The 72089-nt window shown below is 35.6% G+C and overlaps 1 protein-coding gene across 4 annotated transcripts; it reads right to left on the reverse strand.

Moving 5' to 3' along the window:
• Positions 1-16050: 16050 nt before the first annotated feature.
• On the reverse strand, positions 16051-34789 carry ZWINT (ZW10 interacting kinetochore protein). 4 transcript variants are annotated; one of them, XM_057735635.1, is made up of 8 exons: positions 34684-34789; positions 33708-33798; positions 33429-33552; positions 33179-33270; positions 32508-32564; positions 31824-31966; positions 31562-31745; positions 16051-16609 (listed from the first exon to the last, which is right to left on the reverse strand). In XM_057735635.1, the coding sequence occupies exons 1-8, from the start codon at positions 34722-34724 to the stop codon at positions 16511-16513; spliced, it is 831 nt and encodes a 276-aa protein (XP_057591618.1). In that variant the 5' UTR covers positions 34725-34789; the 3' UTR covers positions 16051-16510. The 4 variants fall into 4 exon arrangements, with proteins under 4 accessions (XP_057591618.1, XP_057591619.1, XP_057591617.1 ...); XM_057735636.1 differs by having other exon boundaries at positions 33104-33270; XM_057735634.1 differs by lacking the exon at positions 16051-16609 and adding an exon at positions 27872-28175 and having other exon boundaries at positions 33104-33270.
• Between the last annotated feature and the right edge of the window lie 37300 nt (positions 34790-72089).

The following is a 72089-nucleotide window of genomic DNA, read 5'->3' on the forward strand; positions in this document are numbered from 1 at the left end:
CATTCCAGGAACAAATCCCACTTGATTTTTGTGTGTAATTCTTTTAATATGATGCTGAGGATTTCTGCATCAATATTCATAAAGGATATTGGTCTACAGATTTCTTTCCTTGTATTGTCTTTGCCTGGCTTTGGTATCAGGGCAATCTCAAATGAGTTAGAAAGTGTTCTTTCCTCTTCAATTTTAGAGAAGTTCAAAAAAGATTGTTGTCAGTTCTTTAAATGTTTGATAGAATTCAGCAGCAAAGCCATCGGGTCTAGGACTTTTCTTTGTTGGGAGAGTCTTGACTACTGCTTCAATAACCTTACTAATTTTACATCTATTCAGGTTTTCTAGTTCTTCATGATTCATTCTAGGTGGGCTTTGCATTTCTAGTAATTTGTTCATTTCATCTAGGTTTTATCGAATGTGTTGGCATACAGTTGTTCATAGAATTCTTTTATAATTATGTGTTTCTGTAGCATTGGTAGTAATGTCTCCACTCAATTCTGATTTTAATAATTTGAGTCTTTTCTCTTTCTTCATCAATCTATGAAAATGTTTGTCAATTCTGATCTTTTTGAAAAACCAACTTGACTTTCCATTTTTTTCTATTTTTTTTGTCTCTATTGCATTTATCTGCTCTAATTCTTATCATGTTCTCCCTTCTGCAACATTTAGCTTTATTTTGTGCTTTTTTCCCCCAGTTTCTTAAGTTATAAAATTAGGCTGTTGATTTCTTTTTTTTTAAATATAAGCTTTTAGAGCTATAAATTTCACCCTTAGCACTGCTTTTGCTGTGTCCCATAAATTTTGTATGTTGTATTTTCATTTTCATTTACCTCTAGGTATTTTCTCAATTCTTTTGTGATTTCCTCTTTGATCCATTGGTTGCTTAAGAGTGGGTTGTGAAATTTCCACAAATTCATAACATCCACTTTCCCTCTGTTATTGATTTCTAACATCATTCCACTGTGGTCACAGAAGATATGTTGTGTGATACCTATCTTTTAAAATCTATTGAGTCTTAATATGCTGCCTAACAATGGTCTTTCCTGGAATATGTCCGACATGCGCTTAGGGAGAACACACATTCTGTTATTGTTGAGTAGAGTGCTCTGTATATATTTATTAGATATAAATAGATTACTGTGCTGTTCAAATTCTCTGTTCTTATTTATCTTCTGTCTGGTTGTTCTATCCATTATTGAGAGTGAGGAATTGAAGTCTCCAATATTATTGTAGAATTGTCAACTTTTGCATCAGACATTTTGATGGTCTGTTATTAAGTGTGTAATATTTATAATCAATAATCATATCTTCTTGCTATATTGAAACATAATGTTCTTCTTTGTTTCTTATAACCTATTTTTATTTAAAATCTCTCTGTCTGACATTAATATAGTCTATTCTGCTCTCTTATGATTATTATTTGCATGGAATATTTTTTCCAATCCTTTCATTTTCTACCTGTTGTATTTCTGGATCCAAGTTTATTGTAGAGAGCATATAATTGGATCATGTTTTTAAATACATTTTGCCAATTTCTCTGCTTCGATTGGAGAGTTTAATCTATTTACATTTAAAGTAATTACTGATAGGGAGGGACTTCTGTCCTTGTGCTTTTTGTTTTCAATATGTCTTATAATGTTTTCCCCTTCATTTCCTGAATTACAGTCTTTTGTGTTTAATTAATTTTTTTGTAGTAAAAGTTTTAATATCTTATAATTTCATTTTTCATTATATAACTATTTTCTATGTGGTTACCATGGAGATTATATTGAAATCTTAAAGTTATAACACTCTAATTTGAATTTATACCATCTTAACTTCAATAACATACCAAAATTCTGCTCCTTTACAGTTTTGTACCCATCCCTTTCAGTTCTTTATGTCTTTATTCACTTTTGTTCAAAAACATAAACTAATAATTATTTTAATGAATTATTATCTTAAATTGTATATAAAAGGAAATGTGGTTACAAAACAAAGTTACAATAATACTAGCTTTTAGACTAATAAATGTCTTTTAGTATATTAGTCTCAAATCATGTAGAAAACAAAGAGTGGAATTACAAACCATTGTTATAATAATACTAACTTTATAATTGTCCATGTATTTAAAGATCCCATGTATTGGAATCTTTATTTCTTCATACAGCTTTGGGTTACTGTCTAGTGTCCTTTCATTTTAACACACAGGACTCCTTTAAGCATTTCTTGTAGTAATGGTATAGTGGTAATTACTCCCTCAGTTTTTATCTGGAAATATCTTAATTTTTCCCTCAGTTTTTTTTAAACTTTATTTTTTAATTAATTTTTATTGGAGTATAGTTGAGTTACAATGTTGTGTTAGTTTCTGCTGTACAGCAAAGTGAATCAGTTATGCATATACATATACCCACTCTTTTTTAGACTCTTTTCCCTTATAGGTTATTACAGAGTATTGAGTAGAATTCCCTGTGCTATACAGTAGGTCCTTATTAGTTCTGTATTTTATATACAGTAGTGTGTATATATCCATCCCAATCTCTCATTGTAAAGAACATTTTTTGTTTGTGGATATAAGACCTTGATTGACAGGTTTTTTTTTTCCTTTAGCATTTTATATATGTAATTTAAATAGCATTTAAATTTATCATTAAATATATAAGCCCACTGCTTTCTGGCCTCCAATGTTTCTGATGAGATATTTGTTGATAATATATGTTAGTAGTTACTTCTCCCTTGCTTTTGTTCAAGATTCTTTCTGCCTTGGTTTTTTCAATAGTTTGATTATGGTATGTCTCAGTGTGGGTCTCCTTGAATTCATCATACTTGAACTAATTGAGCTCAGATATTAATATTTGTGTCTTTGATCAACTTCAGAAGCTTTTAGCCCTTATTTCTTCAAATAATGTTTGCGCACATTTCTTGGTCTCTCCTTCTTCTGAGACTTCCACAACGTCCTACAAGTCTCAGGCTCTGTTCACTTTTCTTCGATCATCTTTTTCTTTTTTTTTCCTCTGATACAGTAATTTCAATGGTCTTATCTTCAATTTCATTGATTCTTTTATCTGCCTGATCAAATCTATCTTTGAATCCCTCTAATAAATTTTTTCATTTCAGTTATTATACTTTTCAGTTCTAGTTTTTTTTGGGGGAAGGGGGTTCTCTATATCATTATTGAAATTTCCATCTCGTTAATACATCATTTAAAAAAGTATTCTCCACAACTTTCTCTAGTTCTTTAATTATCTTTAAAACAGTTGTTTAAAGCCTGTGTTTAGTAGGCTCACCAATTGATCATTTTGAGGTACAGTTTCTGTTAGTTTATTTTTTTTCCCCTTTGAATGGGCTACACTTTCCCATTTCTTTGTATGCCTTGTTACTTTGTTGTTGTCATTGTTACTTTGTTGTTGTCATTGAAAACTAGACATTAGAGTAAAATAATGTTGTGACTCTGGTAATCAGACTCTCCCACTCCCTCAGGATTTGTTCAATTTTGTTTTTGTTTCATTTTGTCTTTATTGCTTGAGGCCATCTTCATGCCAACGGTCAGCCTGAGGTGTAAATTTAACGTTTTCTGAGGTCTCCTCCGAGCCTGCACCATTCCTTGGGCATGGATGGAGCCTTCTGGATTTTCTTTATAAATGCAGTTGCTTTTGAATGTACTAGTTTTTAATGTCTGGCTCCCTGAAGGGAAATTAAGAGAAAAATAAAGAGGTTTTAAAAAACGGTGCTGGCCCTCTACATCTCCTGAAGTTGCTTTAGCTATAGAGGGAAGAGCTTGCAACAATGAGGAAGTGGTACAACAATGGCTTTCCATCTCTGTGTGTGCACCTCTATACTCAGAAGCAGCGATCAGTGATCAGAATACAGATTACCTATATTTGGAGGACAGGATCCTTATTGGACACCCTGGCTTCTACAAGCTGTGTGCAAGGTGCTCCAGGAACATGTGCATGGCTGTTAGTCTTGGGCAATAGATAGCCACTGATAAGCATAGAGATGAAATTGGTTGAAATTCATCAAAATTTACAATCTAAGACTTCCCCTGGAAGTTTGTATGGGCTTCAAAGTTCCAAAATAGTTCCATTAGACAGACTCTACTGGTATAATTGTTGTCTATGTGGGGAGACAGATTCTTGGTGCCTCTTACTCTGCCATCTTCTCAGAATTCTCTCCTTGAAGTGTTTTCATCAGTTACAGGGGTTTGACTCATTTTTCACTAGTTAAAGGATAGAACCAGGATGATACTGCCACATTGTTTCATATTTGATCTTTTACATTTTTCCTGTATTTATCTATTATACAAATGTTAGGACTGAGTATCTTGGTCAACAAATGCTAGTTTTTAATTCACACAGCTTCACTTTTATGAAACACTTCTGCAAAATTCATAAACTTTCACCTGTTTTCGTTTGAATTATTTTATTCACATTTAGATGGACTCTTAAGGATTTTGATTATTCTGCAGTTCTCTTTTTGTTACAATTGTTGACATTCATGAGCAGAAAAAGGAGACATAAATGAATGGTACCATATGTGTGAAAATGTTAAATAAAGTAATATCTGAAAGTAATGGAAGATAATGGCATTGTACATTTTACCATCATAAGGAACTACCATGTAAATAACACCAAATATTAGACATTTTTAAAGTGTAACAATCTTCACTTCAGTTATGTGTAAATTGTAAACAAAAAAAGGGCATATTAACCAAAAGAAATATTTGCAGCTACTACTCAAGATTGTTGTCTTTTAACATGTAAACTAAGTGTTTATATAATTTTGTTTTCTTTTAAAAACTCCTTCATTATATTTTGTGTTTTATTCCCCATGCTATGATTTCTAAAAATAAAGAAGAATCTCCTTTTATGTACCCAATTTTTTTTTCATGGCAGTGTTAAATAAATAGGCCTCAAGACCTAAAATAACAAATAATCTTTTTTTGGTAACATGAAATATGAAAGCCATCTCTTATTTTCTCTCATATTTGAATGGTCAGTTTGTGAGAATTTTCTGGATGCATAGTGCATGTAAATATTATGTAATTTCTTCCCCCTTTGTGAACCGAGTCTCTTTTTCTATTGACACTGAAGTTGCTCTTCACTGCTTTTTTTTTTCCTTCTATATTTTCTTACATTCTAGCGAGGGTGGGCCTTCTGTTAGATTTGTATATGCCCTTTTATTAAAGAACTTGAACAATATTCTCCTAGAACTAAATCAAATAATATTTAAAGTATATCATATCATGTTATTCTTCAAAGATTCTTCCTTCCAGCAATGAACAGCCCCTCTAGGAAACTGTCCAAAGATGTGATCTACTTTACATTCAGGGTAAAGTTCACAGACAATCTAAAACTACCCTGTTTTATCTAAGAGTGTGATTCTGTTGTCTTAGGTTCCAATAATTTATCTCAGTGTCCTCTTTCCCTTCTGCAGGAGATTCCTGGTGACCTAGTCCAAAAAGCTCAGGTAGATATGTTCCTGAGATAGGTATACATGAAAACATTCTTGTTCTCATTTATAATAAGGTATTTCAATTCAAATTTTAAATTATAACACACTATAGAATCACAGAAGGTTAGACATATAAAGGCCTTTAAAAATCATTTACTCCAACATTCTCATTTTACAGAGTCCCCAGATACTAGTGTTGATTATTACCAGGCTTGGAACATGAAGCCACGTTTCTCAAAAGCGAGATCACTACTCCCTGCACTAAAACATGCTGCCTTCAGTGTAAAATATAGACTTTATTCATTACAAGATAAGGAATTTGTATATTAATCATTAATTTTAGTGGTGTAATCATAAATGCACAATGGTGCGAAAGTAAGAGAGATCACTTGGCTGGAAAACAAGAAAAGTAAGTTCTTATTGCATGAACTATTTTGTACTAGTGTCAGTGATTTATAGTATAGTTTTCAAGGCATATGTATTTGAAATTTCCTTTGCACCATTAGAAGTCCTTAACTGTAGGAAAAATATGTAAACTTTAGATTTTGACAAAAGGAAAACTGTAGTGGTGAACAAAAGTCACATATTGAGAGTACACAACCCAAGAGTACCCTCAATGATATCATTTAAATGTTAACATTTAAATATTATTTTTTAACTTGTACACATAAAAGTATAAATGGCTTTGAACAGGTCATGGCTTGTATACTTCATAAAAGAAAATGTATAAAATACCTTTGACGTTCATTTGATTGCATAGGAAAGCACCTTGTGCCTAGCAGATTTAACACTCATTCCTTTAAGTTTAACTAGGTCACACTTGTTTATTTTTGCTTTTATTTCTGTTGCTTTAGGAGACATATCCAAAAAAATACTGCTTCAACTTATGTCAAAGCGTGTTCTGCCTATGTTTCCCTCTAGGAATTTTATGGTATCTGGTCTGATATTTAAATCTTTAATCCATTTTGAGTTCGTTTTTGTACATGGTACTAGAGAATGTTCTAATTTTATTCTTTTACATGTAGCTGCCCAGTTTTCCCAGCACCACTTATTAAAGAGACTGTCTTTTCTCCATTGTATAATCTTGCCTCCTTTGTTGTAAATTGACCATAATTGCACAGGTTTTGCATAGCAAAGGAAACCATCTGCAAAACAAAAAGACAACTTACTGAATGGGAGAAAGTATTTGGAAATGATATGACTGGTGAGTTTATAGCCAACTTATATAAACAGCTCATACTACTCAACATCAAGAAAACAAACACCCTGGTTAAAAAATGGGCAGAAGAACTGAATAGACATTTTACCAAAAAGGAAATGCAGATTGCCAAGAGGCACATGAAAAGATGTTCAGGGAAACACAGGTCAAGTCACTAATCATCAGGGAAACACGAATCATCAGGGAAACAAAAATGAAAACCACAATGAGATATCATCTCACACCTATCAGAATAGCTATCATCAAAAAGAACACAAACAACAAATGTTGGTGAGGATGTGGAGAAAAGGGAACCCTTGTACACTATTGGAGGGAATATAAGTTGGTTCAGCTACTGTGGAAAACAGTATGGAGGTTTCTCAAAAAACTAAAAATAGAATTACCATATGAGCCAGCAATTCAATCCTGGGTATATACACCCCAAAAAACAATAACACTAATTCAAACAAGATACATGCACCCCAATGTTTATAGCAGCATTATTTACAATTGCCAAGATACAGAAGTGACCTAAGCATCCATCAACAGATGAATGGATGAAGATGTGGTACATGTATACAATAAAATGCTACTAAGCCATAAAAAATAATGAAATTTTGCCATTTGCAGCAACCTGGATGGACTTGGAGGGCAATACGCTAAGTGAAATAAGTCAGACAGATAAAGACAAATATTGTATGATATCATTTATGTGTGAAATCTAAAAAATACAACAAAGTAGTGAATATAAGAAAAAAGAAGTAGACTCACAGATATAGAGAACAAAGTAGTGGTTATCAATAGGGAGAGGGAAGGGGGTAGGGACAATATAGGGGTAGGGGATTAAGAGGTACAAACTATTAGGTATAAAATAAGCTATAAGGATATATTGTACAACAGAGAGAATATAGCCAAAATTTTATAATAACTATAAATGGAGCATAACCTATGTAAATTGTGAATCAGCATATTGTATACCTATAACTTATATGACATTATACATCAAGTATACTTCAATACAAATATATATATTAAATAAATAAATAAAACATTGCTTATTTTATGTACTAAACATGAAAGTTTGAATCTGCTTATAAGCACTGATTTTCTTTGAAAGATAAAATGAAATTTTAAAAATAGCTTATTTAAAGACGTAGACTAGAATTTAACTATATAACTCCTCACTAAATCCTTACTTGTTATTGAATGTTTTCTTGGATAGACAGAATTCTTCTTGTGACGCAACTAAAAAGAGTACTGGGTCTTGAGAAACACTTCTAAAACTGAGCGATCCTGGCTACTCAGACACTGTGGTAGATGTGATCAGAGGATGCTGAGGATAAGGAACTCGAATGGAGAAATTTACACAAAGATTAATTGGAGAATAGAGAGAGGTATCAGTTATGTTATTAACACAAATATAAAAATAATGCAACAAAGAGTGATGTCAACAAGATGGTGGACTAAGACGCTCCAGGCTCTAGTTCCCTCACTTAAGCATTAAAACAAACACATGCACACACACACACACACGCCCCAAGAATCATGAATAAATAGCAAATCTGAATAAAGCTATGATTAGTAGGTTGACTGCATCAGTAATCAAAACCTCTCAACAAAGAAAACCCAGAACCAAATGGTGTCACTATAGAATTCTACCAAACATTTAAAGAAGAATTAAGCTAATCCTTCTAAAATTCTTCCCAAAAAATTGAAGAGGAAGGAACAGTTCTGCTATAGATTAAATGGTTGTGTCTCCTCCAAATTCATATACTGAAATCCTAACTGCAAGGTGATAGTATTAGGAGGTGGGGCCTTTGGGAGGTTATTAGGTTATGATGGTGGGGTCCTCTTGAATGGGACTAATGCCCTTATAAAATAGGTCCTAGAGGTCCCTTGCCCCTTCAAGCAGATGAGGACACAGGGAGAAGGTGCTAGCTATGAACCAGGCAGAGGGCCATAATCAAGCACTGAATCTTCTGGTGTCTTTATTTTGGCTTTTCCAGTTTTCAGAACTTTGAGAAACAAATTTCTGTTGTTTGCAAGCCACCAGGTTCATGGCATTTAGTCTGAATGGACTAAGACAACTTCTCAACTCATTCTTTGAGGCTAGCATTACTCTGATACCAAAGCCAGAGAAAGACACTACAAGGAAAAAAAAAAAACACTACAAACCAATATTTCTCATGAATATTAATGCAAGAATCCTCAACAAAACACTATCAAACAAGATTCAGGAGCATGTTACGAGGATTATTCACAAGGACCAAGTTGGATTTATTCCTGGAACGTAAGGATGGTTCAACATATGAAAACCAAACAATGAAATACACACAGCAGAACGAAAGCAAAAAACCCACATGATCACCTCAGCTGATGCAAAAAATTTTTTGAAAGAATCCAACACTCTTTCCTGATAAAACACTCAACAAACTAGGAATAGAAGAAAATTTTCTCGACATAACAAAGACCATATATTAAAAATATATGGCAACCATCATGTTCAAAGATGAAAACCTGAAAATTTTTTGTCTAAGGCAAGCAATAAAGCAAGGTTGCCCACTCTTGCCACCTTTATTCAACATAGTAGTAGAAGCCCTAGCCAGAGCAATTAGAAAAAAAAAAAAAAAGAAGAAGAAAAGAAATAAAAGGTATTCAAACAGGAGAAGTAGTAAAATTATCTATGTTCACAGATGACATAAACTTACATGTAGAATTCCCCAAAGAGTCCACAAAAAATCTATCAGAACTAACTGAAAAATTCAGCAAAGTTTCAAAAATAAACCCTCACATGTATGGTCAAATGATCTCTGACATTGGTGCTAAGACCATTCAATGGGGAAAGGACTCTTTTCAAGAAATGGTGTTGGAGCCCACGTGCCTAGAGCCCATGCTCCACAACAAGAGAAGCCACCACAATGAGGAGCCCACGCACCACAATGAAGAGTAGCCCCGGCTTGCCACATCTAGAGAAAGCCCGTGTGCAGCAATGAAGACCCAGTGCGGCCAAGAAATAAAGAAGGAAAGAAAAAAGAAAGAAAGAAAGAAAAAAGAAAGAAAGAAAGAAAGAAAGAAAGAAAGAAAGAAAGAAAGAAAGAAAAATTTATTTTAAAAAAGAGAAATGGTGTTGGAAAACTGGGTATACACATGCAAAAGAATGAAATTAGATTTTTACCTGACACTATATGCAAAATAACTCAAAATGGAGCAGAAACTTGAACCTAAGAACTAAAACTATAAAACTTTTACAAGAATACATGGGGGAAAACCTTTACTACATTTGATTTCTTGGATATGACACCAAAAGCAAGGCAACAAAAGAAAAAAATAAACTGAATCATAAAAAATAAAAATATTTGTGCATCAGTAGACATAATCAATAGGGTGAAAAGGTAACCCATGGAATGGGAGAAAATATTTGCATATCATATATCTGATAAAGAATTAATATCAAGAATATAGAGAGAGAACTCCTATAATTCAATAACAACAAAAAAATAATCTGATTAAAAAATAGGGAAAAGAATAGATATTTCTCCAAAGAAATGGCTAATTAATGCATGAAAAGATGCTCAACATCACTAATTGATAGGGAAATACAATTCAAAACTACAATGTGATACCACTTCACACTCATTAGGGTGACTGTAAAAAAAAAAAGAAAATAAGTGAGGACATGGAGCAATTTTAGAACCCTTGTGCACTACTCGTATAAATATAAAATGGTATAGCCACTGTGGCAAACAGTATGGTGGTTTCTCCAAAAATTAAACATAGAATTACTATATGACTCAGCAATTCCACTTCTGTGCATATACTTAAAAGAACTATAAGTAGGTATTCATGTGGATAATTGTATACCCATTTTCGTGGCAACATAATTCACAATAGTCAATAAATGAAGCAACCTAAGTGTCCATCTATGATTGATGAATGAATGAATAAAATGTGGTATATACATACAATGGAATATTATTCACTCAAAGAAAATTCTGACACATGCTACAACATGGATGAACACTGAAAACATTATGTTAATAGAAGTCAGTCACAAAAGAACAAATTGCACAATTCCACTTTTATGAGGTCCCTAGAGTAGTTATATTCGTAGACAGAAATTAGGATGGTGGCTGTCAGGGGCTGGGGGAGAGCGTAATGGTGGGTTATTGTTTAATGGGTATGGAGTTTCACTTTGGGAAGATGAAAAAAGTTCTGAAGATGTACGGTGGCGACAATTGTACAATATGAATGTACTTGATGCCACTGAAATTCACACTTAAAAACAGTTAAAAGGTGGGGGGAGGGATAAATTGGGAGTTTGGGATTGATATATTCACACTATTATATTTAAAATAAACAACAAGGACATATTGTATAATACAGGGAACTCTGCTCAATATTCTGTAATAATTTAATGGGAAAAGAACTTGAAAAATAATAGATATATGTATATGTATAACTGAATCACTTTGCTGTATACCTGAAACTAACACAACATTATAAATCAAATATAAAAATCCAATATAAAATAAAAATTTAAAAAATAGTTAAAATGGTAAAGTTTCCACAATAAAAATTTGCAACATCCAAATGTTTAATATGTTACATTGTAGTGTGGAACAAGCTTCCCTCACTCATTTAGAGATTTCCATGAAGGCAGTATCTGCCCCATTTCATTTGCAGTTTTGAATGTATCTTGACATAGTGTCTAATGAATTCAGTTCAAGCCATTGGGACATAAGCTTCAATAGTTAAAAAAGAAAACAAGCTAAGAAATAACTTTTAGATATTTATCATGCAATAGGCACTGTAATTTGTAGTAACAAGATACAGATAAAGAAGACAAAGTGGTGTACAAAATTAGACATGTTAACACTTCCATAAAATATGGTGAGTACCAAGTGGAATGCATATTCAGGGTGTAGAAGAAGCACAGAGGAGCAAATATTGGCTTTTTGCTCTGAGGTATGCCAAAGATAGCTGTGATAAATGCATGCTTTTTAGGTCTGTTGAAGTATTGCAAATGTATTTCATATTTAAAGATAAAAATTATAAAGGTTGTAATAGTTTTACTGTCTATAGAACAACTTCTAACTGCTGATAAATATCTATCCTGTTAAACTGCTGTAAAAACTAATGGAAAAAAGAAAGTACCAATTAGGAACAGATGCAATCAAAACATTTCCTTAATAAAGTTTTTCTTGCATTTGCACATCTAACAGGTATTGCTATGGCAACTCAGTTATCCTGAGATATTCAGAGATTCGACCAAAACAGCATAATGCTGAAAATCAACATTTTCACTATTATACATATACTAAATATGACAATTGTTTGAGACTAATTACTTTATCAAATTTAAAAAAGATGATATTAGAAGATATTGTTTATAGGCAAATAACCTTTAAGACCAATGAGTTCAGGGCAAAAAAATGAGAAAAATCAGCCATCCCTAAACCTCACCATTTTAAGGAGTTCTCATCCCCATGTGTGCATGTTTGATGGTGGGGAGGGGAAGGTATGAGGGCAGAGAGGGATTGGAGAAAGTAATTACAAAGAAAATCTTAAAATGTAAAAAGTGACATGTAACTTCTGAAAATTAGAAAGCAGATCAAAGGAAATCATCATAGCCTTCTAAAAATACTTGCCATTGAAGCATGAGATCTTTAAGTATATCTGGATCCAAAATAATAACACTGAATTATTATGCTGCAAGCACTTCTTAAAAACAAATTTTAAGAACCATTTATGATGGTGATTCATTCACCTTCTCATAGATTCTTCAGGCTAAAGAGACTGACAAATAGGTAGGAGATAAATATTGCAAGTGATGTGAGAAATAAAAAGAGGGAGCACAAGTACTGGTATGAATGTGCATAATTAAGTGACAGCAGAGAATATGCAGCAACTGAGTAAACAAAAGAAACTTCCCAAAGAAGCTAGGAAAATATAGTATTTTAAGCTCAAAAGTAATATTTAACATTTTCTCTGACTTACAGCTTGTAGCTGAGCATATAAATTTTTGTCTGGTGTTTAGAGCAGGGGTCATTACAGGGAGACTTTATTAATCATTTTAAAACTCATGTTAAGAGGGTTTATAAACTTTGTACATCCTTCCAAGTGTGAGGCAAAATGATTCAGATTGTTTAGTTTTCCTAAGAACACAGGGATACTTTATGACATCATATATTTTTTTAGGTATAAATAGTTCAGCAATTATTTCTTCAAATCAGACACGTCTTGGGATTTAAACACAGAATGAGAGAAAGAGATTGAAGGAATAGTGAGAGAAGGTCTATGTGGTAACATATTTTTTCAACTTTGGTGTGGGAAATAGAGACTTTAATGAAACTAGTATCCCTCCCTTTGACCAAAATTCCATTTGCAGCCCACAATTTTTTTTTTAGTTGAGATGAAGATCCTTTGAGAAGTGGCTTTTTCCAAGCAAGCAAATAGTTGACTATTATTACCAAAGGTTAAAGGATATATTCCTGAAATATTAGCCTGAAGAAACCAGAATTGTATCCAGAAGGTTTAAGTTCTCTGATATAACAACCTCAGTATTTCAGAGGCTTCATATAGTACAAAACAATTTCTTTTTTTTGCCTTACCCACAGAGTGGTCCAATGGTTGTCCTTATTCAGGTTGCTTTCTTCCAAGTAACAAGGACCCAGGCTCCCTCCATTTTCCATCACTAATTTCCTCACAATCCTCACTCTCCTTTCCATTTAGACAGCAAAGCTAGAAAAAGGACAGGAGGTGGTATGTGGGAGGGTTTCCTGAGCCAGGCTAAGAAGTAGTATATATCACTTCTGTCCATATCTTCTTGGCTATAGTCCAATGACATGGCCTCACCTAACTCCAAGGGAAGCTAGAAAATACAGCTTAGCTGTGGGAGTTGGGTGAACAACCAGTAATTTGGGCAGTTTAACTCTTCATAGATAAAGATTTTTATTTCCTGAATTTATTTTCTATAAAAGAAAACAAAAGAAAACTATACACTTATCTTACCAATTCTGTCTGCATTTCAGGCCTGTGTGTGTGTGTATGTGTGTACATGTAAGAGTTTAAATAATTACTTTGTTAAAGCCCTCCAAAGCAGAAGTTTGCCTTCACTCTCTTATTACTCTCCTTTTAGCATGGCTTTCTGTCTCAGGCTACACCTTGTCTTTGAGTCCAGACTTCTGACAGAACCTAGTGTTCCCATCATTATATCAAAACATTCAACTCTTCCTAGTATACTAGAATTCTAAATTCTTTTATGGACCTCTAATCCTTTTCAAAATAGATATGGCTGTTGCTTCACAGTCTTAAGGACTACATAGCAAGTTGATAATATAGTGTATGCTAAAGTCAATGAAAAATTGCATAGTGTTTCTCACAAAATGGTTCCTAAATTCACTGCATCATAATCTGAGGTATTTGTTAAATATGCAAAATTTAAACCAGGAATTGGGAATTAGAATCTTCCAGAGAGATGACTGAAATCGACATTTAAAAAAATACATCCATGTGATTCTATTGCACATAAATTTTAAGAACTAAAGGCTTAGCAGTACTGTTTTCCCAGATAACATACTTGGATTCTTACAGTGACTTTAAAAAAGTAATTTTGTTTGTGTGTGTGTGTTTGTGTGTGAACTATGACATGTACAAAAAACTGCGCATAATGGCCCAGAATTTGAATAGCATAGCTATTGCAGGCATTTTTTTTTTTCTTTAGGCAAAGCACCTGATCCTCAGTTATTTAGTCTATAAATGGTAACAATAATAATTAATTAGTTAATGCCTGATAGCATAGAGATGTTCAATACCTATGAATTGAATTGTAAACTAAAATAAATTTGCCATTTTCACTGAAAAGACAATCAAGTAGGTGACAAAATCAATACTGAGAAGGCGAATGGATAAAAATTTAAAGTTTCAACGCCTATTTGCTTTTGTTTTTAAACTAAAAATTTCTTAGGACATCATTTACTATAACTTGTCCAACTGCCTCTGTCCCAGTCACAAATCCACATATGTCTTTCCTTCAGCCACAGTACCACTTTGCTGTTTTTGGACATATTCTTATCCTGTATTTTGATTTTTTTCCCTCAGTTTATTTGCCTAGAATATAGTTTACTCTAAAATTCCTTGACAAAATATACCTTTTACAAAAGTCTGTTTTGCACCCCACTATTTCCAAGACATTCCCTAGATCTATATCACCTCATTGAGTTAGCTCCCCACTTCATGTATTTCTGTAGTGTATTTATGGTATGTTGATTTTAACATATTTTAATAGGTAGAGCAAAAATATTTATCTTATATGCCAAAGTCTAACAATTAGTAGTAACTGAAATGGGGGTAATATGGGATGGGAAGGGAGAAGAAATGGTCCATCACATTTATGGCCATTACGTAAGATCTAGGATTGACTACTGGTGTCTGTTATATAAGTGGGAGCTGAGAATGGGCATTAAGCACTAAATTTTATACAGAACAATTTACACCTTATAGGGATCAAAGCCAATTAGAATTTGGCACACCATAAAATGGCAGCAAATTTTTGTTTAAACTCAAATTATAAACCTATTTCCAGATATTCAAAGATGTTTGTGATGAAAGTATATTTGAATTGTTTGTGTTATGATTACACCATAAGTGGTTAACTCACATCTGTGAGGCCTTCATTCTTTTAGTTCAGGAAATTCACGTGGAGTTTTGAAAGATCATTTCATGAAGGGAAATGCAATGTTCCAAGAGACTCTGGTTGCCTTCATGAGGCTATTCTCATGTTAGATAGACTCAGGATAGCATAGGTTAAATAAGTAAAGAGAATTAGAAAGTTCAGTTTTCTCTTTGTTTTCCTAGGTATGGGCTGTTCAGCAAAAACTATCTACAAAGAAGCAAGCAACCACTCGACAAAAGCAAGCAACCACTGCTCAACAAAGTGTGAGCAACACTAGGAGTCTGGTGTTTCTTATTCAATAGCACAAGAAGAGTAACAGCAATGAGCTTCTTAGTCATGCAAGAGGGACATCATGTGTTAATACAGAATGTCTCAAGGGGCTGGAGAAATTTCAAATCAAGGGACTAAGGACTAAAGTATGAAACTTTATGAAAATCCTTGGAGGATTTGTTACACGGATGGAAATTCTTTATCCAGACTTCTGCCAAACACACATACTTCTACGAAGACAGTGATACCTGAATTTTAGATTTTCAATATTTTGATATTATGCATAATTTCACATACTTAACAATATAGGAAATATTAGACAAACTTCAATCAAGATTGAACAAAACAAGTATACTGTTCATCACAAAACTTTAATATTGTCAAACTAAGACAAACATCCAAGAAGCAAGCGTTTTTGAATTCTAAGACAGCACTAAGTGAAAACTCTTTTCCTATTACAAAATTTAAAAATGAACCAGGCTGTCACTTAGCTTCCTTACAAATAAACAGGATACTCAGGTAAAAAATAGCAAACTGTTGATAGCAATCAGTACTAAAACAAAATGAGATGAGTCTCTTGCAGCTTCCAGGTGTCATCATGATTGAAATAAATGACTCTTTAAAAAAATAACACAAAATAAATTAAATTTATAAAGAGAAAATGATGCCTAACTTCACATTTTAAAATATATGTAAATGTACATATATTCAAAAAAACACTTAAAGCTGAAGATACCTAGCTATGAAAAACAAAACACATCAAACAGATCTATAACCTAAGTTTCCAAATTGAAATTAAATATTATAACATGTCTAACAGAAAATATTATTTTATTGAAAAGCCTTTTAACAAAAATAGTTCCTTTAAATTACACCCTAGTTGTTGGGAACTAAGTTTCTAGAGATATAGAGACTGTAACACAAAGGCCAAATCATTTCATTCATTACGGGGAGAGTGATGTCAACATCAGTTGTGCAGGCTGTGGCTGGAGGGACCCATTTCTTTCCAGCAGCACCTGGATTCTGAGGAAGGACCTCTGTGACTGGGGAGGGGGAGAAAAAAGGAAAGGAAGCTGAGGGCAAGAATATGAGTGTCATGTTTCCTACTATCTGCTTCAGAACTTCAAAGGAGAACTGCCCAAAAACCTCTGGGTGTGCCCTACTTGAGGATTGCCCCCCTCTCACTGGCCCTATGGACACCCCCAAAACCCCAGGTGCTAAGTCCACACCTCCCCCAACTCTGCTGTGAATTCCTTGTGCCCCCTCCCTAGCGCATCCTCAAGAGCCAGCCTCTACAGAAGAAACCACAAACTTGAGCTATAGTGCCCCCTTCCAGAATAAAAAAGGTTTCTAATAGACACCCTGTAACAGAAAGCCTTAATTTAAGATGTCTGCTACTCCAAATGTGAAAAGAGAAATGCATATCCTCAAATACTATGAAAAATCAAGGAAAGATAGTTTTACCAAAAGAAAATAAGGGACTTCCCTGGTGGTGCAGTGGTTAAGAATCTGCCTGCCAATGCAGGGGACACGGGTTCCATCTCTGGTTTGGGAAGATCCCACATGCTGTGGAGCAGCTAAGCCTGTGCACCATAACTACTGAGCCTGCGAGCCACAGCTATTGAGCCTGGGTGCCACAACTACTGAAGCCCGGATGCCTAGAGCCTGAGCTCTGCAACCAGAGAACCCACCACAATGAGAAGCCCGTGCACTGCAACAACGAGTAGCCCCTGCTCACCACAACTAGAGAAAGCCTGCAAGCAGCAACAAAGACACAATGCAGCCAATACATACATACATAAGTAAATTTATTTAAAAAAAGAAAATGATAATTCTCCAGCAACCAAATTCAAAGGAACAGAATATTGCAACCTAACTAATAAAGAATTCTAAATAGCTGTCATGAAGAAATTCAGTGAGCTGTAAGAAACTCCAAGAAGCAATTCTATGAACTTAGGAATAAAAATAATGAATGTAAGGAGTTCTATACCAAGGAGATTGAAATTAAAGGAAAAAACACAGAAATTCTGGAACTGAAAAATTCAGTGAATGAGATAAAGAATGCAATAGAAAGCACTAGCAATGGGACAGACAAGACAAAAAAAAGAATAAGTGACTTGGAGGATAGAAATATAGAAAAAATTCATTTAGAAGAGGAGAGAGAACAGATTTTAAAAAAGTGAAGAAACTCAAATACTACTCAGTCATAAAAAAAGAACAAAATAATGCCATTTGCAGCAACATGAATGCAACCAGAGATTATCATACTAAGTGAAGTAAATTAGAAAGACAAACAACATATGATATCATTTATATGTGGAATCTAAAATATGACACAAATGAACTTATCTATGAAACATAAACAAAATCAAGGACATAGAGAATAGACTGGTGGTTACCAAGGGGGAGATGGGTGAGAGAGGGTTGGATTGGGAGTTTGGGATTAGCAGATGCAAATTCGTATATATAGAATGGATATACAACAAGGTCCTACTGTATAGTACAGGGAACTATATTCAATATCCTGTGATAAACCATAATGGATAAGAATATGAAGAATGTATATATATGTATAACTGAATCACTTTGCTGTACAGCAGTAATTAACACAATACTGTAATTCAACTATAGTTCGATAAAAAATGAATTAAAAAATAGTGAAGAAATTCTGAGACCTATAATTTTCAATAAGAAAAGCAAATATAGGAATAATTGGTGTACCAGAAGGAGAAGAGAGGGAGAAGGGAGCAGAATGTTTATTTAAAGAAAGAAAAGCTGAGAATTTTCCAACCTGGGGAAAAAAATTGGACATACGAGCCCAGGAGGGTAAGAGAGCCACCTGATTATCTCAATGCAAAAAGACCTTCTTCTCTAAGGCACATTATTAACGAAACTGTCAAAAATCAATAACAAAGAAAGAGTCTTAAAGGCAGGCAGGGAAAAAAGAAAGTAACCAAAGTAACCTCCTAAAAAACCCCCATTAGGCTATCAGCAGATTTCTCAGTAGAAACTCTACAGGCCAGAAGAGAGTAAAATGACATATTCAGTTGTTGAGAGATAAAAATTACCAGCCAAGAACGCTTTATCTGGCAGTTATCCTTCAGAGATGAAGAAGAAATAAAGGCTTTCCCTGACAAACAGAAGCTGAGAGTATTTAGTACCACTAGACCTAACTTGCAAGAAATATTGGAAGAAGTTCTTCAAGGTGAAATGAAAAGATGTTAATCAGTGACATGAAAACATATGAAAGTACGTAAAACACTGGTACCAGTGGAAAAAAGCAGTCAGAATTAGAAAACTGTAACTCTATATTAGAATAGTGTTTTAAGCAGTTAACTATACTATAAGGTTGAAGGAAAAGAATGTTAAAAATAACTATAACTGCTATAATTTGTTAACCAATTCACATCATAAAATGAGGTAAACTGGGGGAATTCCCTGGTGGTCAAGTGGTTAGAACTCAGCGCTTTCACTGTGGTGGCCTGGGGTTCAATCCTTGGTCAGGGAACTAAGATCCCACGAGCCGCATGGCATAGCCAAAAACAAAACAAAACAAAAAAAGGTGGGGTGGTAGAAATTGGGACATCAGAAACAAAGGAAAGTAAGATATAGTTAAGAATACTGTATTACATATTTTAAAGTTGCTAAGAGAATAGATCTTAAAAGTCCTCATCGTAAGAGAGAAGAAAAAGTTTTTGTAACTATGTATGGTGACAGATGTTAACTAGAATTATTATAGTGATCAATTTGCAATCTTTATGTTGTACAGCTGAAATTAATATAATGTTATATATGTTAATTCCTCAAATCCAAAACCTAATGGGGAGGAGTAAAAGGATGCAGCCTTTATAGGGGAGTGAAGATAAGTTATTTTTAGTTGAAAATGGACTGTTTTATTTATGAGATATTTTATGTAACCCTCATGGTAACTACAAATTAAACTCACAAAACATTAAAAAAGGGGATACTGAGCCTACTATGGAAAACCACCAGTTTACAAAGGTAGACAGAAACAGGAAAAAAAAATGTAGATATAAAACAACATGAAGGTAAATGATAAGATGGATTAAAAAAATAAGACCCAGCCTATATGCTGCCTACAGAGGACTCATTCAGATTTAAAGACACACATAGGACCCCATGTTCATAGTAGCACTATTTACAACAGCCAAGACATGGAAGCAACCTAAATGTCTATTGATAGATAAATGAATAAAGAAGATATGATATATTTATATATATATATATAGACATACACACACACAGAGGAATATTGCTCAGCCATTAAAAAAATGAAATAATGCCATTTGCAGCAGCATGGATGGACCTAGAGGTTAACATGAAGTGAAGTAAGTCAGACAGAGAAAGACAAATATCATATGATATCACTTACATATGAAATGTAGAAAAAATGATACAAATGAACTAATTTACAAAACAGAAACAGACTCACAGACATAGAAAACAAACTATTGATTACCAAAGGGTAAAGGGGGAAGGGATAAATTAGGAATTTGGGATTAACAGATACAGACTACTATATATAAAATAGATAAACAACAAGGACCTACTATATAGCACAGGAAACTATATTCAATAACTTGTAATAACCTATATTGGGAAAGAACCTGAAAAAGAATATATATAGTATATATATAGCACACATATATAGTATATATATATAACTGAATCACTTTGCTAAACACCTGAAATTAATACAACATTGTAAATCAACTAAATTTCAATTAAAAAAAAAAGATACGCATAAGTTCAAAGTGAAGGAACGGAAGAAGATATTCCATGCAAATTAAAAGAAAGCAGGGGTAGCCATACTTATATCAGACAAAACAGACTTCAAGCCAAAAACAGTAAGAGACAAAGATGGTCATTATATAATAATAAAGAGGGCAATTAATTAAGAAGATATAACAATTGCAAATATATACGAACCCAATATTGGATCACCTATATGTATTAAGTAAATATTAACAAATCTAAAGGGAGAAACAGACAATACAAAAATAGTAGGGGAATTTAATACCCCAGTCAGCAACGGATAGATCACACAAACAGAAAATCAAAGAAATGTTGGAATTGTACCATACTTTATAACAAATGGACTTAGCAGACATGTATAGAACATTCCATCCAGCACACATTCTCAAGTGCACACAGAACATTCTCCAGGATAGATAATATGATAGAACATAAAACACATTTTAGCAATTTTAGGAATACTGAAATCATACTAACTACCTTTTCTAATCACAATGGTATGAAGCTAGAAAACAAGAGGAAAGCTGGAAAAATCTACAAATATGTAGGAAAAAAACAGCCATTGGGTCAAAGAAGAAATCACAAATTATCTCAAAACAAATGAAAATGGAAATGTATCATACAAAATCCTATAGGATGTTGCAAAAGCAGTTCTGAGAGGAAAGTGTATAGCAATAAATGCATATATTAAGATATTGGAAACATCTCAAATAAACAACCTAACAATACACATGAAGGAAACAGAAAAAGAACAAATTAAGCCCAAAGTTAGAAGGAAGGAAATAATGATTAGAGTAGAAATAAATGAAATATAGGTCAGAAAAACAATGAAAAGAATGAATGAAACTAAAAGCTGATTTTAAAAAAGATAAACAAAATTCACAATCCATTAGCCAGACTCATAAGAAAAAAAGAGAGAAGACTCAAATAAAATCAGAAATGCAAAAGGAAACATTTCAACTGATATTATGGAAATACATAGGGTCACAAGAAATTACTATAAACAATTACATAACAACAAATTAAATTACTGAGAAGAAATGGATACATTTCTAGAAACACAAACCCACCTACTAAGACTGAATAAGGAAATAAATAGAAAATCTAAACAATAACTAGTAAACAGATTTCATCAGTAATCAAAAACCTCCTAACATAAAAAGTCCAGGACCAGATAGCTTCACTGGCAAATGCTATTAAACATTTAAAGAAGAACTAACACCAATCCTTCTCAAATTTTTCTAAAAAAAAAATGAAGAGGGAACACTTCCAAACTCCTTCTATGAGGCCAGCATTAGTCTAATACCAAAGTCAGATAAGAACACTATTAGAAAACTATAGACCAATATCCCTAATGAATACAGATGCAAAAATTCTCAACAAAATATTACCAAACTGAATTTAAGAAAACATTACGGGATTATACATCATGACCAAGTGGGATTTATCCCTGGGTTGTGAAGATGGTTCAACCTATGCAGAGCAATAAATATAATGCATCACATTAATAGAATGAAAGATAAAACCACATGATCATCACAATAGATACAGAAAAAGCTTTTGACAAAATGCAACATCATTTCATGATAAAAACCCTCAACAGATTGGGGATAGAAGGAACGTACCTCAACATAATAAAGGTCATATACAACAAACCCATAGCTAAACTATACTCAATGGAAAAAAACTGAAAACCTTTCCACAAAGATTAGAAACAGGACAAGGATATCCACTGTCTCCACTCTTACCCAATATAATACTAGAAGTCTTAGCTAGAGCAATTAGGCAAGAAAAAATAAAAATGAAAGGCATCCAAATCAAAAAGGAGGAAGTAAATTTTTGCTATTTACAGGACACAATTTTCTATACACATAATCCCAAAAAGTCAACCAAAAAACTATCAAAACTAAAGTTGCAAGCTATAAAATCAACATACAATAATCAGTTGCATTTCTACATACTAATTTGAAATATCTGAAAAAGAGATAAAACTATCCCATTCACAACAGTATCAGGAACAATAAATATCTAGCAATAGATTTAATCAAAGGAGTGAAAAAACTGGACAATGAAAACTACATGACTTTGCTGAAAGAAACTGAAGAAACAAACAAATGGGAAGACATTATGTGTTTATGAATCAGGGGAATTAATATTGTTAAAATGTCCATGTTTCCAAAGCCATCTATAAATTCAATGTAATACCCCCATCAAAATTACAAAGTGAGATCATATGATCCAATTAAAAGATAAATATTTTCTCAAATTTAATTAGCTATGCATATTGTTATAAAAGCAAAAATCAAAAAGAAAAAAAATTCCAATGGTATACTTCACTGAAATAGAAAAAACAATTTTAAAATTTATACAGAACCATAAAGGACTCTAAATTGCCAAAGTAATCCTGAGGAAGAAGAAAAAACGGGAAGCATTACAGTTCCTGCTTTCATACTATAAAGCTACAGTAACTAAAAACAGCAGGCACTGGTATAAAAATATACACACAGATCAATGAAACAGAATAGAAAGCCCAGAATTAAGCACCAACATATAAGGTCAACTAATATTTGACAAGGGAACCCAGAATATCTAATGGGAAAAAGATAATCTCTTAAACAAATGGTGCTGGGAAAACTAGATAAACACATGCAGAACAATGAAACTGGACCTCTACCTTACAGTACTCAAAAATTAATTCAAAACCTAGAAGAAAATGTATGGAAGAAGCTCCTCAATATTGGACTTGGCAATGATTTTTTGGATATGTCACCAAAGCACAAACAACAAAAGTAAAAGTCAACAAATGGGACATGAAACTTAAAAGCTTCTATACTAGAAAGGAAACAACAAAATGAAAAGGCAAACTTTACAGGATGGGGGAAAATTTTGGCAACCATATATCTGATAATGAGTTAATATCCAAAAGATATTAAAAAAAAACAAAACATACAACTCAATTGAAAAAACAAAACAAAATAAAACCCAACGTGTTTAAAAAATGGGCAGAGGAATTAAATAGGTATTTCTCCAAAGATGGCCAACAGGTACACAAAAAGATGCTCAACATCACCAATGACCAGGGAAATGCAAATTAAAACAATGAGATAACATCTCACAATTGTTAGAATGGTTATAATCAAAAAGACAAGAGATAACAGGTGTTGGTGAGGATGTGGAGAAAAGGGAATCCTTGTACATTCTTGGTGGGAACATAAATTGGTATAGCCAATATGTAAAACAATATGAAGATTCCTCAAAAAATTAAAAATAGATCTACCATATGATCCAGCAATTTCACTTCTGGGTATATACCTATAGGAAATGAAAACAGGATATTGGAAGAGATATATGCATTCCCATATTTACTGAAGCATTATTCACAACAGTCAAGCTATGGAAACAATCTAAGCGCCCATCAATGGATGAATAAAGAAGATGTGGTGTATATCTATATCTATCTACCTATCTATCTATCTATCTATCTATCTATCTATCATCTATCTACACACACAATGCAGTATTATTCAGCTATGAGAAAGAAGGACACCCTGCCATTTGCAACAATATGGATGGACCTTGAGGGCATTATGTGAAGCAGTGTAACTCAGAGAAAGCCAAATACTGTACAATATCACTCATATGTAGATTCTAAAAAGCTGAACTGGTTAAAAAAAAAAAAAAAAGTAAAATGGTGGTTTTTCAGGGAATGCGGGGTAGGGAATTAGTTTATACCTTGTTTAAGGGTATAAACTTGCAACAAGTAGTAAACAAGCCCTAGAGAGTTAATGCACAATATAGTAAATGTAGACAACAATACTGTATTATAATCATCAAATTTGCTAAGAGACTAGAACTTAATTATTCTAACCACTAAAAATAAATAATCATGTAACATGACAGAAATACAAATTATTGCTACGACAATCACATTACAATGCATAAACCTATCAAATCAACATGTACATCTTAAATTTACACAATGTTACATGTGAAATATATTTTAATAAAAGAAATAGAATAGTACCTGGCACATAGGTACTCAGAAATGTTTGCTGAGTGGACACTGAATGAATATTAATAGAAGAAATTATTAGGGAGTTAGTACAATTCTGAAACTGTTTGTAGTTAACAACTTACTGTCAAAATATAAAACAGCACACCTTGTAATATGTGACTATGATTACGTATGCGCACACACAAACAGAATTTTAGAAAAATAACAAGGCAAGACATTTGCAAGAAACTGTGAGCCTTATAAATAAATCCTCACTACCATCTGCCAGACTGTGCTACCTGTTTGAGCTAGACAATGTGATTGCTAAATTACAGGTACCATGACAAATCAGAACACTGTTGTGCAATATCATCCCTTCCCTCCCCCCAAAATTCTCTCATTATTTAGTTATAAAACAAAGTTTTGCCTTGAGGCACATGAAATTCCAGTTTTAGTTTTTCTCCTATGCAAGAGATATACAATATATAATGATCATTAGAATTAACTGAATATTTACTAGCCCTTTTTTGTTGTAATAAAATTTTTTTTTCAATAACCACTTCTACTTCTTGAGATCACCACCACCACCAGCAGCAGCACCACCACACACCAAGAAAGTTAAAGTCAGCAACTGAATTCATTCCTGAATATACCTGAGATACAGAGGTAGATAGGAGTGGAAGAGTATAACAGAAAATCTCCTATGATACCAAACTTTTTTCTAACAAAAAAGAATAAGAACAGCCTGTTGTAAGTGCCAAGGGTGACACAGGCACCTAATGGAAAGCTTCTCTTATCTTTACATTCCAGTAATCTCTGAATCTTGTTCAACATAATCGTTAAAATTAAAGTTATTATGGTAGTCATAGGGTGCTGTTTAAAAATCATACTCATTTTCTAATTGATGTGAAGTAGGTCACTATTCTTTAATATTAACACTGTATATTAAAGCTTAGTTTTTTCCCTTCCTATTTTCAGTTGTTAATCCCTAAAACCTTGATAAGTAGAATATTACTCATGCCCAATGTGTGATTTTCCATTGCTGAAAATGTTTTCCGATGTTCTCAAAAAGTCATGAGCCTTCAGTGACTAATATACCAAAAAGCACTGAGCTCTGGGATGGGTGGTTCATTAGTTTCTAGTTGGTGTGTACTTGTTTGGATTGACAACTGTCATCATCTGGGAATACTAGTATCACTGAACTCCTTTAGTGAGTATTTTAGTTGGTATAATATACAGCTACTAATAATTATGATCATTTTATTATACTTATTTTTAAGTATCAACATTCTAAAATAGATGTTCCATTCTGCTGCCACTCCAGTGTTGCTTTAATATGATATCTAATTGCCTAAATGGATTTCAGCTCTTTAGTTGCTGTCATTAGAGCAAGTCCTGATAATAAGCAGTGGTTAGGGAGATATGTTTACCTCAGGAGGAGGATGAAAGCATTTGTACTGCTTTCTAAATGTGCATTCTGCCCTAAATTAATAAATGTACTCACCAATGGTGTGACTTCCTGAGAGTTCTATTGCAATAGATTAAAATGTACTTGAAATTTTTTTACCCAAGTAGGAAAGAAAATTTTGATAGTTTTCCTTGGTGTCTAGGTGAAGGCTTTGACGTCCTACAGCCAGCAGGATAAAGGTAAAAGGCTCTCATAAACTCACTACTCCCATTTCCTTCCTTGTAGCCTATGTCTCATGCACTGCTTGGCCATTTGCATTCCTGAAATTGCCAGTTTCTCATTTCCTATACTTTACTTGCTTAGTGTGCATGATTATCCTTGGTGCTGCCAAAACATTTCAATTCTTAGTCCTTAAACAACAACAAACATAATTTTTTGTTAGAATTAGATTTTTCCTTCCTTTCTCTAAATTTAAACTCAGATTGTTTTGTTTTGTTTTTAAATTCTCAGAACTTACATTCAGGACATAGCTGACATTCAACAAATGATAAAATTTGCCTCTGCATAATTTCATTTATTTGAATTTGAGCTCAAGAGGCAACTCTATGGGAAATCTTCCCTGAAAATGATCCAATGAACATTCACTAAGTACTTTTAAAATGTGAAGGTATTGATAAATGTTCATTTGTGGATGCAAAGATACATATGTTCCTGTAGAGAGGAATTACAGAGAGCAAATGGTTAATGACAGGATCTATATCTGAAAAAAGGGATCAAATATCCATCATGGAGTCAATCTCACTTCCTCCAACTAACCTACATTATCCCTGCCAATTTTATATGTGTATGTATGTACATAAACACACACACATTATATATTTTATGACTAAATTCCTCAACTAAATTTACCATTTCTTTCCTTTTCCCCTTCTTTCTCGTGTTGAAAATGACACACTGGAAAAAAGTTAGGCATTTTGGTCATCATTAAGAATACAGATTTCAACCAAGAAACCAGCATATCTTGCCCCAAACTCTATTGCCTTATCATATCTTCATTTGGAGTAACCAGATGAAACAACCAGAGATAATGCTGAACTTCAGTACATAAATTATTTCAAATTCCTTTTTTATTTCTAGAATATCTAGTCAGGTTAATCCAAGCCTTACATATATTGAGACTGTGGACAGGCCCCTGTCCCTAAAGAGAAGTATTTTCCCTCAAAGACACATGTAAAGGATAACTTCTTGTCTACTAAGTTAAATAAACAGGAAGAAAATTTAATACATCTAGTATTTTTATTAATAAAATTGCTGTTTATGATTGGTTACTAAGATCAGATCTAAAGTTTTTCAATATAATTTCATAACATGGAAACTGTATAGGATATTTTAAACAAACTTTCATTCTTTCATAAAATAAACTTTATTTTGATTAATCCAACTCACGTTTGTTTTTCCTATCATTATTTATAGTACATAAAAAATTTGTGCACTAAATTATATATTTTATGGTTTCTTTTATATTTATTTGTGATAATCTTTTATTTCCAATAGTTCTGTCACCTTCTGAAAGCATACGTCTAGATTTTCCCCTTCTTTTTCTATCTCAAAACACAATTTTAGGTACACAGTAATCAACTCATTTAAATAATTATCACATGTACATTCACTATAAAATACATGATGAAATGAATTATGCATATTTTGCACAGGGGTGCTTTCTAAAGTTCATTTGACAACTTAAAATTTAGAAATATATTTGAATATGGTATCTAAAATCTAATTTTTGTATACTGCAGAGCTCCATGAAGATTAACAAGTTTTTTTATAACTATGTCAACAGTTACAAAACTTCAATTTAACAACAATAAAATAATTTACAAACCCCGCATGACAGTTTAAAAAGGCCTCAAGATGTTGATTCTTGAGACTCTAGTTTTCGGACTTAATGCTTGGTTTATTCAGGGTTTCAAGAGCAAAACGTATCGAAACTCACTAAATTTCTCAGAGCCCAATGTTCAAAGTATCAAAAGTGTCATTTAAATACTGTGCTGGGAATAATAATGAAACTAGTTGATTTAATTTCACAGTTTATTTTTTAAAACTTACACATATTTGGCCCAAAGAGGAAACATAAAAACTGTAATATAAGAAGTTGCATAATTCTATAAGACAGGTTGGGGTTTATTAAAAACAGAAAGATTCTAAAATAGGGAGATAGTTTTCTTTTCCTGACAGGGTAGAAGATCTGAAGTGAGCTTAGTTTTACAAATTTCAAAATTTTAAAGACAGAATGAGAGAGATTAGCTTTGTTGAAACTATCCAGATGTTTATAAGAGAAATAAATCCACTATCACTTGGAGACTTGAACATACCCCTCTCAGAAGATGATATGCAGAAAATAAAAAATTAAGTATATAGAAGATATAACCTGAAAAACATAACAAGCAGAATCTAAAAAACATATAGAAAACATTAGACATGACAGTGCTAAAAGAGACATTCTTTTAAAATAAACATGAGACATTAAAAAAAAATAAGATGACATTCAAGGTTACCATTCCTTCCCTCATTAAATTTCAAAGTTTTTATTACAGAGATGACATTTTCTGACCAAATTAGAATAAACTAAGAAAGATTATTCTCTCATATAGAGTAAAAAATTTCAAAATTGTTTTTCTAAGAAACTCATGGATCAAATAATTTTAATAGAAAATTTTATGAATTGAATGACTGAAAATACCAATAGGAAGCCAGAAGAAATTTATAGCTTTAAATATTTATGTGAGAAAACAAAGATCCAAATACACAAGTTTATTATCTGATAAAAATAAAGTTTACCAAAAAAATACATATTCTCCACCTAAAAACGGAAGGTAGAAAATTAGCAAGATATTACTACAATGAACCAGAACAAAACATACAATGGCGAATCACAAAAGCCAAACTTTCAGTATTCAAATATTTGAAAATGAATGAAAATCTGAAAGGGTGGATCAAGGAAAAAAAATTGGTAAAGCATAAGAAAAGTATCAGGAATATAACATTAGGCCATCCCAAAACAGGCTGCAGATTTAGATTAAAAAGATTATGACAACTTTATACCAACTTAAAAAATTTAAAAATGAAAAATTCCTAGAAAAAACTGACAATACCTAGAAAATATGAAACTGAAACTAGAAAAAAAAAACAAAATAATGTTTAACCATAAAAGAAATTATCTTTAAAAAGGAAAACATTATTCTTACAGAGAACAGAAGAAGAAAGTTTTTCTATTGGTTTAATAGAGTAAGCTTAATCTTCACTTTAAGTTATCAAGGAGAAGACTCCCCCTGGTCAAGACGGAGTAAGTTTCTTGACCGTGCTGATTCATTGCCTATTCCCTCCCGCCCCTACACCATACTGGTGTGTGTCTTTCCCTTCAATAGAAAAGAGGAAGAGAAAAAGCTCTGGCAGGCAGCAGGGCCTTTACAGCAGCCTCTGTCGACTCATAGATCTCCATGTCTTTGTGTAAGCGATCACAATTTCCCAGGGATAGTTTCCCTTCTTGCACACATCTAGTTTGTGCAAGTATCAATGAACAAGGATAGTCTTTAGGGGAGCCTAACAAGGGATGAGAACAGCTGAAAGCTGAAGTCCAGCTTCTATCTGAAAGCTAGTCCGAAGCCACATGGGCAATTCAAGGGCTTTGAACAGATAATCAAGTCTCCTCTCCTCTTGATGATGCACTGCATACTCCTTGAGAGAAATCTGGTTCCCAGAAGTCTGCAGACCTCCACGTTTGATTACTGTACATATTCCCAATCTCATTCCCCTGCCCCTGACTTGGAGTTATCTGACAGCCATGTGTGCAAAGATAGGAAAACTCTACATCATCCCAACTCACATCCCAGTGTCACTTAGTAGACACTCCTTTCCTGGGGTGGAGATATACATGTATTCTTGCTCTCTCCTTTGTGCTGCAGACATTTTGGTGAATGTGAGACTAGAAGGAAACTGGACTGTAGGGCTAAGGGAGCCCACCCAGTAGGAGGCAGGGAAAAATGGGATTGGATATGTGGGTTACTAGAAGGCTACAGCAGGGACCATGTGGGAGGGAGGGGGATGAGTAGATTGAGGAAGCCACTCTATGGGTATTTGTGTGCTCCCTGGTGGAGTATCCTCAATCCTCTCTGAGCCCAAAGACCTCTGATATCTATCCTATTTCATACATTTAAAAGGACAATTTGAGAGAAAACTAGGGACACCTCAGAAAAGCAGAGCAAGCCATCGGAATTCACAAGGATCTCAGTCTCCACCTGAGAGAAGGCACCTCAGTCAGAGAAAGAACAGGGAACCCTGACTCTTGAAACTTTCTCTCACCAAAAACAAAAGACCCCATTGTCTTTCTCATGGAGATGTTTGGGTCTTTCTCTTACGTGAAGATCATTTTCTCATATAGAAAATGAGTTTTCTACTCTCTGAGAACTGTTATTTTTCTCTCTCTCTTAAGTAGCAGTTCCCACACTCCCAATCAGGAATGCAATCTCTTTGTCAAACACAGTAATGCCCCCAACTGTCCACACATCCAGCAACAGACACACAGAAGAATGGAGACTGAAAGCAACAAAGACACAGAAACACACATACACAAACACAAATAGAAATACTAACTCACACAGACACAGGCCAATATAGACAGACGGGGGGCTCCATCCTCTCTCACTATTGCTCTTCATTACTCTGTTTTAGTTTGCTACCCTGTTTTAACACACCCTAAAATCATCCTATTGACCTTTTTTTTTAAAGACTTTTTTTTTGGGAAGTGGACCATTTTGAAAGTTTTTAATTGAATTTGGTACAATATTGCTTCTGTTTTGTTTTGGTTTTTTGGCCACAAGGCATATAGGATCTTAGCTTCCTGACCAGGGATCAAACCCACACCCCGTGCATTGGAAGGCGAAGTCTTAACCATTGGACCATGAGGGAAGTTCCCTACTGACCTTTTCACTTATTCATTCTCATTATGCACCACGTGGCTAGGGACTGGTCAGATAAGCCCACTGCTGTAGCTCTAGCTCAGAGCAGGGGGCCTGGCACAAATCAGGGATTCAGTAAATATTTGGATCAGTAAAGTTATCTTTCCACATCTAACCACCCACTTAAACCACCACCTTCTCTCTGCATGTTTGTAACATATTCATTTGAGCAAGCAACCCCTGATGCCCCAGGCCAGGACTCCTTCCCCATCTACACACTCTCTATTCACACGGTCCCAGCAACTATCATGTTGTTGGCCTCTGAGTGTGGTTCTTCCCACCAACATATGAAGACAAGAAGACAAACAGACAGATGAGAGAGCTCCAGGGTTTTTAATAAACAGAATCCAGAGTCTGCCAGGGCATGGTATGTAGCCAAATATCAGGCTATACTTAAGGAATTTAAGTCCATCGGGTGAGGCCAGGGCTAGGAAGAGGAAGGCAGAGATTAGCCCAGGGTAGGCTAGGCATGGGGATAATGTACTAAACTTCAACAATAAGGTAAACTCCTTGCTCCTTCTCATATCCCATCCCCTCCAAGAACAGTGGAGCTCAGAAACAGAGCAGGTAGACCAGAGACCCTCCCTCCTGCAATTCATGAACATCATGGCCTGAGCTGGAGTCTGACCTGCTCTAGGATCATTTCCCATGTTGCTGTCCCGCAGGAAGCCATGGTAAGCCTGCATCTCCAGCAGGCTGTGGGTTGTCAGCCTTGGGGAGACAAGGTATGGGCAGTGGGTAAGGTCTATCTCCCAGCTTTTCTTTCTGCCTCCCTGCCCAACTGTTACATCTCTTTCACCTTGGAGGACACACCCTCATCTCTCCTCATGGTGTCCTGAGTGTTCTGCTCCTGGGGCTGGGTCAGCTGCTGGGGCTTATCCTTAGGAAGATTCAGCTCTTGTGGCATCTCTGCATCTGCCTCAGCCTCATGTAATAGCAGCTTACCCTGGAGGGTATACAGCAGCTGGAGGAAGGTCTGGTGCCTGGAAGGAAGAGCTGCGTGTGAAGAAAGGGAACCTCAGCTGGACCACCCTGGTCTGTAGCCCATGCTCCAGCCTCACCTCTGCAGCTTGTCCTGCTCTTGCCCTGCCTGCTGCTTCAGGGTTCCAAGTTCCTGATACAGCCGTTCAAGCTCCTGCCGAGTTCCTCTCTGACGCTCCTTTACCTCTGAAGAAACCTCTGACAGATGCTGCAGATGCTTCTCCTACCAGGAGTGAGAATGCAGACATGCTTCCTCAGATGTTGAGGTCTTAGAGCCATTTCCCCAACCCCTCCAGCCTAGACCTAGCTGGAGGTTCAGAGACACAGATGGAAAGAGGGACCCTACTCACTTTAGGCAGGACCAGGGGCCTAGAAAAAAGGAATGGTCAGAATGAGTTGTTCCAAGGTGAGGTATTCTGAAGGGAAGAGGCACAAAGATGACAATATTTAGTTTGTTATGTGACAGGCACTATTTTAAGCACTAGCTGTACCAATTATGTAATCATCATAACAACTCTATAAGGTAGATGCTATTATTTTCTTCATTTCACAGATGAAGAAACAGAAGCAGAGAAAGTCAGACGACTGCCCAAGATCATGCAGTGGTAAGTGGTGATGCTAGGATTCAAGTCCATGTTGGTATCCATACTATAATGCCTCACAGGAAGAAATGGGATGAAGGTTTTCTAGGTCTTCTAGGAGGACTTGGCCCATGCAATAACATGGTGGTGGGAAGAGATATTTTCCTAGGGAAATGGACCTACCTGTTGCAGCTGCCACTGCCTCTGAGCTATTCTGAGTTTTTCCATAGCCACTTGCTTCTGCAGGTAAGCAAAGGAGGGGAACAAGAAGATGAGGAGTACATTGTTATGGTTGGATTTTATTTATTTTTTTACAGTAGGTCCTTGTTGGTTATCTATTTTAAATATAGCAGTGTGTACACATCAATTCCAAACTCCCAATCTATCCCTCCCCGCCAACCCTTCTCCATAAGTTCGTTCTCTAAGTCTGTGAATCTGTTTCTGTTTTGTAAATAAGTTCATTTGTATCATTTTGTTTTTTTTGATTCCCCATATAAGCCATATCATACGATATTTGTCTTTGCCTGACTTACTTCACTTAGTATGATAATCTCCAGGTCCATCCATGTTGCTGCAAATGGCATTAATCCATTATTTTTAATGGCTGAGTAATATTGAAAGATGAATGGATAAAGATGATGTGGTACATATATATACAATGGAATATTACTCAGCCATATGGTTGGACTTTAAAAGACAGCCAGTGGGTCCAACCCAGCATGTTTACCCTTTTCCTCCTCCTCTCTGCTTGCCCCTCCCTCCCCTCATCCTTGGTTCACCTTGGCCTGGAGTTGTTCAAGGGCCTCCTGGAGCTGTGCCTGTTTCCTTTGGGCCTCCTCCACCTTGGTCAGTACCTGGGTCAGGGAACTTGTGATGGCTTCCACATGCTCTTGGTAGGTGGCCTTCAGCTCTTTCCATTGCTCTTTGGCTTCAACTGCCTTCTGCCCTGAGAAGAGCCACCAAGAATGAGGGCATAAGTAAGGTTGGCCCATCTGCCTGCAACACTGGGGCTTCAGACTTCCCATCAGCCAAACAGCTGACCTGACTGACGTCCCCTTTCCTCCCTCACTTAGGGCAGCCCACTCCAACCCCCTGGCCACTCACGGCTCGTGTCTTCAGAAGCCAAGGGGTTCAAGTCCTGGGCTGTGCCCTCCTGAACCAAGAAATTCTGTAGGAAGTCTACTACTTGAAGCTGGCTGCAGAGGAGCTTGTCCTTCTTCCGGGAGTCCTGTTCAGAGGCAGGGAACATTCTTACCTCCTTGTACTATTGGCCAACAAGGTTACCTTCCAGTCTGCTCACCATTAATGCTGCCCAGTATCTCAACAGGACGACCCAGGAGCAGTCCCTGGCTTGTGAAAAGTTAGTTCCCATCTTGCACATACCATCACAAACTCAGCCAGGATCTGGGCAGGCAGTTCCGCCTCCTCCTGCAGACCTACAGGCTCCAGGATGTCTGCCACCTTGGCCAGGGCCCTGAAGGGACAAGAAAACAGGAAAAACTGCAGACTCCTGGGGTGCTAGTTCTAGTGAATTTGTGTGCACGTGCACATATGTGATTATGTGTATTAATGCTGAGTCTTGTCCTGGCTAGTATCTACACGCAGGCTTGAAGGGCCATCTGGGACCAGGAATGATGTGTGTATGTAAGACACCCGGAGGTAATAAGTGCTGTGAGAAAAAAATAAGCAAAGCAAGGGAAACAGGAGTGTGGGGAAGGAGCTGTGACTTTAAATAGGGAATGTCTCACTGAATAAAAACCGTATGAGTTTCTGATATCAGTCAGGGAAATATACAGGGAATGGGGAAGACCCACCCCGCGCAAAGAACACAAGCCTGGGGGCAGGGTCTCACAATACCTGAGGAGGAGCTAAGGACGGGGGCTGGGTCTCTGGGTCTAGGCTCTCTAGAGTTCTCCCTTGTTAGAGGCTGGAGCAGTCCGTTAGCAGGCGGGGATGGGGATAAAATAACCCCACCGGGAGAGTGTGTGTTGGACAGGGGTGAAAGAAATTGAATGGCCCGCCCAGGATGTCTCCCAAGGGGTGGAAAGTCTCCTGTTAGGATGGTCGATCTGCGAAGAGATATGGAGGGTTGACAGGGATGGAACAGTCCCCTTTCCGGACACACCTCTGGGGCGTGTGCGTCCGTGGTGGCGGGCGGAGAGTCCCTCATAGGCCTTACTCCTGGGGAGAGGCTAGAGTCATCTCAGGAACCTAAGACTGGGGGGCGGGGGTCAGGATCACTTCACGGCGGAGTCGAACCCCAACAGCTGTAAGGGGTCGAGGGGAATTACTGATTTTACTTGGGGGCGCGCAAGGTCCGCCCCAGGCCCCCGGCTGCCACCAGGAGGGAAACACTTACTCTCGGGCTGTAGCCTCCACCTTAGTCTCCGCAGTCTCCATCCGTCCCCAGGCTGCGTTTCAGCTCTACCTTCTGTCCACTTTGAATCCACCGCGGACCGTGCGCCGGGACAGGCGATTGGATATCCGGTCAGTGGGCGGGAATCAAGGACCATCGAGCGCTCTCATTGGTAGACGCAGATTGGCGCGTTGGAGCGCGCTGCTGTTTGGCGCAGGCGCAGTTGTTGCCGAGCCGTGCCGGCGCACTGAAGTTCTACGCCTGCGCAGTAACCCTTAGGCTGCGCTGAGGCGCGGAGGTGTGGCTCGAGCTCGCTCCGCGGCGCGCGGCCGAGTTCTCTTCAGCCTAAACGAAAGAGAAAGAACCTTGCTTTGTTTGGCTTTCAGGGGCAGCTCTAAGCATTACTTTTATTAAAAAAAAAAGAAAAAAGAAAAAAAAAAGAATTCTACTGCTGTTGAACTCCGGGTCTGTCTTCCAAGAAACTTGGCATCAGTGACGAGTAACAATGATCCTGGAGACTGAAGGAACAAATGATATCAGCTCAAAATGCTTACTGCCATTAAAAGATTTTCCAGGATGCGGTGGAGGGACAGAAATCCTAAGCAGAGCCCAGCAAATTTCCTGCATTGACAGGATGGAGCTGAAAGTTTGGGGGAGGCCAAGGCAGGTAATGTTCTCTTCACAGTATAGCAGAAAGGAGAGGTTTGCTCAGAGAGAGAACTCCGAGTTCTGTAGAGTTTTCTCCAGTATTCTGCGGAGTTCTGAGCATCTTGTGTCTGAGGAAACTACCCTGCAGGAGTTTTAAGGATTCCCAGAGTTCGGTTAGGGTCAGAAATAGTAACTCGTTGCACCAGTCAGGCTGGAAAACTTCATAATCCTTGGGGCATTGGTTAGAGTACACAGACAGGTTTTCCCTTAGTAAGGGCGTTAGGCCTAGACTCCTCACTCCTCTTAGTGCCACCTAACCAATCTTATTAGCGAGGTCCAAGTGGATCAAATGGTTAGCAAATCATTTAGGTATGTGACAGACCAAAGTTCAATAATATTTATAGAAATACAAAAATGTCCAGCAGCCAATAACGTACAGGTCATAATGTCTGGCCTCCAATTAAAAACTACCAAGCTTGCAAAAAAGCAGGAAAAGAAAACCCATGTGTAGGAGAAAAATCAATCACTGATCAGAATGGGAATAGCTGTTAGAATCAATAGACAAGGATATTAAAACAGTTATGTTCAAAAAGATAAGCAGAGGTGTAATCGAAAAGATAAAGAGGTAAAGATGTGGAAAAAGTGGACTGCTCATGTTACTGGTAGGTGTGTAAAATGGTGCATTCGCTTTGGGAAAACAGTTTGGCAGTTCTTTAAAATGTTAAGCATGTAGTGACCATATGAACCACAATTCTGCTCCTAGGTGTATATCCAAGAGAAATGAAAACATGCTCATAAAAACTTGTACACAAACATCCATAGTACAGCATTATTTACAAGGGCTGAAAAGTAGAAACAGCCCAAGTCCTCTCAGCTGGTGAATGCAAAAAACAAAAATTGACAACCATTAAATAGAGTATTTTCAGCCATAAGAGAATGAGGTACAAATACATGCTAAAACATAGATGAGCCTCGAAAACAAGCTTAGTGCCAGTCTAAAAGGGGACATATTGTATGATTCCATTTATGTGAAATGTCCAGGTTAAGCATATCTGAAGAAACAGAAAATAGATTAGCGGTTGTCCAGGGCTCGGGCTGGTAGGGGAATGGGGGGAGGCTGCTAGTGTAGAGGGAGAGACTGAAAATGAGCATGGAGTTTCTTTTAGTGGGTAAATAAATGAAAATTTCTAAAATTAGGTTATAGGGAAGGTTGCACAATTCTATACAAAACAAAACACTCAATTTACACTTTAAATGGGTCTCAATAAAGCTCCTAAAAAAGTTAATCTGAAATATGAAACATACAATAAAGACCTAACTCAAACTTGTAGAGGTGAAAACTGAAATGTGACAGTTGAAATTAAATGGAATTAATAGCAGATTAAGCATTAAATAATAAGAGATAAAAGAAATTGAAGACATAGCCTTAGAAACTAACACGAATAATAGAAAACTAAAACATAAAAAGAACAAAGCAATAGTGAGCTGTGGTACAATTTCTGACAGACTTACGCTTTCCATAAAGGATCTTCTTGCTTGACTATTGAGTCCTTCCTGCTTGATGAATTAACTTTTTAAAACCTTCTAACTATTCTACATATACAATACGGTGGAGAAAATAAATGACACTTTCTGAAAGGCATATTTGATTAGAGTAACAAGAATTGACCATCAATCTCTGTGTTTGAAGGTTTGGGTCCCTTTGATCTATTTATCACAAATTCCCATGGAAATTTTTGAATAAATCCTTTTCAATATATGAAATGATCTCACTTCACATTGAAATTTAAATATTTTAGGGTAAACTGAAGACCAGGTCATTAAAGGAGCAAATAATAAATAGCAAATCAAAATGACATACTGCAAGTTAAACTTGAATGCAAGTTGACTTTAGACTATACACAGCACAAATTTGCCAGCTCTGGTGAATTCCCTGACCGTTCAGTGGTTAGGACTCTCTGCTGTTACTGCTGAAGCACAGGTTCAACCCCTCGTCAGGGAACTAAAATCCTACAAGTAGCACAGCACGGCCAAAAACAAAAAACAAAAAACCCCAAATTTGCCAGCTGTGTTTAACCCTTCACTTGGCTCTGATTTATAGAGATCTGACCTAGAATTCTAATGAACATTACTATATTACTACGGATCAATAAAAATGTGATTCTAAGTTTCCCCCTCTTTCTGTGTTGTCTAATACACTAGCCACAGCCATGTGTCACTATTTAAGTTTAAATTAATTACAATTAAATAAGATTAAACGTTTATTTTCTTTTTTTAAAATTTTATTTATTATTTTTTGGGGGATACACCAAGTTCAATCATCTGTTTTTATACACATATCCCCGTATTCCCTCCCTCCCTTGACTCCCCCCCCACCCTCCCTCGAGTCCCCCCCACCCTCCCCGTCCCAGTCCTCTAAGGCATCTTCCTAAGTCACATTAGCCACATTTCAGTGCTCAATAGCAATGTATGCCTAATGGCTGCCATACTGGACAATGCAAATTTTAGAACATTTCCATCAATAGACGGTTCAGTTGGACAGTGATAATGCATAAACTTTTTGGTACATTAGATATGTATATCATAATTTATGTACAAAAAGTTTACATTTACATTAATTTCAACAAAACCAACAGGATTAAAAACAAAATTCATAGCTTAAAAAAAGTCACATTTGCAGTAAAAAAGTTGCAAGTGTATAACTTGTATGTGTTTATAAATTTAAAGTTTTTGTTTGCAGTTTATCAAACTCTAATGACCTCCATAAATTATATATAAAAATTTTGTTTTGCTCAACCCATCTCCCCTGTTGCAGAAAGTAATAGCACAACCAGAAAGGATGCAAAGCAAATTCCCTCAAGCGTATAATTGATATGGACATTATATTTTCATCTGTTAGGATGGAAACATCTATTCAGTCATTGAACAAGTGGAATTTTTTTTAAAAAAGCATACGTTCCTAGAAATAGAAAATTTCCTCACTAGTTCTGAAGCTTTCTTTGTGTAGTGTATGTGAAACGGTTCTGAAAATTGCACTTACATTAACACTCAAATGGAATATCAACTGTTTTATTGGGATGCATTAAATGATTATTGGCGCAGATTCATCTGAGATTCATAGAGCATTAAGTAAATATAAGTAATGAGATGAGATATGTTTGCAATTGTCTATAGAAAAAACACTCCAGTACTTTATAAAACATTAAAAAGAGAATACTGTGCTTTGGGGACTGATTTCTATTTGTACAGAAGCTTTTGTTTGGTATATCCAGCTCTCCCAGCATTGTTTTAGGATTTAAAGTTGTATTTTCATATCTTCTCTGCCCTGTCACAAGGTCACCTACATGAGTCATGGGAAATCCAATGAATAAAACATTCTAAATAAATAGGTGTGTGTGTATATAGATAGATATACATAAATCTGTCTAGTTATATCTCTACACATATCTTCATATGTGTGTTTGTATATCTGACAAAATAAATATTAACTAAAAAGCAATTTTTTAAAATCCATTTAGTTTTTCGTAGTATTTTGACACCCAGGCTTTTTTCTCTAAAGCATCACTGATTTTTTGCTTTCCATGTCACAATCACTCACAGAGTACTAAAATGTAATTCTATTCTGATATTTATTAATTCAGAGGTTAAAGCAATAACAATGCAGGTAAATCAAACATAAGTGCTAGGCCATTTTCAAAGGATGCTTAGAAATTTTATTCATTATTAATATAAAACTGTCAAAATATCTCCTCTTTTCTACCTTCCTAAGCATAGGAATATTTCTGTGTTTATATCACTTTGACCATTAGCTGATGGATATTTTTTCTCTATTTCAACTATTCTCCAAGCAGGGCCCTAGAACTTATGCAATTTAGTCTGCTATATATATATATATTTAACTTTTTAGGATCTTTTTCAATCACAAAATATATGATGAAAACTTTGTTTAAAAAATTTGTAAATAATTATTCCTTTGGTATAGGTATTTTAATGCATTAAGGCGAATTGTATGTCTGATTGGAACATCTATGCAGTAAGCTAAAGATGTGGCAGACAATACAAATAATTAATGAAAAAGTGCTGATAGTCAAACTCTTCATGAGGAAAATACTTTTGCTTTTATCAACCAGTGAATAAATCCTTTGGGGTCTGTGTGTGTGTGTGTGTGTGTGTGTGTGTGTGTGTGTGTGTGTGTTTTCAGTCTTGCTCTGGGAAAAAGAAATTCTCATTGATTTACTTTTTTAAAACAGCTTTATTAAAGTATGAATTACATGGCATAAATTTTATCAATTATAAGTGTAGAATTCAATGATTTTATTATATTTATATAGAGTTGTGCAATCAGTTTTAAGACATTTTTATCACCCCTAAGAGATCCATTTTGCCTGTTTGTGGTAAATCCCTGTTTCTATCCCCAGGCCCAGACTAACACATACATTTGTTTGTCTCTGTAGAGTAGCCATTTCTGGACATTCCAGAAACATACAATATGTAGTTTTTTTTTGCATCTGCCTTCTTCACTTTAGCACAGTGTTTTGCATCAGTAATTTGTTCCTTTTATTGATGAATATATTCCAATGTGTAGATATACCACAATGAGTTTGTTCACCAATTAATGGAAATTGGACTGTTTCTAGTGACTGACATGTGAATAATGCTGCTGTGAATATTCCCAGAAAAGATTTTGTGTGTGTGTGAACATCTGTTTACATTTCTCTTGAGGAGATACCTAGTAATGGAATCACTGAATCACTTGGTAAGTTTATGTTTAACTTTTTAAGGAAGTACTGAGGTATTTTCTAAAGTGGTGATACCATTTTACAGTCTCCCCTGCAATATACGAGGGTTTCAAACTTCTTCACATCTTCACATATTATGCTCAGTAGTTTTAATAATAACCATTCTAGTGGGTGTAAAGTAGTATCTCATGATGTTTTTAATGTGCATTTTCCCCAATGACTAATTATGATGGCCATCTTTTCATATGTTTATTATTCATTTATACATTTTGGGTGAAATATCTATTCCAATATTCTACAGTACTCAGAAAAAGTTGGTTAATTTTTTTCTTAACATTGAGTTGTAAAAGTTATATCTGTTCTATGTAAAAGCCTTTTTTAAAAAAAAATCAGATATATGATTTGCTAATATTTTTTCCCAGCCTGTGGCTTGTCTCTCATTTTCTTAACAGTGTCTTTTAATTTTTAAGAACACTTTACTTAGCTGAAGTTATGGAATGTTTTTTCTATGTTTTCTTCTCAAAGCTTTATAGTTTTAATTTACATTTCTGAATCATTTTGAGTTAATTTTGTGTATGATGTGAGATAAGAGAAAGATAAATTCATATTTCTGTGTATGAACATTCAATGTTGCAGCACTACTTGTCAAAAAATTATTCTTTTCTCATTTAATTGTCTTGGCACTTCTTGTCAAAAAATCAACTGGCACACAATGTATTGTGTTTCCAGGACTCTCAATTCTATTTCATTGATCAATAATCTTAGTCTTACAGCAGCATCACATTGCTTTGATTATTGTACCTTTTAATAGTACCTTTAAAAATTGGAAAGTGTTTGTCTTCCAGATATTTCTTCTTTTACAAATATGACTTGACTATTCTGTTTTTGTTTTTGTCTTTTTTTTTTCTTTTTGCAATACCACATAGTCTATGGGATCTTAGTTCCCCCTAACTATTCTGGATCTTTTGCATTTCCATATAAAATTTAGGAATGGCTGATCAATATCTACCAAAAGGCCTGCTGGGATTTTTTATGATTTGCATTGTATTAGGTTGGAAGTTATGGATAATGGTTTTGGTTCGTCTGGTTTTTTTGTTTGTTTGGTTTGTTTTTTAAATTTATTTTTACCATTGTGTGGTACTACAAAGCTTGGCTGCCAATAATTTTCAGAGAATACTTGGTATCCTTATTGCATTAGACAGTGAACCAGCCAAATGTCTCCAGGAGTTCTCTGGAATTGGTGAGACTGAACTCTAGGTAAACACTTCTCTCTCCAGATAATTATCTTAAACACAAACATAGATGTGGACCAGTTAGCCTTTCAGAAAAAATTTAACATTCAAATCAAAGTATTTGACACAATAACCTCACCTGTTTAAAAGAAAGCAGGCAAGAAGGGTAAATAATTCATTAAGAGGACACAATAATATTTTATTGACAAAGCTAGATAATTTGCGCTGACACAATTAAGTATTTTTTCCTTCATAACTGCTCTCTCTGAACTAATCATCTTTGTGTTTTGAAAAAAGCAATGGCAACTTCTAAACTGATGTGCAAATTTTGAAATTTGGAAAAGCAAATGGATCAAGTCCTCCTTAAACCCGGCATCTGTGGGAATTTTGTTCTGAATGGATGAAATTCACATTTATTAATCCAAGGCACTAAGCTAGACTTAAAACAAAACAACCCCCCCCACCACATTCTCTCATTTAATTGCCACACAGAAACTCTCTGAACTAACTTTTATTATTCCAGATTAATAGAAAAGAAACAGAAACTCAGGAAAGCCTAACTGAAGTAATTTTATCAAGGCCACAGAACTGCTGTAGTAAGTTGCAAGCCTAAATCTGCAATATGTCTGAAACCGCTGTTAGCTCTTTCTAATCAACTAGTTGGAGTTAGACCTGAGAGATGTTCAGTCAGCCTTTGTTGAAGGCCTGTTTTTCTTATGTCATCAGCATCTTATTCTTTATCTGATTCTCAGTAAATGTTGTTAAAATCGATTTGAAATTGCTTTGTTATTTTGTTTTTGTCCTGTTCTACCTACATGCAGTAGTAGTGCTTTACCACCAAAATATGTTTTGTTTTCTTTTTCTTATGTTTATGGCTTCTGAAACTTCAAAAACTTTATTTATTGAGAATTTCACTTGAGAGGGCATAACTTAGTACAAATAGTTTTTTAAATTCTCTTCAATTATAGTGTTTCAGTGACCAGCATTTTCAACATTGTACATCTTCAACTATATTTTCTATAAATGTTTTTCAGGAAAGGTGGGTGGGATAGGGAATGCATTTCAGATGATCAAAGCCTGAACTTAGCTTGGAGAGTCATATTTCATCAGAGGAAATTAGTTGTCCCCTGAAGATGCTGAAAACCAGATTTCTGATAGCACAATTCACGACAAAAGGCAAAGAACGTGGTCTTTGTAATAAGAGATTCAGGTTCAATTTCAGTTCAACTATCTAGTACATTTGTGACCTTGGACAATTTAAATGAAATCATGAATTCTATTTTCTCATTTATTAAATAGGGATAATGATGAGCAGGTTTCTTGTGAAAAAGCGAGTAAAAGAATTTTTGGAAAATATCTTGATCTACGTTTGAAATATAGTGGATGTTATTAACATTTTAGTTACCATGTCCATCAGCCACTTTTAGGAGTCATATTTATATAAAGCCAGAACATAAATAAGTGCAGAAATTATTTAGGAATAGTCTGTCATATAAGTATTCAGTAAATGCTTAAATGTATACAACATGGATTAGACTTGTTTTCCAATAAACTCTCTCCTCCAATTGCATGAGTGTTTAATACGATTTGCAATTTTTACCTTTTACAACTTCCTATTATTCATTTTTCAGTGTCATCTTGGTCATTAAATTTAAAACTAATTTTGGGTTTCACTAAGACAACTAAGAAATACTCTTCCAAATACTTAACATTAAGCTCATAAAGCTATTACTACTTTTCTATGAGCTATGATTCTGAAAGTCAGTGCTAGTTTGTTGTCAGCTACAACTGTGCTTTGCTGGAATTTTCAGATCAACATACTACATCTTGTTTTAGGAAGAGTCTCCATGTTCAGCATCTAAATTGCAGATCATAAGGTAATTCTTGCCTTGGTTTGCTAGTTCCAGATGGATAGATTCTATCTTACACCCTGTTCAATTCCCTGCTTCAGTCTCATTCTTCTAACAATGCTCAGCAACCATGCAATTTGGATACGGGCCATCAGAACTAAACTGCAAAACCCTCGTGAGATAGGCTATCTCACTAGGAGTAAATGCCCATGAAAGCCTTTTGAATCTTTTCTAATTACTGTCTAACCCTCCAGCTTCTTACTCTGTTTTCTGACAGTAATGAACCAAAACAACATGGTGAAAGCCTGAAAGCTAAAGGGATTATTTTTAATTCTCAGACTCATTGTTATGTATGTGTTGTACTTATAATCATGTTAGATTATTCCCATTGCTTTCCTCTAATTTTGAAGGGAGATAATTTCACCTTATCTACATAAATCACTCCGTTTCTGTTCAAGAAGGGTTATCTGTTTCTTTTCATAGATTAAGCTAAGTGCTAAATATGTTTTTTTTTTTAACCACTCAACAGTCATGGAGATAGGTGCACAAAGTTAGTGGCTTAGAAAAGCAAGGGGAAGAACAAAGACATAATCTAGTGATTTCTTCCCACTTCGACTTTATACATTTACTCTACAATATTGCTATAGAAATTACTCATCCCTTTGAAGTTTTTTACTATGTTTAAATATGATTATGAGAAAAAAATCATAAATCTTCAGGTAAATTTATATTTCCACTAAATGAAATGTATTAAAGTAAAAGTCAACTCAATCCTGGCAAACATGGCCCTTTATATCACATAGATACAGTATGTTCAAAACCAGTAATTTAGACAGTTATTTTAGTCTCCAAGTAAGTAAAATTTTTTAAAAATCATGGTGACTACAGTATAGGTTTTCATTATCTCAGTGTCACAATGTACTATGCCATTTTGAAAGTAGTGATTTACTAGTATTTCTGTCAGTTATTTGGGCAGTTTTAAATATCTAAATATCAATGTTTTTATTAACATGTACAAAGATACTTATTGCCTATATTAAAATTTTATATCAAATGAAGTTACATCAAAAACCCTTTGCTCATTAAAATTTTTCCAAGGTATTGTATTATTTTAATTATATATCCCAAAGTATCTTATACGATTAATCATCTTAATTCTATTAATGATTCGTATAGAGTATGGTTGAGTCATGAGGTGGGTCTATTCTGCCAGTCTCTGTCTTTTCATTTGTGTATTTAGACATTTTAACATATAAAGTAATTATGTATATGTTGGAGTTTAATTTTGTCATTATTTTTTGTTTGTTCCTGTGTTTCTTGTTCCTTTCTTTCTTCTAGTCTTTCTTAGATTACCTAAATATCTTTTAAAGTTACATTTTTATTTATTTATGATGGTTTTGAATATATCCACTTGTGTAATTGTCTATGTGGTTGTTACAGGTATTGCTGTATACATATATAACTTATCACAAGCTACTGTGTCCATGTTTCACAACTTAGAGTGAAGTGTAGAACATTTGTTTCTCTTTAGGTCCCTTTACCCTCCCCATTTTAAAGATATAATTGTCTAATACATTTAGCACCATGTTAGATAGTTATAACTTTTAATCAAAATATTTGCTAAAAGAAGCTCATTTGATGAAGAATAGTCTATTATGTTTACTATCCAGTCTATTGTTCTTCCTTCCTTTCTAAAGATCCCTGTCTTCTTCTGTTATCACTTTGTGTTTAGAGAGCTTTCTTTAGTCATTATTTAAGGGTAAATTTGCCAGCACAAATTATTTTAGTGTTCCTTTGACTGAGAATGTCTTTATTTCCTCTTTACCCCTGGTGGATAGTTTCATCGCTGGATATAGAATTTCTGGTTCTTTTTTCAGAATGGACAATTCTTTTCTTTCAGCACCTAAAAAAAAATGTTGTGCCACTTCCTTCTGGCCTGCATGGTTTCAGATGGGAAATCCACTGTAATTTAAATTGCTTTTCCTTTATAGGTAATGCATTCTTTTCCTCGGGCTACTTTTAAGATTTTTTTTCTTTATATTTAATATTTAGAATTTTAGTTTTGTTGTGTCTTGGTGTGTATTTCTTTGGGGTTGTTTGAGGTTCTTGCATGTTGAGTATGTAGATTTGTGTTTTTTGCAAAGTTTTGCAAGTTTTCAGCCATTGTTTCTTCAAATACTTTACCAGTACCACATTCTTTCTCTACTTCTATATTCTGATAATATGAATTTTTGCTCTTTTAAAATTTTTCTACAGAAACTTCTATTCCGTTGGTCTGTCTTCAAGTTTAATGATTCTACCCTTTTTATTGATACTCTATTGAGTACAACTGCTGAGTTTTTAAAAAAATTTTCTGTCATAGTTTTCAATTCTATAATTTCCTTTTAGTTGTTTTATATAACTTCTATTTCTGTGCTGAAATTTTCTGTTTTCATGTGTTTTGAGAGAATTTGTAATTGATTTATAAAGGATTTTTAAGGCAGTTGCTTTTAAAATTCTTGTGAGATAATTTCAATATAAGATTAATCTCTATATTGGCATTCCTTGATTATCTTTTTTTTTTTTTTTTTTTGCCATGTGGCAAATCAATTTATTTAAATATAGCTAAATCACTATTGCTTTTTGTCATTACTCAGTCACATGATTAGAACAGGCAACTGTATGGAAAGCCCCTCCTTGGGAAACTCACAAACCCACTAGTTCCACAGGGCCAGAAGCTGGCATTCTTTGTATTACTCTGCCCTTGAGCAGGTACTGAGGCAGATCTCGAGTTTGCATAGATCGGTTCCTATGTTGACTTTTTTTTTTTTAATTATTTTTTTTGGGGGGTACACCAGGTTCAATCAACTGTTTTTATACACATATCCCCATATTCCCTCCCTTCCTTGACACTCCCCCCCTCGAGTCCCCCCCACCCTCCCTGCCCCAGTCCCCCAAGGCATCTTCCATCCTCGAGTTGGACTCCCTCTGCCATACAACAGCTTCCCACTGACTATTTTACAGTTGGTAGTATATATATGTCTGTGCTACTCTCTCGCTTCTTCCCAGTTTCCCCTTCACCCCCCGCCCCCTCCCATACCTCGAGTTCTCCAGTCCATTCTCTGTATCCGCTTCCTTGTTCTTGTCACTGAGTTCATCAGTACCATTTTTAGATTCCGTATATGTGAGTTAGCATACAATATTTGTCTTTCTCTTTCTGACTTACTTCACTATGTATGACAGATTGTAGTTCTATCCACCTCATTACATATAGCTCCATCTCATCCCTTTTTATAGCTGAGTAATATTCCATTGTATATATATGCCACATCTTCTGTATCCATTCATTTGTTGATGGGCATTTAGGTTGCTTCCATGTCCTGGCTATTGTAAAGAGTGCTGCAATAAACATTATGGTACAAGTTTCTTTTGGGATTATGGTTTTCTTTGGGTATATGCCCAGGAGTGGGATTACTGGATCATATGGTAGTTCTATTTGTAGTTTTTGAAGGAACCTCCAAATTGTTTTCCATAGTGGCTGTACCAACTTACATTCCCACCAACAGTGCAGGAGAGTTCCCTTTTCTCCACACCCTCTCCAACATTTATTGTTTCTAGATTGTGTGATGATGGCCATTCTGACAGGTGTGAGGTGATACCTCATTGTGGCTTTGACTTGCATTTCTCTGATGATGAGTGATGTCGAGCATCTTTTCATGTGTTTGTTGGCCATCTGTATGTCTTCTTTGGAGAAATGTCTATTTAGGTCTTCTGCCCAGTTGTGGATTGGGTTATTTGCTTTTTTGGTGTGAAGCTGCATGAGCTGCTTGTATATTTTGGAGGTTAATCCTTTGTCCGTTGTTTCATAGGCAATTATTTTTTCCCATTCTGAGGGTTGCCTTTTAGTCTTGTTTATGGTTTCTTTTGCTGTGCAAAAGCTTTTAAGTTTCATGAGGTCCCATTCGTTTATTCTTGATTTTATTTCCATGATTCTAGGAGGTGGGTCAAAAAGGATGTTGCTTTGATGTATGTCAAAGAGTGTTCTGCCTATGTTTTCCTCTAGGAGTTTTATAGTGTCTGGCCTTACATGTAGGTCTTTAATCCATTTGGAGTTTATTTTTGTGTATGGTGTTAGGAAGTGTTCTAATTTCCTTCTTTTACATGTTGCTGTCCAATTTTCCCAGCACCACTTATTGAAGAGGCTGTCTTTTTTCCATTGTATACTCGTGCCTCCTTTGTCAAAGATGAGGTGCCCATATGTGTTTGGGCTTACTTCTGAGTTCTCTATTCTATTCCATTGATCTTCCCTTCTATTTTTGTGCCAGTACCATACTGTCTTGATCACTATGGCCTTGTAGTATAGTTTGAAGTCAGGAAGCCTGATTCTACCAACTCCATTTTTCCTTCTCAAGATTGCTTTGGCTATTCGGGGTCTTTTGCGTTTCCATACAAATCGTAAGATTTCTTGCTCTAGTTCTGTGAAAAATGCCATTGGTAATTTGATGGGGATTGCATTGAATCTGTAAATTGCTTTGGGTAGTACAGTCATTTTCACGATGTTGATTCTCCTTGATTATCTTTTCTCATTAAATTCTGGTTCTCTAGTTTCTTGGTATAATGAATGTTTTCTTTATTGTATCCTAGACATTTATTTTGTTAGGGGACTCTTTTTCCTATCTAAGTATTCTATTTTAGCAGGCAGTTGTTGTTTAAATTTAGTATTTAAGTTATAGTCTACTTCTCTGACTTTAATTCCCATGAATGTTTATTTTCTGAGCCCTTGCAATGTTATTTTTCTCTTCTTTGTTTTCTGGTGCTGCTGAGACTCCTGCTTAAGCCCTATTGGTGCCATCTGTGGGGGAACTGAGCAATATTCTGGATGAGGAAGAAGTCACTGAACCTATTCCCTTATACCATTGGGTTGAAGCCAGGAAGTCACAGGGCTTTGCTATTGCAGTAGATGTGAGAAGATGGGCCCACTCTCTGGGCCCTGGTTATTGACTGGGGGATAAGAGAGCTAGGAGTTTGTTTCTGCCACTGCTGGGAGATCACACCACTCACCTGGCCTAAGGTATGGAGCAAGGGCCAGGATGGCTGAGGCTTTGCTGTTGCCACTGCTGTTAGTGAACTGGATCATCAACAGAGATCCTATTTGTGGAGAAGTGCTTGGGCTTCCCCATGAGGTCTCTGTTGAGTTTCTACTTTCCCAGTCCTTTCTTTAGAAAGAGCAGGTCTGTCTTTCTTTCTTCTTCCCTTTCTTCTTTCTTCTTCTTTCTTTCTGTCTTTCTTTCTTCCTCTCTTTTTGCCTTTTTCTTTTATGCATATTGGTCACTTCTTGTGGCAGGCCTTTCCATTGCTCTCCAAGGTATATGGGAGATAAAAAGAAAACCCAGGTAACTTACCATGTTGTTATTCCTCAAATCCTGCACTTTCTAGCCAGTACACATTCTTCTTTTCAGCTTTCAGATTTCTCTTACTGTTGCCTGTGAAGTAATTTCCAGGGTATATAATTATACTTAGAGAGAAGTAACAGGGAAAAGTGAATCTATACTCTCTTATGCCTGAAGCCTCAGGTAGTATTTTTATAGCTGTGGTTATAACTTATATTTTTATATCCTTAGCAATTAGCATTGATCTTGGAACACACTAGGTGCTTGGCAAAAAAATACTGTGAATAAGTGAATTAGCAAATGAGTGATTGCCTAAATAAAAGGGAAGAAAGAAGGAAGGAAGGAAGAAAGGGAGGAAGGAAGGAGGAAGAAAAAAAAGGAAAGAGAATAAAGAGAGAAAAAGGAAAGGAAGAATGCTATTGTCAATGGACTACATTAATAGCAACATTATATGTTGGGAAGTGCACCAGCCTCAGTTATGTAACTAACCCATGCAGCGTTATTGGCTATCAATTTAAATTCTATGAACTTATGTTTCTTATTTATAAAATTAAAGGCTTTGCTTAAAATTTGTCATCTCTTCCAGTCATGTAAGCTGTGGCTCTCAAACAGTTTTTCTGAAAGTCACAATTGATGTTCTTCCTAAAAATTGTCTGCTATAGAGCTTATAGTTATGATCCCTGAGGCAGCATGCAAACCCTTTGATACAGCTGTACAGTATTGGGAAGCAGTAGCAAGTCAATTGAGTTGGTGTAAAACAATAGGGAATTCTGGATTCTGTACCTTTTCCCAATCAGTGGCATATGTAGGGCATGAATCAAAGGGGTTGAACTGCCAAAAATGAAGGGCTCAATAGAGGTTTCACCTGTGAGCAGCTGGTCACACACTTGTGGTTTTTCAAATATGTTCACATATTGAGAGAAAACCATCCACTGGCTATTATCTTTGAATATCAAGGACAAACATATCATGGATAATGCCCATCCAACTGTTAATGCAGTCTGTGCCTTTGTTGGAACTTCTGTTTCCAGTCTAATGGGTATTTCATTTAACTGATAACTCTGCCTTGTTGATATACCATTGGCACCTAAACTTTTTATGCAAGAAGTAACTAGGAATGTGCTGAAGGTGCATACATTTACTCTCTTGGTCCCAACTCACTAATGATCTTATATATAAGAGTGTCCTACAAATTTTGGAAGCAAGAATAAAACTGCCAACAGAGGAGAAATAAATGCATCATTAAAATACTATTATGCTAGCATCATAAACATATTTTATACACACACATGCATGCAGACGTTTAGCTATAGTTATAGATATATACACTAGCCTTAACAAGTGTATAGTATGCTTCATAATATATATGGCTTATGGTTGTTCTTTTCACATGCAAGTACAAAGACTGTTCAGAATTAATATTATGATAGCCTTTTACAATCCCTTTTCCCAAATGTAAGTAGAACTTTCTAAAATGCAAATCCAAGCATATATTTACATTACTTTATTAAGTCTTTCATTGCATACTTATTGAATATTCAATACATTCAACACACTGTATATGATGTGGAGAGTATCGTTCAGGGTGTGAATAAAACAAATATGAAAATTACACTCTATTAGATGAATGCTTGGAAGACCATACTCTTTAAATATTTTACTAGTCCTTACATGATACGGTCCCTAATTACAACTTCTTACTAAATTTTTTCTCTTTATTCTCTTTTTGTCACTTCACCATTCCCCCCACCCCATACCTTCCCACTGCAAATTAAAACATGCTTTCTGTTGCACTTAACCTTTCTTACATGCTCTTCCTTTTGCCCGAAATAAATACTACCTCATCTTCCAAACTTGCATGTTTGTGTAGAAAGTGCCACTAGTTTTTCATCCTTAGCTTTGATACCACTTCTTCTGGAAGTCTTTCCTGATAATCCTGACAGCCTTAGATATTAGCTAAGTGCTTCTCTTCTATTATCCCTATCACTCTATACTATCCTATAATAGCTCTTATCACATTGTTTTGAACAGTACTGTATAGTCTTATCTAATTGCTCAAAACCTGGATGAGTCCTGAGCATCTTTTTTTTAATTCCTTTTTTTTTTATTGTGGTAAAAAGCATATAACATGAAATCTAACTTTAGAGACCTTATATGAAGTCAATAAAGTAATCAATCTCTTAGAAGCAAAAAGTAGAATGTTGGTTGCCAGGGGTTGGGGAAAGGGGGAAATTGGGAGTTGATCGGTGGGCATAAAGATTCATTTAAGGAAGGTGAATAAGTTCTAGAGATCTGCTTTACAACAATGTGAATATAATTAACAATACTTTCTTTAGGGTCAGTTTCAGATATATTTTGTTCCTTTGACTGGACCATATATCCCTGTTTCTTCATGTGCCTTGTAACTTTGTGTTGGGATCCACACATTTGAAAAAAATAGACACTTTTTCCAGGCTTATGGACTGGCTTCATACAGGGAAAGACTTTCACCACTCAACCCAGCTACAGATTTTTGGGGCCTTTCAAACATCTTCTGAGGGTGCACCTTCTCTGGCCTTGTGTATGTGATTTCCCAATTAAAAAGGTTTGCTGTTTTTTTCTGGCTCTGCCTGAAGCCACTGAGCTCTCTCATTCTCCAGGTGTCCAAAATATAACTGTTCTGTCAGCACTCCACATCAAATGAGACAGAAACCAGTCTCTCAGAATGCACCTACAAAAGCAAGAACACTGGACTCATGCTCTACTGTTTTCTTTCTCTCTCTAGGGGGAAGACACATACTGGGTGCCTACTCCTGATCATGGTGAATGGTAGCTGTTTCTGTCTGCAGTTTTATGAATTCTCTAGTGTTGCCACAATCTGCTGAATTCTCTTTTGTTCTCTGCAGCCCCCTGGCACCAAAGGTATGCCCCTTCCCTGTCAGTGCCCTGAGTCAGGTCAGACAGAAAGTAGTCCCCCCAAAATCTAGAACCTTGAATGTACATTCTACCCTTCGCTTTCCTTCCCAAAGGAGAAGCCAAAAGTTGGGCTTTTCCTCCGAATAGCAAACTGTTCTAGCCTTGGGGAGCATGGTTGGTATTAAACAGCTTTTCTTACCTGTTTCATTCTGGCTGTTCTTGGATTTAAGCTTGCCTGGGTGCTGCATCTTCCTAACTGATTTCTGGAGTTCTCATAGAAGCTTTTGGGGCTGCATATTGATGTTTCTGTAGTGCACTGAGGTCTGGGGCTTCCTATTCCATCATTTGCTGATGTTACTCCTCTGGATTTTGAGCATCTTGAATAACATTGTTTTCTTAGTATCCAGCACACTGCCTGGCACACACTTGGTGTTTAACAAATACCTGTAGAATCTGAATGAAGTAGTCCCAGGTCAGTGCTAGAATATCAAACTTTTTTCTAAATGATATAAAAATATTTGTTCATATAAAGACATTGATACCTTGGCAGGTTTGTTCATTTCTCTTCAAGATAGTGGATTTCAGGGTATAGTGTTAGTGCAAATTCAGTGTATAAACAGCAAGACCTAGAGCAGTGCTTTCCCACAGAAATTTATGCAATTATGAAAATGTTTATTTTTGCTATCCAAAAAGATTGCCATAAGTCATATGTGGCTTTTGAGCACATGAAATGTGGCTAATGTGAGGGATAGAATTTAAAATTTTATTTGTTTAATATTTTAAATTTAATTTTAAATAGCCACATTTAGCTAATGGTTGCCATATTGGAGAGTGCAGCTTTAGAGCACTTGAGAGCTGGCATTTTGAAAATATTTATGCTGCAGCGTTTTCTGTTTTTTCCTTATAAAACAGCATCTACAGAGATGCAATGTCATTGTCTTAATCTTGACAAGTTTCTACCTGCTACCAGAACCAGTTGTTTTTGAATTACTTTATTTCCTTCCTTCTTCCCTTTTCTTTTGTTTTCTTGGCTAAATCAAGCATTAGAATAATAAGCAAAGATTTGGTATTTCTTTTATTATTCCATGGTATTTAAAATTTATATCAAAGCAATGTATATGTGTGTGTGCATATATATATATATGGGTCAAATAATACTACAAAACTTTAAAAATAAAGAAGATGTTTTCCTAGCAACTATTTTGCCCTACCCCCGAGTTATGCTCCTTTGAAGCAACTACTTTGAACTCTTCAGCTATTTCTTCTATTTCCTTTCATATATATTAAAAAATGCTTAAAATTGAGTTTTCTGTTTTCAATATCATCCTATATTCATTTATGGCAGATAAAGATGCACACACTTGTGTGACCTGAACTGAAAAGACACACACACACACACACACACACAAACACACACAAACACATATGACATATCTGTTTCCCCATCTCTCTAATGGAATTTCTTCATAATTCTGGTTAAATCAAATTGTAGCATTTATAAATATAAGTCTGTGTTAATTATACTTAGTACTGAGGCAGGATTTTGAAGAGTAGATGCCTTGATGCTCCCTTTCATGTGAGCACTACTGTTTTCTTTCTGCTTCTCACATATTTCACTCTAGAGGAGATAGGAGTATCATTTGATTGGTGACTTTGGAAGGAAAAACAGCGATTTGGCCCTGCCCTTCCCTCTCACTTCCTCCCAATAAGAAAGAACTTGCTCATAGAGTGACCTCTATGCCATCTGGTTTATGGTTGTAGGCCCTATCCCTGCAAAATAGGGGAGATCTGTAGTTTCAGGTGATAAAAATCACATTTGGGGAAGAAGAACACATGTAGTACTTGAGTCCATTTGTCCAGGGCCTGTCGCTTGGATTTTGAATTTTGGTGGATGGGGAGAGTACTATTAATGCTTGTAGAGGAATATGTCATACCATGTGTATTTGACTTTTAATTGCTGCATCTGGGCAAGAGAATTTAAACTGCAATGCTTAACTTATGATGGCTTTAACAGCAAGTAGCTGATCCTGTAGAAACTGAGTTTTACATTTTGGGTCTTGATCAGTTAAATACGGATTGAGGGCTTCAGCAAGTGTTAGGGTCTGGGCAAACTCTAACAGGTGCACAGGCCTTAGGGAGGCAGAGGTGGTACTTCTGACAAAGGATTTAATTTCTCTAAGTATTAATTTTTCTTATGTAAATTACTGAAAATAATTCTGCTTCATAGAATTCATAGGCTTGTTAGGAGGATTAAATAAGATAATAAATATAAATAAATTAGCAGAGTGCCTGGCACATAGTGAGTTCTTAATTTTAGGTACTAATATTATTATCTACATATCAATTAGACCATAAGAACAGTTCAGATTGCTTCACATTATACTATTCGTATACCCAGAATGCCATGGCAATTCTGCACAGAGATATAGCCATTGCTAGTGGGAAGTTGCTGTATAACAAAAGGAGATCAACTTCATGGGAGATGCCTTGGAGGGCAGGATGAGGAGGGTGGGGGGGAGTCACGGGAGGGAGGGGATATGGGGATATGTGTGTAGATGCAGCTGATTCACTTTGGTGTACCTCAGAGATGGGTACAAGACTGTAAAGCAAATATATTCCAATAAAGAGTTAAAAAATTAAAATAAATGCAGCTGGCTCAAAAAAAAAAATAGATGGGAGGATGGACAATAAAAATAACATGGCATATGGATAGTCCAAGATTAGTAGCTTCAAATGCAAACTGTAATCACTGCTATTGATCCATGGTATACAATACTTTATAATGGTTTTTTAAGTCCATACTGTTATGGACACCATTGGGTTTCTCCCAGGTTTATATGTTTAGCCCTAAGCCCCCAATATGACTATTTGGATATACAGCCTTTAAGTCGGTAATTAAGGTTAAATGAGGTCATAAAGGTAGGCTCTGATCCAATAGGATTGCTGTCCTTATAAGAAAAGGAAGAGACACCAGGAGTGTCACGTACAGAGAAAAAGCCATAGGAGGAGATAGCAAGAAGGTGACTGTCTGCAAGCCCAGGAAAGAGGCCTCACACCCAGCGATTCCACTTCTAGATATATATCCAAAACAAATGAGAATTGCATGCACACATACACACAAAAACTTATACATGACTGTTCACAGAAGCAATATTCCTAATAGCCAAGAAGTGGATACAACTCAAATGTCCATCAGTCAATGAATGGATAATTGAAATTTGGTACATCCATATAATGGACTATTTAACAATAAAGAGGGAGGGAGGTACTGAAACATGCTATGATGCGGATAAAACTTGAAAGCATTACACACAAAAGACCACATATTGTTTGATTTCATTAATAAGAACTACCCAGAATAAACAAATCTCTAGAGACAGAGAGTAGATTAGTGATTACCCAGGACTGGGAACAGAGACAGTTATGGGGAAATGGAGAGTGACTACTAATGGGTACTGGGCTTCTTTGGGGGATGATGAAAATGTTCTGGAGTTAGATAGTGGTGATGGTTGTATATACAAAAAACACTGAATTGTACACTTTAAGTAAATGAGTTTTATGCAATATAAATCATACCACATAAGGATATTATTATTATTATTTTTTTCTCATTTACATTTTTTATTATTATTTTTTTGGGGGAGGATATTATTTTTTTAAATAGAATGCACCCATAAGGTTTGCATATAGCTAAATAAAAATTAACTTTGATCAAGTAAAAAAAAAAAAACGGATGCCTCACAAAAAAACCAATCTTGCTGGTACCTCAATCTTAGATTTCCAGGTTCCAGAATGAGGAGAAATAAATTTCTGTTGTTTAAGCCCCCCAAGTCTGTGGTGCTTTATTGTGGTAGTCTGAGTTGGCCAATACATATATTTTATCAGTTTGAAACAGAATGTGATTCCATAGCTTTGAACCATCTACAATTATCTAACTATAGCTCTGAAGGCCACATTTCTTTACTTAATAATTGATCAGGTCAGTTTTATTCTTCCTACAACCTTTTAGTGTTGTGCTTTATTTGTTCTTTGGGAATGAAGTTGTGTTTTCTATTATAGGTAATTGGAATGCTTTTATCTTACTGCCTTGTCCAGAGAAATGGATTATGGAAAGACATTAAAAGTGAACAATAATATAGACAAAGAATAGTTTTTGTTTTAAGACTGTGCATTTTAACTTGAATTTAAAATTTTCCTCTACTTAATTATTACTTCTTTTTATTAAATACACACACATTCAGTTCCTCAACAGGGAAGAACAAAGGACAATTGATGTATGTTTCTACATGTAAGGGATTTATTTAAATAGAAAAAACAGAAATCAGAACATATTTTAATTTAAATTTAAAAATATATGTATGGTACATTTGATACTTATGAAACTCTACTATGTTTCTCATGAAAATATATCTAGGTATGCAAAATGAGTGTAATTATCCCAAAATTGATGAAGAAATAGAATGAGGAGTGTATGTGGGCATTTCTCTCACTTGAACAATTTTCAAGCTGAACTTCAGTATGTAATTCTTCACTTTTCACCAATGAAGTTATGTCTCTGCCATATCTGTCTTGTATTTTTTTTTGAGAGTGGGTCACATTCTGACTTATCATAATTGTAGGTTCCTAGGCTAATGGAAACACAATGAAAACATAAGAGTGAAGAAAAAACAAGGGTAAAATATATTGGAATTCAGATAACAGGAGGAGAAGGTCATCTGCTTCTGGAAAAATCAAACTTTGCTTGTAAGGAATGAAAAGTGGGGGTGTAGTGCTTCTACTTATATTTTTGATGACCTTCTTAGTGTTTTTTAAAATTAAATAGGTTTTTTTCCATAACAAGAAAGAGAATTGAGTGCATAATTAAGAGACTGGTATCTAGGCTTGGATCTATCCTCAGCAGCTACATGATTTTGAATGAGCTGCACCTCCACAGGCTGAAATGCCTTCAAGTATGAAAGGAGGGAAACAAGCTCAATGACCTTTAAAGAACTTTAGACTCTAACAACTGATAATGTTATTACTCTTCATTTATCTTCTATTCTGATAGTATTTCCTCTTTAAAATTGCATGATGGTACCTATTGAGTGCAATGAGAAACACATCCTGAAACGTTAGTGGAGTTGCTAATAGAACTTGAACAGGACAGTACAAAATTGTCTGCTGAAAAGTTTGTCCACTAGCAAAGCAGCATTAAGTAAAATTTATAGTGCTTCTAATTTTCATCTTTGTGCTAACGCAATTTTATTGTTTGTGCTCAAAATAAATTATCCCCACTATATCAGTGAAAAGCTCTGGAAAAACTAGCGATTGGTCCCTTCAGTTAACACAGTAATTACCTGTCATCTGTAAAAAATAAAGCCATCAACACAAAGAAATGTGGATAATACATTAACTATGCTAGAGATGTCATTAGTAATCTTTGGACATTTTCAAAAATATGAACACGGTGCATGGTGTCATTATGTTTATCTTTTCTTTTGCTCTCCATCCTATTTCTTACTCTTCCTTATTTGAGCCCTTACTTCACCTCTAATTTTTTTCAAGTTTTCACCCTACATACAATTTATACCGCTAGTAACATCCTTCACAGATATGTAATAAAGATTAATGAGATGTATTTATTTTCCAACATGTTGGGCTGTTGAACTTGTCTCTAGAGGTGCTATAAGCTTTGTCAAATAAAAATAATATTGTATATGGGAAAAAAGGATTTTGTTCATTAGGAATTTTCTTACTAATTAATAGCTGACCATATACTTTTAGAAAGGATAGAATACAGACTTCGAAAATGATGTGATTAACACAAATTTCATAAGTGTCTATTTAGTACGTGTCTATTTAGTACGTGCCTATTCCCCAAAGTTCCCAAATAGGGTTAACACATCTAAATAAAAATGAAGTGGAAAATATAACTCACTGAGTAAGCAATAAAATGCAAAAAACAAACAGGTATTCCAGATCTCAAGTGATGACTTATTAGCTTTGTTCCCATATCTGAGTCATTTGATATCACTGGCTCTTACCTCTAAAGTGAGAATCATAATTCTTTATTAGACTAAAGGTAAAAGATTACACTAGATGTTCTTTTGAGGACTCTAGTAGTTCTGAGAGCCAGGATTCTCATACTAAAGGTGATTCAGTGCATCAAGATGAATTACTGATCTGTGGTTTTTCACAGATTTGTATCATATTGAGCTGGACTTACTTTCAGCAGCAATATTGAGAATATCCCTTGGATTGCTAATTCAGTCATTCAACAAATATTTACTCAGGGCCTAAATTCTGCAGTTTCTGTTTCATATCAGGCTGCTTTTTATTTCTTGAAGACCTCCATCCCTCATGATCCATATTACAAGATTTATACTTTAACTTTTAAAGTAGATTTATACATTATGGTTTTGACCAGATTTGAGTTCCTCTATTACATGTGGATATGGGAGGTGGGGAATGGGGGAAGGGAAGGGTGGGACAAACTGGGAAATTAGGATTGACATATATACACTGCCATGTGTAAAATAGATAGCTAGTGGGAATCTACTATATGTATAGTGCAGGGAGCTCAGCTCAGGGCTCTGTGCTGACCTAGATGAGTGGGATGAGGGTGGGAGTTGGAGGGAGGTCCAAAAGGGAGGGCATATGTGTATACACATACCTTCCTTGTACAGCAGAAACTAACACAACATTGTAAAGCAACTATACACCAATAAAAAAATAGTAAGGAATTTACTCCTTTGAATTCTCCCAATGGTATGACAGAAACTACTGGATTCCTCTACGTATCCTACCTCTGATTTTTACTTGACTTAATAAAATACTGGAGACATTGCCACTACAGTGAAAGGTTATATTTCATAGCATCTCTTGCAGTGGTTGGCTGTTGGGGTGTAAATAGAAACTTTTTATAGTTCCATAAAGTTTACTTAAAAGGAAAGAGGAACCATCCCTTTTACCTATTGCTTAGAATGTTGGTGTGATGGCTAAAGCTCTAATAGCCATCCTGGATTATGTGGGGACTTTTCCAGGGAACAAGAGAAAATAAGCCTGCTATCCTGACAATACTCACTCTGAGCTATCAAATTTTTAGTTCCTTTTCTTTTATAGAAGAATTAATGTCTATTTTGGCTAAGAAACTACTTTTCAAATCTTTTCTACTCATGACCCAACAGAATCCTAACCAGTAGAACCTCATAAAGTCTCGGGTTCATACTAAGAATGTTAATAAATCCATATTGAATAATTGACCCCTATTTGTCAGTTATAAATGTATCCATTTGTGTGTGTATGTGTGCATATATCCTATCATATCCTGTCATATTTGGGAAGTAATTCCTATAGTAATAAATGTCAGAGTTAGCATTTTACAAGCTTTATTTAATTGCAAATTTAAGTTAACACAAACTCAGTTATTTGAAAATGTTACAGAAATAGGAAGAAAAAATGATGAAAGAATATAAAAATTTAACATAAAAATTGCTCAAACGTAATAATAAAAAGATAAGTTCCAGTATAGTACTATATTAATACTATTGATGATAATATGAAAGAGAGATGATGCCTCAGTCCATCCCATTTATTTTGCTCATGTTTGCAAAGAGCATGATTATAGTGTTCTTTTGTTAGTGTATCTCCATGTCACAAAATTGTGGAGGCAGGGGAGTATAAAATCTGCAGGATGGGCTGAGAAACTAAAGACTCAGGAGACTCAATGATGCAGTTCTAGTCTGAAGGCCAGCAGGTGAAAATGCAGGAGAGCCATGTTCAGGATCAAGTCAAAGGCAGTCTAGCAGGCCAGTCTTTTTGTTCTATTCAGTCATTCTTCTGATTAGATGAGTCCACCCAAATTTTGGAGGGTGATCTGCTTACTCAAAAATCACTGATTTAAATGTTTCTCATCCAAAAACACCCTCCACGTTAACACATAAAATTAACCATCACCAGTCCTTTGTTCAAATAATTGCAAGAAATATTTTTAGTGCCAAAATATGGGTGATGTTAAAACTGATTCTTGAAAGATGAGTAAATAGATAGACAAGACATATGACAAAAGAATACACAGACTAAGAGGCAGAAATTTCTAGGCAGAGGAAAAGCACGGATCCTTCCAACTTCTAGGTTTATGCTAGAAATTGCTTGTTAATGGCTATAACACTTTCCTATTTAACATTTTTCTGTTCTAGGAGTGTTCAGCATAATCATTGTGAGGCTAGGCTCTTATTCTGGAATTAGCCAAACCCATTTTTCAGTCACCAGATTTGAGGGTCTATATGTAAAACTATTTGTATGCAATGAATGAGAGGTACTTGTCCCATCTATGATTGCCTCAAGTCATTCCCCCCAGGTTTACCACGCTGGAGTTTCAAATCTCAAAATCAATCTCAGTAATATATAAATACTGCTGTGGTTATAATTCCAACAAGATACATTTAGCTGCAGTTACTGGAAACACATAATCATTTTAGTAAATTTTTCTTTGTTTCCTTAGATATAACTTCATTTGAAATAAAACACTTGTGGAAATGTTGATTATTTGACTGCCTTGAGAATGAGGCAGTTTTTTTTTGAGCAGCTCTTTTCATTTTTCCATTTCTCACACTTTCACACAAAATGCCTTAATATCTTTCCCGTGGCAGGAGTGGAGGAAACTGTTATACAATGAAACAAACCTCAAAGAAGTTACACAGGTTTTCAGTGATTTTTATGAAAAATCTAATAGGTTTCGATAATGCAAAATATAGTTTCTACAAGGAAAGAGAGAGAGATTCTGCCATATCAGGAAACCTCACAGAGGTATCATGTTGCCATAATTAAAAGAACTTACCAAGTGCCACATTTTGCAAGATGGAATTGAGCCACCACATATGGAAAATGTTACTAATGTGGTCCTTGTCTCTTCAGTCTAGGCAGTTTGGTCTAGCAAATCCACGAGCAAGTGGAAGTTTCCCTGAGCCAAGATTTCCTGACCATGTACCCAAGTGTATTAGACATGACCATTTTCACCTTTCTCCCTTTCAGTCTCTCCCAATTTATAGTCTCATGCAAAACTTCACAATAAACTTAACTAAAAGGCTATGGTCCAAGGAAGTGAGACCTATGATAGAGAGGAGAAAGACTCCCTAACCTGCCCTGTCCCCCATAAACACAAACCAGATACGCACAGTGCCACTAATACTGCTAGGCTAGACTAGTAAATAGGAGGTGAGAGGCTTTGAAACATGATGTTCTCCCTTCCTGGAGCACGGTTCTCATTCCTCACTTGACTGGCTCTTCTTTATTTCTTCAGTCTCAACAGAAGAACTTTACAAAGACTTTCAATAGCACTGTTTTTATTTGAGAATAATTTATGTTTGCAAATTGTGATTTTTTTGTATTTGTCTGTTTACATTTGTCTTCTCATGTCTCCCTCTAGAATGTGAGATAAATTCTATGAGGACAGATTGCTTTGTCTTTTTGTTCACCACTGTATACTTAATAGCTAGTACACTTCCTGGAACATGAAAAATACTAAATAAATTTGTGCTAATTAAATAAATGAATGTATAAATGAATTAAATGAAAAAGTGTGAAATAGTTTTGTGAGTATTGGGCTAATTACTTAACATTTGAGTTTCAGTTTTCACGTGTGTAAAAAGAAGAAATTATGATTTTTTTTTTTTTTAGTATTTAATGGCTTTGTGATGATTAGCTGGGGAGATGAATGAGAAAGTCTTTTTAAATCTCTAAACTCCATGGAAATATTGAACATTTTTCAAATTTGGTTACAACTACCATGTTATTAAATCTAAACTGAAAGCAGTGCAGTTTTAATAACTAAACATCACTTTCCCTCTAGTTTTTGATCTGTGATTTTCTCTAATTGAGTTAACAGAATTGCACTTTCTATTCACACTTTTCTCCTCTAATTTTCTATCATTTCATAATATAGGGGGTGGCTAAGAGTTCGGTTACTTTCTTAGAGGAAACTGTAGCTCATAGAAATTGCAACCTGCTCAAATTTCCTGTTTTTAATAAATGACAGGTAGAATCTCATCCCACATACCATGACTTCAAGTACTTCTGTAAAATCATAGCAAATGGGAAGGTTAGTCATATTCTTTGAAAATGCTTTCCATTGTCTCCTATATTTCTGGGGAAAAAATAAAATTAGATTTAAACAATCAGGTCCACTTTTTTGGCAAGAACATTTCTTAGATGGTGGACATTTCTGTCAGGAGATACATGGTGTCTGGTTGTCTTTATGTGGTATTAACAGCCATTGATGATCTTTTCTAAGAGCCATTGCATTGTTAGCAGTTAGGTAATAATGATGTCCTATTTCTATCAATTCTTAATTAAAAAGTAATTGGCATAATTTTATAAAAAATCTTTCCTATCAATTAGTTATTTGCACTAAGGAACAGTTTTTATACTAAGGAAAGGTAAACTCTTGATTGTTTCCCTTTATTACTCAGGTTTTAACACAATAAGTTAGTTAACTATCTCTAATAGTGACCAATGAGCTTTTGTTTCATTTTGGTGTATTTCTTTAATTTGTTGTTTTGTCTTTGTTTTGATATCAATATGTATACATAGATTTAAATATGTTTGATGAATTTCAGTTATTGCAGTTATCATTCTAATTGTCTCAATTGTATTCAAAGAGAGGCTCTTCAAACTGGTCTCTGCAACTTTTGTGACATGACCCTAGTAACCTTTGATATCATTTTACAAGATGTTGTAGGAACATCTTGTACATGTTCTGACCCATACCTAAATCAACCAATTCTTCAAGGACACCTGATTTGTTTCTTTTGGTAGAACATTTTATTCAGATACAATCTATTCAGATACAACAATGAGAAAGATATTTATATTCCAATTACAGGACAATAAATATGGCTCATTTTAAAAAATGATTTTAGTAGGAAAAGAATACATGTTATTGATTTTACATTGTATTGTCTACATTTAGCCATTAGCTAATATATTTCTTAGAACAGTTTTCTGAAGTAAGCATTGTCAAATTCATCTTACAGATGAGGGAATTGAGGCTCAGAGAAGTGAATTGTTCCAAGTTGACAAAACTAATAATTGGTAACCTTAATTCTCAAACGCTAGTGTGACTCCAAAGCTCATTCTTTAATTTTATTGTACATTGCCTTTTATTCAGTCACCTGTATTTTCTCTTCCATGCTTATCACTTTTACATAAAGTTTGTTCTTTCCCTCCTTGGTTACCTTTCATTTGTATTGATAGAAGCTCCAAACAAAGATTTTTTTCCCCTTAACATTACTTTTAGGTGGACAGGTATTGGAAAGGAATCTGTAACAATCTGAGATGAAGGGCAAGAGATAAAACATTCTCCTTTTTAAAAATTTTGCTTTTTCAAAATGAACTTCTGTAGGGGATTTTACTTTATCTTCCTAATAAACTGCTCTTTCCAGAGAATAACAAAATTGAGAACATTTAAAACAACTGTATTACAAGGCTTAACAACTCTCAATATAAAATATGTGCATTGGCACCAAATATATGATAATTATTAGAATTATATCTGTTAATTCTTGATTCTGCTGAGAAATGGTTTTCAAGTTTCCATTTTCAGATATTTCCCATTGCACAGAATGCTAAAAGTATTTTCTTTGTAAGTTACTATCTGCTAAAAATAAATTAGTTAAAATTATATTTCTTATTGTTTACTCACAAAATAAGTTATATTTTAAAAAATAAATGAATAAACAAATAAGCAATCACTGACTACAATGAATTTAACAAAGCTTTTGCTTGTTCATTCTAGGTATAAAATTCTATCATTGGAAGGTCAAAACGCACATTTGGAAAGTACAAATACCAAGTACAAGGCTGGCAGTTGAAAATTAAAACCATACGCAATGCCCAGTATGACATTTTAGATGTTAAATATAATACAGTTCATTTCAGATTGGATGGCCAATGTCAATCTAGAACACTGTTTGATCTGCAATTTATACTGAGATGAAGCAGAAAGAATTTTTCTGCCTCAGCTTCTTGGCTTTTAACACAATGTTTCACAGATGTCTGACCTTTGGGTTTTAATGTGATAATGCGGCTTCCCCTGAACAAAAGCCTAAAAGCTGATTGTCAGACAGAAGTTGTTTTTCAAAGGAGAATGATCCCAAATTGTGTACAAAAACGATACCATGTATTTTCTAAATGCCTACACATAACAATTATAGTTGTTCCCAGGGGTATTTTAAGGATAGTAGGTAAATATAAAAATTAAAGATATAATTAATTTTTTTGAAGTTCAGTCACTTGAGAAAATGCTTAATTCTCCTTGGGAAGTACATTCATTATCACAGTTGTCAGTTTTTCTTTAAGTTTTATTGTATATATTGTCACATGGGCCCATGGCTCTTTTGTTGTCATTTGTAATTTCTATTCAGCATCATTTAACTGCACATTAAAATGTTACTAGTTGTTTCCACATTCTCATCTGCATCCTCTAACTTTCCTTGAGGTCACATTCTGAGATTCAGTATCTTTCCTAGCCTTTTCCTCATAGACTTTCAAATTGATGACAATAGGAAGATGGACAAAAGCCATTTTCTGTTATTTGACAACTTTTTATTAATTGATATCCTCATATATGAGTGAGAGATTTGGGGTTTTAAAACCTTCAGTAATTTTTTATTGTTGGTGATGATATATTTGAAACCCTTGTGGTATTACTTTTTGACTAATATCAATTATCTATTTTTTCTTCTGCATAAATACTGATGGGAGGTAAAAGTTGCATCTTCAAACTAGTTCTAACCCTGTGTAATCATCATTTGACACAGGCAGAAGTTCTACCCTTGCTATTTGTGTGGCCTGCTGTTATCTTTTGGGCTGTTTCTTCTAACCACATTGTTGGCTATTCTTTTATTCCCTTTCTTACTTATTCAGATGCATTTTGCCTTGGAAGTAACAAATGTTTCCTTACCCATAAAGGCTCCTTCTTTTTCCTTATACTCAGTAGCAATTATAAAATTCAAAAGCCAACCATCAACCAAGGGTGAGCAGATGATACAATATTTCATTCTCCCTGCAGCCAAATGTTCCCTATTGAATCCTCCTAAAAGCCCATTCATTACCTGCTTCAGTTCTCCAAGTCACCTGACTCAGCTGCCATTTCTCAACATCTTTCCTTGACCTTGGACTGACTGCCTCCTGTGTGCATGCCTTCTGTCTTCTTGATCTCTCACTGTCTTCAGGGCTCTTTCCTGCTATCTGACACCTTAATGCTTACACATCCCTGCTGCTGCATACTACCTGAATAGCTTTGATCTACAAGATGCTCCAACACTTCTGCCTGCATAAAATCCACTCCTTGTTTATGCTGACTTTAATGCTCCCCTCTAGCTTTACTATTAATAACTTTCTATCCCTTTAGAACCCAAATGACATGTAGTCACCAGCCATTCTCTTTCCTTATCACAGATCCTTTTGACTAGCTTTTGTACATAATTTACTTAAACATGTAAATGAAAAATCCTCTTTCTTTTCAATATCTTTCTCTTTTGTATTCTTCAATCAAATTCAAGTTTCCATATTTTCACGTAATCATTTCTTATCCTTAATTTTCTATATTAAATTATCATTATTTTTCTCTTACTGAGTGATGATACACCACTTTTTCTCATCAGCATTCATCCATCCTGTAATACTTCATCTAAATACTTCAAGTTGGTCCATGTAATAACAAGATTCTTAATGTAGTTTATATTCCAATTATTTCATCTCCATTCCTTAATGTTATCTACATGTCGCATTATTTCTCTATCATCTTAGTGTGTATGTGTGTGTGTGTATCTGTGTGACAGATCCTTAGTATAGTTTTCTCTTTTCCAGTATAATTTTTACTTTTATTCTTCTCTATGGTTTTTCAAATTTTATATTAAATCTGCTTTTTAATGTGAAATTTTAACTATGACACGTTGTTTTGTAATCCACACTTTTTTATGCAGACTGCAATTATTATATATCTTCAAAACATGATATAGGCGCTTCTAAATTTGACAGACTTTATAAAACCAAGTCATATGCTGGGGATGAAGATGCAAATAATGTTTATGTTACCCTCAAGGAGCTCATGGTATATTGGGATTATATGAAAGTAAAGCGGATATTTCTCTATATTTTGATAAGAATTAAGATAGAGGCATGTTTAGAATGCTGTAGGAAGTCATAAGAGAAGCATTTAATTCAGTCAGGGGGAAAAGTACCTGGTTGATTACCTAGTTTCTTCAGGGCAGAGACTGTGACTACTTTATTCATTGTTCTATACCCTGTCCCACCATTCCTCTGTACACACTGAAGGTACCTAAGAAATATTCAGTGAGTGAATGAATAAATAAAATGACATATAAGTGGATTTCTGAAGTGTTCTTAGTGCTTAGGTTATACCCAACATTAACAAATCAAATATAATAGGCACTGAGCATTAGGGGGAACTGCAGGAATTTTGACATAACAAGTTTGTAGTTACAGGCAGTTCATCCTAATGAGTTCAAAACCATAGGTGATCAGGTTCCGCTAAATGATTTTAAGTAGGAAAGTGACATAGATATATATTTTAGGAACATATATCTTACCACCCCAATAGCAAGTATCACCCTCACTCTGAATGACACAGTGAACTAGTGGGGGGGAGGGGAAGTAACGTCTAGATTTGCTGTTCCTCTAAATAACTTTTTTTCCTGAATCAAAGGGTGTTTGGCATATTCTCTGGGGAATATGCCACATGGAAATTTTGTTTCCTCATCCCTGTACAAAGTATCTAGACTCTTCATATTTCCTTTTTATAACACATATATACAAGGAACAGTAGTCTGTGTTAGGGCTGTATCTCCCTGAGATGTTTCTTCCCACTTTCAACTTGGGTAAAAGCTGAGATTTCTTCTTTTTTCAGAGGGAACCATGTCCAGATCCCCACTCATTGTCCATGGTATTTCTTCCTTCTTTCTATACGTCTGTTTGATCTCACCTACTTCATCAGCAGATTTCTATGAAGAGTTTTCATTATATTCATATCTCTCAATAGAAGCCTTCTGATCAACATAAACTGCTAATTCAAAATGAGATGGATATCTTCGGAATTAATTATTCCAACTTAAATTCATATTTCAGATAATTGTTCTATGTGCAGTTGTTGATTCCTACCAATTAAATATATGTGTTTAACTGGCCTCTGGTTTTTCCAGATATTTTACTGCTTAAATTTGGAGAGGGGTTAAAATATTGTAGTATCTACTTACAACTCTAATGGCATGAACTCTAGGCTGCAGCTACTGTTTGTGAGTGTAATTCCTCTTCCCTCACATAGAGATTCTGAGAAGGCTCATTTATTTCCTCCTTAAAACTGTGGCAGAGTGGAGTATTCATCAAAAGGAAATACACAAATAAGTATATTTGTTATTAACAAACTGATATTTGAATAATAATATTCAAGCAGACTGCAGGAAGTCATTATTAATATGTCAAGAAATCTCTTTTTACTGAATAATACATTTATAGAGGAAAGTGAAATCAATTTTATCATTCAGAATATATTTGGATGAGAGATCAATGTAAATTTTTGAGTTAGTCATTTCTCACTGTCTCCAGAGAAACTGAGACCAAAATTTTTTTTTTTTAATTTTTTTTTTATTGGCTGTGTTGGGTCTTTTTTTGCTGTGCACGGGCTTTCTTTAGTTGCGGTGAGTGGGGGCTACTCTTTGTTGTGGTGCGCAGGCTCCTCATTGCCCTGGCTTCTCTTGTTGCTGAGCAGGGCTCTAGGCACATGGGCTTCAGTAGGTGCAGCACATGGGCTCAATAGTTGTGGCTCATGGGCTCTAAAGCTCAGGCTCCATAGTTGTGGCGCATGGGCTTAGTTGCTCTGCGGCATGTGGGATCTTCCTGGAGCAGGGATCGAACCCACGTCCGCTGCCTTGGCAGGTGGATTCTCAACTGCTGCGCCACCTAGGAAGCCCCCCAAATTTTTATATTGTTAACTTTTAAAAGAAAAAAGGGACATTCTTGACATTTGCTTCTAGGAAGATGGTGACAGACTTTCAGATATGTGGACATATGAGGGTGAGTCAAAAATTATCCCCATTCAGGTTCTATTAAAACTTCTGTCAGCCATACTGTCTTATCAGTGCTTTCCGTTCAAGGCTACTGTCTCCCCAGTCACTGCTGTGCATGTGAGAACGTGTCACATCAGTTCATTTGTAACTGTGGTGCGAGCAAAAATGGATGCCTTGCTTGTGATTTGCACAAAAGAAGAGCAGTGTTCAGTGATTTGTTTTTTGTTTCTGAGGGTGTGCACTTCCACACACTTCTTCCCACACTGTCAACAGCCTGCAAAAACTTTGTTTTGAGGTGTTAAAGCATCCTCCCTATAGTCCTGATCTTGCTCCATCAGGCTTTCACCTCTTTGGTGGCCTGAAAGTAGCCCTATGAGGATGAAGATTCACTTCTGATGAAGAAATGAAGACAGCGGTGCATTCATGGCTTGTAGCTTAGCCTAAAACATTTTTTAAGGAGGGAATACGAAACCTTGTTGACAGATGGACAAAGTGTATTGAAAAGCAAGGCGAGATATAGAGAAAAAGATGGCGGCGAAGTAGAGAGACGAGGAGTGCATCCCTCTCCACAGATGCATTGGGAATGCACGGAAGGACGCAGTCATTCCCACAGAGAACCAGCTGAACACCAGCAGACGGCCTCGGACACCAGAAAGGGCTGCGGGGAGCCCGACATAGCCGGTAGGGAGGCATCTACGAGGGCTCAAAGAGGGTGAAGCGGCGGAGCTGTGGCAGACGGGAGGGAGTGAGAAACATACGGAGGGTCCACAGCGCAGCTCAGCGTTCCCGGACCGAGACATCGATCCGCAGCTGAACGGAGGGTCCAGGAGCGGGAGCGTGGGAACCGGAGAGCTGGTTCAGGGGGAGAAACATTGTTGCCGGTAGGGTGACGGACCGAGAGGACAGGAGGGAGGAGGTCCGCGGAGAGGAGTGCCGGTCCCTGAGAGCTGCCCAGCCATGATGGCGGCTGGAGGCTGCAGGCTCCCGGGCCGGGGGGAGGAGCCGTGCGCATAGCCTCTCCCTCTCTTTCTGTGCCTCTGCAACAGGCAGTGGAGAGACGCCCCTGGGCCACCTAAGGCGCTCAGGGATAACAAGCACCCTCAGGTGCTCGGGCGGGGCTAGATTAAAACTCCTTGCAACGCCAGCAGCAGGGAGGCTGCCGAGAGAAAAAAAAAAAAACCAGCATCAAAAAGAAAAAAACCCCGAGAGAGGCCCAACTCTAAGACTTTCTGTGTACGCCTGAGCCACCAGCGCCCTCTGCAACAGGCACCTCCAAGCCTGACTGAAACAACAGTGTGCCACTGCTCACTCACTCCCAGGAGAAGGAGCCACTATTGTACCCTCTCCCTCCCCACACACCGAGGCTTACAGACGAACAATAAAGGAACCTCTGCTGGTCACAGAATACCGCAAAAAAAAAAAAAAAAACCCAAGGCAAGGAGAAGGACACTTACAGCTGAGACGCTAAGGAAACAGAAATAGTAGTATCAATACCTATTGAACTGGTCCATTCTGGGATCAGTTCTGGATTTTTTTTCTTTTTTTCTTTCTCTCTCTCTCTCTTTTTTTTTTTTTTTTTTTTTGATTTATTAAATACGATCTTAGCCCTAAGGGATCTACAAGTTTTACAACATAATTTTTTAAGGATATTTTTTTATTCTTTTTTTTTTTTTTTTTTGCCTTTTTATATACTTTTATATCTAGCTAAGTTTTTGGTAGTACGGACAAAATATCTTTCATACTTTCCTTTCATCCCTTTCTTTTATACACTTCTATTCCTTTCTTTTTCTTTGCATATTTCCAACCACATTACGCTCTTCTGTTCCCCTTTCTTCCAGCCATTTTAAGTGTATTTTGTCTTAACATACTTATAAGCAACACTATCGGTCTGCTCAGATCCTTGCTCTATTCTCCAGATGATGCACTGCCTTGGTATTAATATTAGGCTTTTGTCTTTATCTTAGTTCTTAGTACAGTTGTCTAATTACATTCAGAGAATCTCCATTCTCTCTGGTGGTACTCCAGCTCATTTCTATATTTGATCCTAGCTTACAAAATCTCCCTGGACTGATGTTTGTATGTGTAGGGTGTTATTTGTTGTTTGTTTGCTTTTGCTTTTGTCTATGATTTGTTCTGTTTCAGTTGTCAATTTCTGCTGGGTTTCTCTTTGAATATCTGATAGCACACTGGGGTTCTGTCAGGTCTTTCTAGAGCCTTATGTCCTAACGGATTCAATAATTGTGTGTCTTATACATGTATGTGTTTCCTAGACTGAATATTCGTTTAATCCAATACTTGGACATTAGTCTGAGGCTTGGACAGTCTTCTATAAACACCTCTATCACCAGGACAAGCAACCCCAAAAGCTTGGACAACCATGAGGAAACAAAGAAACACCATGCAGGCAAAGGAGCAGGAAAAAAACCCACAAGACCAAATAAATGAGGAGGAAATAGGAAAAATGCCTGAAAAAGAATTTAGAGTAATGATAGTAAAAATGATACAAAATCTCGATAACAAAATAGAGAAAGTACAAGAAACAGTTCATAAGAACTCAGAAAAACAAACAGCAATGGATAACAAAATAACTGAAATTAAAAATACTCTAGATGCTATAACCAGCAGAATGACTGAGGCAGAAGAACGAATAAGTGAGTTGGAAGATAGAATGGGAGAAATAAACGCCACAGAGCAGGAAAAAGAAAAAAAAATAAAAAGACTAGAAGACAGCCTCAGAGACCTCAGTGATAACCTTAAACGTACCAACATTCGAATTATAGGCATCCCAGAAGAAGAAGAAAACAAGAAAGGGTCTGAGAAAATATTTGAAGAGGTTCTAGTGGAAAACTTCCCCAACATGGGAAAGGAAATAATTCACCAAGTCCAAGAAGCACAGAGAGTCCCATACAGAATAAACCCAAGGAGAAATACACCAAGACACATATGAATCAAACTAACGACAATTCAACACAAAGAAAAAATATTAAAAGCAGCAAGAGAAAAGCAACAAACAACATATAAGGGAAAACCCATCAGGATAACAGCTGACCTATCTACAGAAACTCTGCAAGCCAGAAGGGAATGGCAGGCTATACTGAAAGTCCTGAAAGAGAGAAACCTACAGCCAAGAATACTTTACCCAGCAAGAATCTCATTCAGATTTGAGGGAGAAATCAAAAGCTTTCCAGACAAGCAAAAGTTAAGAGAATTCAGCACCAGCAAACCAGCCTTACAACAAGTGCTAAAGGAACTTCTCTAAGTAGGAAACACAAGAAAAGGAAAACACCTACAAATACAAACCCAAAACAATTAAGAAAATGGTCATTGGAACACACATGTCAATAATCACTTTAAATGTAAATGGATTAAATGCTCCAACCAAAAGACACAGACTGGCTGAATGGATACAAAAACAAGACCCTTCTAAATGCTGCCTACAAGAAACCCACTTCAGACCAAGGGATACATATAGACTGAAAGTGAAGGGATGGAAAAAGATATTCCATGCAAATGGAAGTCAAAAGAAAGCTGGAGTAGCAATACTCATATCAGACAAAGTAGACTTGAAAGTAAAGACTATTAAAAGAGACAAGGAAGGGCACTACATAATGATCAAGGTATCCATCCAAGAAGAACATATCACAATGGTAAATATCTATGGCCCCAATATAGGAGCACCTCAATACATAAGGCAAATGCTAACAGCTATAAAAGGGGACATCGACAGTAACACGATAATAGTGGGAGACTTGAACACCCCACTTACATCAATGGACAGATCATCCAAACAGAAAATAAATAAAGACACACAAGCTTTAAATGACACATTAGACCATCTCGACTTAATTGATATTTATAGGACATTCCATCCAAAAACGACAGAATACACTTTCCTCTCAAGTGCACACGGAACATTTTCCAGGATAGATCACATCTTGGGTCACAAATCAAACCTCAGCAAATTCAAGAAAATTGAAATCATATCAAGCATCTTCTCAGACCACAATGCCATGAGACTAGATATCAATTACAGGAAAAAAACTGCAAAAAATACAAACACATGGAGGCTAAACAATTCACTCTTAAACAACCAAGGAATCACTACAGAAATCAAAGAGGAAATCAAAAAGTATCTAGAAACAAATGACAACGAAAACACAACAACCCAAAACCTATGGGATGCAGCAAAAGCAGTTCTAAGAGGGAAGTTTATAGCAATACAGTCCTACCTTAAGAAACAAGAAAATGATCGAATAAACAACCTAACCTTACACCTCAAACAACTAGAGAAAGAAGAACAAAGAAACCCCAAAGTGAGCAGAAGGAAAGAAATCATAAAGATCAGAGCAGAAATAAATGAAAAAGAAAGGAAAGAAACCATAAGAAAAATAAATAAAACTAAAAGCTGGTTCTTTGAGAAGATTAACAAAATTGATAAACCATTAGCCAGACTCATCAAGAAAAAAAGGGAGAAGATGCAAATCAACAGAATTAGAAATGAAAAAGGAGAAGTCACAACGGACACCTCAGAAATACAAAACATCATGAGAGACTACTACAAGCAACTATATGCCAATAAATTGGATAACCTGGAAGAAATGGATACATTCTT

This window comes from Hippopotamus amphibius, chromosome 5 (assembly GCF_030028045.1).
Source record: "Hippopotamus amphibius kiboko isolate mHipAmp2 chromosome 5, mHipAmp2.hap2, whole genome shotgun sequence".
Taxonomy (NCBI): Eukaryota; Metazoa; Chordata; class Mammalia; order Artiodactyla; family Hippopotamidae; genus Hippopotamus; species Hippopotamus amphibius.

Excerpts from the sequence above, each read along its gene's own strand:
- ZWINT (XM_057735636.1), bottom strand. The coding sequence starts at position 34,724 with ATGGAGACTGCGGAGACTAAGGTGGAGGCTACAGCCCGAGA. Across the intron at positions 31,967-32,507 it reads GGCAGTGGCAGCTGCAACAG|GAGAAGCATCTGCAGCATCT; the intron begins GTAGGTCCATTT and ends CACTCCTGGTAG. Across the intron at positions 16,610-31,561 it reads ATGAGGGTGTGTCCTCCAAG|TCACAGAGGTCCTTCCTCAG; the intron begins GTGAAAGAGATG and ends CCCCCTCCCCAG.